The 72,089-nt window shown below is 36.2% G+C and overlaps 2 protein-coding genes and 2 pseudogenes across 2 annotated transcripts; 3 read left to right on the forward strand and 1 right to left on the reverse strand.

The window, feature by feature from the left end:
* The first annotated feature begins 31,358 nt into the window (after nt 1–31,358).
* Nucleotides 31,359–32,299, forward strand: LOC129405714 (olfactory receptor 8K3-like; annotated as a pseudogene).
* Nucleotides 32,300–41,045: 8,746 nt separating this feature from the next.
* LOC129406017 (olfactory receptor 5J2-like) lies at nt 41,046–41,701 on the reverse strand (annotated as a pseudogene).
* Nucleotides 41,702–55,609: 13,908 nt separating this feature from the next.
* On the forward strand, nt 55,610–56,557 carry LOC129405705 (olfactory receptor 8K3-like). The gene has a single exon (XM_055142808.1). The coding sequence runs from the start codon at nt 55,610–55,612 to the stop codon at nt 56,555–56,557; it is 948 nt and encodes a 315-aa protein (XP_054998783.1).
* An 8,737-nt stretch (nt 56,558–65,294) lies between these two features.
* Nucleotides 65,295–66,236, forward strand: LOC101547905 (olfactory receptor 8K3-like). Its single transcript, XM_004620379.2, has one exon. The coding sequence runs from the start codon at nt 65,295–65,297 to the stop codon at nt 66,234–66,236; it is 942 nt and encodes a 313-aa protein (XP_004620436.2).
* The last annotated feature ends 5,853 nt before the right edge of the window (nt 66,237–72,089 follow it).

Genomic DNA, 72,089 nt, shown 5'->3' on the forward strand with positions numbered 1-72,089 from the left:
CAATTCTAGTAATAGGTGGAAGCACAGATTTTGGAAATATTTAAATTTGATAAATTCATGTAGATTTGACATATATGCTTTATTGTATTATCCTGAATAAATACTTGTCACAATAAAAGGAAGTAAAGTTTATATATATAAGGAAAAGTGAATAAAAAACCCAAGTTCATGAATCCTAAAATAATCTGGGATAGCTGCCATTAACCTTGGTGCTGGAGCGATAGCACAGCAGGTAGGGTGTTTGCCCTGCACACACAGCCCGGTTTTGGTTCCTCCATCCCTCTCGGGGAGCCCGACAAGCTACCGAGAGTATCCTGCCCACAGCAGAGCCTGGCAAGCTCTCCATGACATATTTCATATGCCAAAAACAAAAGTAATAACAAGTCTCACAATGGAGACATAACTGGTGCCCACTCAAGCAAATGGAAGAACAAAGGGAGGACAGTGCTACAGTGCTACATCTGTTGGTGGTGCTCAGTTTGAGAGAGTAAGATGAAGTTTTCTTGGCAATTCCTTTTCCAATTCTGATTGGCAGGAAATAAATATTTCTAAAATATTTCTAAATATCCAGTCTTTAAATTGTAATTTGTGAATTCACTTTTGGATATCAATTGATTATAAATCATTAGTTTCCGAGAAATTGTCATTGTATTTTTGTTCATTTTTTTGTGTGTTCTCAGGCAGAGATTTTACATTAAAAAAGTAATGTACAGTGATTCTCTAATAAAAAAATTTTTTAAAAAAGTAATTTTCCTTAAGCACAGAGTAAACAACATTGAAATCAAGAGACCCAAACTTTAACAAGTGAAGATAGAAAGATGCCTGTTAAAACAGTGATGCAATACTGTATGTCTGAAATCCAACTAGGAATAACTATAATCACTGTGATTTAATTAAAAATATTAATTCTCCTTTCATCTTGTGTTTAAGACCTGAGAGCCTATAATCAGTGAGAATAGAGTCCCCTATTTCTGTCAGTAGATTCTACAAATTACCAAAGTTCACTTAAGAGACTAACCAATAACTGGGGCCATGGGTATAAAGTGATGCTGCTTCTCAAGGGAGTTGGTCTTAGTAAGAATGACCTTAAGGGGCCTTCATCTTCTCCAAATCCACCATCTGCCCCCACCTGCCTTTGACACAAAGGTTTAGACAAAAAGGGTATAAATAGAAATATATGGGAACATTCCAGGAAGCCTATGTAAAGGCAAGATATCACTTGCTGCCTCTCAGCCATCATTTCACAAATTAGAAAGAAAGTGATTCATATACAACACTACAAAACTACTTTATTAGAATTGGGTGTAAGTGGTTTCAGGGCTTAAAAATGTATGTTAATTAGAAAATGGACATTTTTCACTTAAATGACACAATAATACTAATGGATACACAATTTACTAGGCATCTTTGTATCCGATAGCAATAATTTTTCATACACCTTTGGTCTTATTTTTTTTTTAATCTTTGCTGGAAGAATGTGTCTTTGTTCTTTTGCCCATTTTTAATTCAGACATTGTTGTTGTCTGTATTGCGTTGTATGAGTTTTATATGTATATGCATTTGCATGTATATAGATATATATTCATATGAAGAATTCTGTAACCTGATTCTAATATATAAATGGAAAGAAAAAGTTATTGAAAATTGGACAAAGAATTAAAGAAATAAAAAGAAATTGGAAGGACTCAAGTTTATATTACAATATAGTTATCAATAGGAATAAATTATAACTAACAAATAGACAAAAATTAATTGAAGTAGAATGCCAGACTTTTATTTTTTTTTTTGCACTTTTTTTTATTAGTTTATTTTTAATTAGAGAGTCATCGTGAGGGTACAGTTACAGATCCATACATCTTTGTGCTCATGTTTCCCACATACAAAGTTCGATAACCCATCCCTTCACCAGTGCCCATTCTCCACCACCAGTAAACCCAACATCCCTCCCCCCCTCCCCAGCCCCGTCTCCCCCCACCCCACCCTGCCACTATGGCAGGGAATTCCCTTTTGTTCTCTCTCTCTGATTAGGTGTTGTGGTTTGCAATAAAGGTGTTGAGTGGCCATTGTGGTCAGTCTCTAGTCTGTATTCCACCCGCCTCACCCTTCCCCCACATGACCTCCAACCACATTTTATTTGGTGTTCCCTTCTCTGAGTTACCCAGAATGAGAGACCAGCCTCCAAGACATGGAAACAATCTCCTGGTACGTATTTCTACTATTCTTGGGCGTTAGTCTTATAGTCTATTATTCTATATTCCACAGATGAGTGCAATCTTTCTATGTCTGTCTCTCTCTTTCTGACTCATTTCACTTAGCATGATACTTTCCATGTTGATCCACTTATATGCAAACGTCATGACCTCATTTTTTCTAACAGCTGCATAGTATTCCATTGTATAGATGTACCAGAGTTTCTTCAACCAGTCATCTGTTCTAGGGCACTCGGGTTTTTTCCAGATTCTGGCTATTGTAAACAGTGCTGCGGTGAACATATAAGTGCATATGTCACTTCGACTATACTTTTTGGCTTTTCTGGGATATATTCCCAGCAGTGGTATTGCTGGGTCAAATGGGAGCTCAACCTCTAGTTTTTTGAGAATCGTCCATACTGTTTTCCAAAAGGGCTGAACTAGCCGGCATTCCCACCAGCAGTGTAGAAGGGTCCCTTTCTCCCCACATCCTCTCCAACAGCGGTTGCTTTTGTTCTTTTGGATGTGTGCTAGTCTCTGTGGTGTGAGGTGGTATCTCATGGTTGTTTTGATCTGCATCTCTCTGACGACTAGTGATGTAGAGCACTTTTTCATGTGCCTTTTGGCCATTCGTATCTCTTCCTTGGTAAAGTTTCTGTTCATTTCTTCGTCCCATTTTTTGATGGGCTTGGATGTTTCCTTCTTGTAGAGTTCAACCAGTGCTTTATATACCCTTGATATCAACCCCTTATCTGATGGGTATTGTGTAAATATCCTTTTCCATTCTGTAGATAGTCAGGGCTATATACCCCAAAAAGAAAGAATACACATTCTTTTCCAACGCACACGGAACATTTTCCAAAATAGACCATGTTCTGGGCCACAAGTTATACCTTCATAGAATTGGGAAGATAGAAATTGTATCAACTATCTTTTCAGACCATGATGCACTGAAGATGGAAGTTAATCATGCACAGACACGGAGGACCAAATCAAACACTTGGAAGTTAAACAACTCACTATTGAACAATGAGTGGGTCACGAAGGAAATCAAGAAAGAAATTAAGAGATACCTCGAAACAAATGAGAATGAAGACACAAGCTATCAGAACCTATGGGACGCGGCTAAAGCTGTGTTAAGGGGAAAATTTATAGCTCTGCAAGCCTTCCTCAGAAAGGAAGAAAGGGCCTATATAGATAGCTTGACTTCGCAGCTCAAGATCTTAGAAGAGGACCAGCAAAAGGAACCCAAACCAGAATGCCAGACTTTTAAATATATTGGGTAAATGGACATTTTATTACCCAAGAGTTTAATTCCATATGTAATATTTTATTTAACAGCTTGACTCTTGGGGGCTTCAGGGCATAACATTTCCTTTTCCTTTTGGGTTTTTTTTTTTGTTTGGGGATCACATCCAGCTGTGCTCACAACTTACTCTTGACTTCAGGGGTCACTGCTCCTTGTGACCCTGGGGACCACACTGGAAACTGAGGACCAAACCCATGTTGAGTGCATGCATGGGGAATGACTTACCCAATATCTTATCTTCTAGTCCCACAAATTTCATTTTTAACATCAAAATATGATGTATTTTTATCCATTGTTAATATTATCCACTATTCATTCCTTTATATATATATATTATTTATTTATATTTTCGACTGAATCAATTGTATATTATTTTCTCACCCCGTACAAGTAGTTATTGCCATATGGCATATGTCGCTTAACTTTACCCATATTCCTATCAATACTTTCCAAATTAATTTATGCAAGCAATAATTTTTATCATTGTGTTTATATAATAGGAATAAGTGAAATGATCATTCTGTTTCCATTTGCCAATTGTGGTTAGGAAGTTTCTACTTGTTAACCAGTTTAATACATTGCCAAGTAAGTCTACCAACTATAAAGTAGAAATAATCATTTCATTGAATAGTTTTCAAATGTTTCAGAAACTTTAAATAAAATTGATAAGAAACAATTCAAAAAATTTTAAGGACTGGAGTGATACTATAGTGGAAAGGGCGTTTGCTTTGCAAGCAGTCAACCCCAGCTGAATCCCTGCATCCCATCATGGTTCCCCAAACACCTCAGGAGTAAATCCTGAGTTCAAAGCAGAAATATCCCCCGAGCAAAAAAAAAAAAATTTTTACTTTCAAACAGGGAACACAGAGATTGTACATACAGTAAGGCATTTACTGTGCACAAAACAGTTCCAGATTAAAGCCCAGGCACCCCATTTGTTTCTCAAGCCCCACCAGGAGTCAGCACTGAGCACAAAGCCAGGAATAAATCCCGAGTATTTCTGGGTGTGTCCTCAAAAAAAGAGACAAAACATAAAATCTCAAATACACTTCATGTGAGTGCAAAGATCTCTCTTCATATATACATTTCTAAAAAAATGATAAATGTTGAGATTTAAGAATGACAGTAAATTACAGAATAGTGAAGACAATATTAAAAGAAATATATTAATACGTAGAGGCTAGTTTTTATAAGCTGATGCTCATTGAGTTCAGTAGAATTTAGTTAATACTTTTTCAGAATGTGAGCTTGATGATGTTTTTTCTTTTAAACCTTGAACCAAGACAAAGAATATACTTAAAAGGAAAGATGAAGTTCTTTTTTAATTTTAAGCATTCTGAATTTGCATTTTAAATATTATACTCATATGCCTAGAGTTTACTACTTAAAGTTACAATCATGTTGCTTCTATCAAAAGAAATCTGAAGGTCAGACACCCTCCTTTAGAGACTGGCGCCTAAAAGATATAGAATCATTGACCCTATAGTATGTTTTAGGAAAGTTGATTTGGAGTGTAGTGGTAGTTGTAAGAGGGTTTACCAAAAATGATTTCATAGCAGCTCTAAAATAGGTGTATGGGGTTTTCGATGCAATCAATATATCACTGACACCAGCTGAGTGTCTGGCAGTTAAATTCTGAAATTATTTACCTAGACATAGTATCAGATCCAACAAACACTGACATTCTCTCAGCTGCTTATTGCAAGACCCGGTTCTTGTTTATGCTTCTCATGATGCCTTCTTTGGATGCTTTTAAGTTGCTAGAGTGGCTCACAGGACTCTCCAGGACCAGCCTCCAAAGAGATACACAGAAACTCTGACCTCTCTGAGATCATGCATGGTAGCATATACCAGTATGAATCTGAGAGCTATCCTGACTTTTGGATATTTATGAGAGACCCCATTCCTTTTATAGCCATGATTGATACATATCTGGGTGTTTGTAATTCATTTGAATTCCAGCCATCCCACATACCTTCTCCTCCCCCTTCCAACCAGGGTTTAGGATGAAAATATTTTTTATGGGGAGGACCAAACTCAGTAGCCCTAGAGATTGAAGCAAAGGACTCCCCCAAAGCATGACGAACATCAATACTGTGATCAAACTCCTACCTTCAGGATGAAATATATATACAATTGATCTGGGGCATGCCATATCGTTGCCCAAGCACGCTAGGAGTGATCCTTGAGCACAAAAGCTGGAGTAAAACCTGAGAACTCTTTTTTTTTGTTTGTTTTTGGGTCACACCCGGCGATGCACAGGGGTTACTCCTGGCTCTTCACTCAGGAATTACCCCTGGCAGTGCTCAGGGGACCATATGGGATGCTGGGATTAGAACCCAGGTCGGCCGCATGCAAGGCAAACGCCCTACCCGCTGTGCTATTGCTCCAGCCCCAAACCTGAGAACTCTTCATATAACAAAGAAGATTATGATGCTTTAATTTTTTGTTTTGTTTTATGCCTCTTGTTTTGGTTTGGTTTTGGTTTTTGGGCCACCCCGGTGATACTCAGGGGTTACTCCTGGCTCTACACTAAGGAATTACTCCTGGAGGTGCTCAGGGGACCACATGCTATGCCTAGATCAAACCCAGATCAGTCATGCGCAAGGAAAGCACCTTATTCTCTGTATTATTAGTCCAGCCCCTGATGCTTTCATTTTGAATAAATGTATCTGAGGTCATATATGTAAAAAACATTTGTCTTTACCAGCTTCAGTCTGAATCTATGACTACTGCTGTCTACAACAATAGCAAGGTGAATTTAACATGAATAAATATTAATGGCAATAGAAATTTGTAAAATGTATATGTATATTATTGTAAAATTAGAGTGTTAATCAGTAAAATTGTCTTCTGCAAATTTTCTTTTACAGTGCAGTCATTGAATTAACAATTCTGTAAAATTGTATTAATTTTGAAGCTATGTATAACTTGTACTTCCTTGTAAGGAAGTATCCAAAAGTATATTTTTATAGAAATCAAAGTGGCCAGAGTTAGGATATATAATGAATGTTCAGGTACCTACAGTGACGGCAAATAAACACATCAAAGAGTCTAGCCTTTGTGACCATCAGCAGCTTTGACTACACCTAATACTAAAACCCAGAAGACAGATACCTGCCTCTGGCGCGACACTTATTTCATGTTGCCAGATTGTTGCTCCAAGGAAATGAGCCAATAACCCTCGGGAGCCGCCCTACAAGTCTTCCCTCTGATAATGAGAGCATAGACATTCCATATCTTTCCCATAGAAACACCAAATTGATAAAAATTTCTTTTATTGAGATGCTTAATAATTTTAGTACATTAAATGGAAAAACTAGACCAGGATACTCACCAAATACTTTGATACCTCACATTCTTCACCCTATAATAAATATTTTAAATGTATGAGGCTTTTTTATTTATTCAAAACCACAATAATGTATATTCAAATCTTCAAACTTTATAGGAGCTTGTTTTGTGTCTTCCCGAGTTGATTCTCATTTCAGAAGGAATGAAAAACACATAGTAATTATTCTTGCTTATTTATAGTGTATATCACTTATTTCAAGTAAAACTTTCACTTCCACAAAGATGAGAATATAGGAATATATTTATCCTTTGCTTTCATTTGTATAATTTAACAATTAATTTGTGAAATTCAGGTCACTTCTTATAAATAAACCTTCTTAAATATCACTGTCACTGTCATCCCATTGTTCAACAATTTGCTCAAGCGAGCACCAGTTATGTCTCCATTTTGAAACTTGTTACTGTTTTTGGCATATTGGATACACCACAGATAGCTTGCCAGACTCTGCCCTGCGGGTCAGATACTCATTTTTGTAATAATTCATATCGTGTTTAAAGATTACCACTGTTTAGAAATAGAGGAAAGACACTAAGAAAATAGCAAGTTTATTTCAAAACTACTTATTTATGCATCTATACTACAAATGCTGTTTTATGCAACTTTCAGAATAGTCACTGCAAATTTACAATTATAAAAAAAAACTTATGAATTGTTGAAATCCAAAATTTTTAATTAGCATGTTTAAAGATATTGAAAATTAAATTCATCCAAATAAAAAACTAAAACCTTTAGCAGCAAAATATAATGGTGCCATTGTTAATTGAATTATATTATACAAAACTACCAAATGAGATAATTTGTTTTATTTTTAATTTTTCTTATTATTTTTATTTTTTTATTTTTTATTAGAGAGTCATTCTGATGTACAATTACAAACTTATGAACTTTTGTGTTTACAAACTGAGCTCAATCCTCTCTAAAATTCAGAGAGGATTATGTCCTATTTCAAAATATTTATTAGCCCATAGAAAAAAGTTAAATATTAAATTTTTAATAAATGAGAAGAAATTAAGATAAACGAATTTAACTTACCACTTACCAAAAAATTTAGGTTATCAGTTTATTTGGAATGCTCATGTCTCTCTATACTTCTCTTAGGAATAAAACCAACTGAAATTTTTCAGAAACTCAAAATAATTGATACCAAAATGACAGATATTTTTAGATAATTTCAGATTTTTAAAATATCAAGTCACTAATAAAAAAACAAACTTGGAACAAAAAACTCTAGTTTTATATCTTTTGACTTCAAAGGGGGTAAAATTGAAAGCAATATATATGTAGATGTATATGTATGTGTGCATCCATTTTTATTTGTTGTTCTTACGAGCTCAAAATCCCTGTATTTCAGACTCTGATTATACTATTACAGAAAAACAACAGAATTACATTCTGAATCACATTCGGCTTCTCAAGGGACTTTCTCGACGGATCCCAATGGAACTGGTTTTCTCTAAGTGATATGATATGGAAAATGAATGTCACAACGAGGAGAAGAAGGCAGAGCCCAGTGGAAGAAAATAACAAGAAGACAGAGAGACAACTCTATGGATTACGTGTCAAGGGCCTGCTTTACTTCCACTGTACCACAGTCCTCCAAGTTCGACAAATCCAAAACAAATCAAGTATTTCGACATATCAAGTATTTCCTTGAGCATCACATGGTGTGATCAAAATAAAAGATATATTAATTGCAAATCCTATTTATATCAGATAAAATTTTGATCTTCCTGAGATTATTTTGCATCAAATAGTAAAACTCCTTCTGGACTCAAGTCACAATTTAAACTCATAATTTTTTTTCAAGTTTATTTATTTTTAATTAGTGAATCACCATGAGGGTACAGTTACAGATTTATACATTTTTGTGCTCATGTTTCCCCCATACAAAGTTTGAGAACCCATCCCTTCACCAGTGCCCATTCTCCACCACCGGTACACCCAACATCCCTCCTATCCTCCCCAATCCCATCTCCCCCCACCCCACCCTGCCACTGTGGCAGGGCATTTCCTTTTGTTCTCTCTCTCTCTCATTAGGTGTTGTGGTTCACAATAGAGGCGTTGAGTGGCCACTGTGTTCAGTCTCTAGACCATATTCAGCCCCCATCACCCTTCCCCTGCATGGCCTCCGACTGCATTATACTTGGTGATCCCTTCTCTGAGTTGCCCTCTCCCCAGAATGTGAGGCCAGCTTCCAAGCAATGGAGTCAACCTCCTGGTTCTTATTTCTACTATTCTTCTATTCTTGGGTGTTAGTCTCCTACTCTGTTATTCTATATTCCACAGATGTAAACTCATAATTCTTATTATGCGAGACAGTCTTAAAAAATCAATCATAATATTTGTATCATTGGAAAACAACATTCTTAAGACAAAGAATCAATTTATAATTCATGAATTAATTTTGTGAATGTAATATAAGTAAAAGAATGAAAATAATAAGTAGAAAAAACTGGAAAACCTGTGGATGTTCTATTTTTAACCATTTTATTTTTAAATTATTTTTTATTGAATCACCATGAGATACAGTCACAAACTTACAAACTTTAGTGATCATGTTTCAGTCATACAATGATCAAGTAACCATCCCTCCACCAGTGCCCATTCTCCATCACCAATGTTCCCAGGATCCCTCCCACTATCCCCACCTCTATGACAGGCACATTTCCTTTTACTCTCTCTCTCCTTTGGGATGTTATGGTTTGCAATACAGGTAGTAAGTAGCCATCATGTTTGGTGCATAGTCTACTTTCAGCATGAAGTAGACTATATCTCCCATGTGAAATTTGTGACCCAGATGAAATACCGAGGAGCCATGGAAGTATTTGGAAATTCTTCATCTGTAGAAGAAGTGAAAAGGAGTTCACAAAATTTAAGGAGTTTTTTTTTAGGCTGCCTTGAAATATAAGAACCATTCATGAGTAATATTTCTTCAGATCATGTAGAACTCAGTGAACTCAAAGAATTGGATCTAAATATATTCTTTGAAGTTTATATGAGAGAAAATCAAGCATGAGAAATTAGATTGCACGTTGTTATACATCACCTAATGATTTAATTTCTTGCATTAATATTATGAAATTATCAACTGGGTGACAAAGTTTATTCTGATAGGTGTCCAACCATGCAGACCTCCAGATTCCTCTCTTTTTTTCTTTAATTGGACTGACACTGGTAGGCAAAACCATGTAACATCCCTTTGAACACTGCAAGGAATGATCACTCAGCACAGAGCCAAAATATTCAGTCTTGAATACTAAGACTGGGTTCAACAGATCACTTAAAAAATTGTTCTGTAATACCAATATTGGACTGGAGCAATAGCACAGAAGGTAGGACGTTTGCCTTGCACTCGACCAACCCGGGTTTGATTTTCTACTCCCATCTCAGAGAGCCCAGGAAGCTACCAAGAGTATCCTGCCCTCAGAACCTGGCAAGCTTCAAGTAGTGCGTTCGATATAATCTTATACTATTTCAAGAACAGAAACAAGATGTCTCACAATGGAGACGTTACTGGGGCCTACTTGAGCAAATCCATAAACAATGGGACAACAGTGCTACAGTGCTACAGTGCTGGCACCAACATACTAACATTATTTTAGTAATGTTTTAGAGTCTCTAAGAAAAATAAGAGGTGGTTAAGATAGGATGTCAGACATATCAACAAAAAGAATAAAAACTGTATGATTGTATTGATTGATTCCAAAAGAGCTTTTATGAATTCAACCTCAACTTATGATAAAAGTGCTCATAAATGGTGGATAAATGGAATGTTCTTTAATATAAAACCAATTATTAAAAAATCCCCACAGCTGACATCATACTTATTAATGAAAAAGAGGAAGCCTTCTCCCTGAGATCAGATATAAGGCAAAGACGTCCTCTTTTACCACTACTCTTTAATGCAGTCTTGGAAACCTTCATCAATGAAATTAGACAAGAAAAAATCAACGGGATCCATATTGGAAAAGAAGAAGCCAAACACCATTATATGCAGATGACATGTTTATATGTATAGAAGACCCTACATAATTCACTAAAAAACTCTTTGAAACAATACACTATCAGAAAAAGTAGCAGACTATAAAATCAATACACAAAATATAAGTTACATTTCCATATGCAAACAATAAAACAGAACAGTGAGATATTGAAACCAACTCACTTAAAATAGTACCCTAAACAGCAAATATCTAGGAATCAACTGAACGAAGGATGTTAAAAATCTATACCTAGAGGCCGCCGTCGGATCCTGACCAATCTCCATCCTGCAGGTAAACAGGCAATCCCTTGGAGAGCCTACCTCAGCGCGGAGAAGCCCCCCTCCCCGCCCCCTGCCCGCCGCGGCTCTGGGCTTCTCCTGAAGCCCCTGCCTGGCACCTTTCCGCTGCCGCCGTCCGATCCTGACCAATCCCCACTCTGCTGCTTAGGGGCGTGTCCTCATCTCGGGGGGTGTGGCCTAAAAAGTGGGCATGGCCTCTTTCCGGAGCACAGGCCGCTAACACGGCCGCAGTTATTTTTTTTTTTTTTTTACCATTCCATGCCTTCTCCTTTGGCCACAATTGATAGAATTCATTCTATCTGTGTCTTAGTGGGCGTGGTCTAAAGTGGGCGTGGCCTCCTCTCAGAGCGGCCAACGCTAACGCGGCCGCAGTTATTCTTTGCTACCTCAGCTCAATCCGTACTGTGTATTCCTTTGAAAACTCACTTTTGCGAGCTCAAACATTTACGCAAAATAGCCATTAGCTTAGGCTGACAGTATAAAAGCTATCAGTGAATAAGGGAAGTTTAGCACAATCGGAGCCCCTTCTTCCCACAAAAAGGAAGAGGAATAAATAACTACAAGGTTCCAACTCTGCACTTCCGTGACAATATGAAGAAACAGCGAAAATCCCCTCCACCAAGAGAGGGAGAAGAAAAGATACTAGAAACCTCAAAAGAGTCTCCCAACATCTACGACCTCTCAGATAAACAATTCAGAGAGGAAATATGGAGGAGAGTCGACCTACTCCAAGCAACTATGGAACAGACATCCAATAAATTAAGGGAGGAGATGAATCAAGCGCTGGAACGGTCTACCAAGAAAATACAGGAAGAAATGAGAGCAGAAATGAGAGCAGAAATTTCAAACCTTCGAACCAAAGTCTCACAAATAAAGCAATCGGTAGATGAAATAAAAATCTCACTAGATGCCCTCAACAGCAGAATGACTACAGCCGAAGACAGAATCAGCGAGCTTGAGGATGAGCTGCAGAAAGCTTACAAACAGCAACAAATAATGGCCAAAGACCTCAAAATGGCTATAGAGCGAATCAGAGCCCTGGGGGATGACTTCAAGAGGAACAAAATAAGAATCATTGGAGTACCAGAACCACAGGGAAGTAACCCCAATGAAAAAAACATAGTCAAAGACATCATCGCTAAGAAATTCCCAGAGCTGGAGAAGGCAGGCATCCAGATACAAGAAGTCCGAAGAGTGCCAGCAAAAAGAGACCCAAATAAAAAGACTCCAAGGCATATCATAGTCAGAATGGCGGATGCTGTAGATAGAGACACAATTCTACAAGTAGCAAGGTCAAAGAGGGAAATCACATACAAAGGAGCACCCCTCAGATTTACGGCCGATCTGTCAGAAGAAACCCTCCGAGCCCGAAGACAATGGTGGGACATAGTGAAAAAACTCAACGAAATGAATGCCTCACCAAGAATACTTTATCCAGCTAAACTCTCACTCAAACTCGAAGGAACCATACACTATTTCTCGGATAAACAACAGCTCAGGAACTTCATAGACTCAAAACCAATCTTGAAAGAAGGTCTAAAGGGACTACTGTAAGACAAGGAGGAGCCCCATAAGAACAACAAATCCCACAAAAAGATGACACAAAACCACATCACAATAATCTCTCTCAATGTCAATGGCCTAAATGCACCTATCAAAAGACACAGAGTGGCTAAATGGATCCGGAAATTAAACCCAACATTCTGTTGCCTGCAAGAAACACACCTGAACAAACAGAGTAAACATAGACTCAAAGTCAAAGGATGGAAAACAATCCTCCAAGCAAACAACCCCCTTAAAAAAGCTGGAGTGGCCATCCTGGTATCCCACAACATAGATTTCAGGATGAAAAAGATCAAAAGGGACAGCGAAGGTCATTTTCTGTTTATCAAGGGATATGTACAACAGGAAGAAATCACACTCTTAAACGTATATGCTCCTAACAAACGACCGGCTAAATATTTAAAACGACTCCTAACAGACTTCAAAGAGGACATCACTAACAGCACAATTGTAGTCGGAGACTTCAATATGGCCTTATCACCTCTAGATAGATCCACAAGAACAAAACTCAACAAGGAAACACTGACTCTGAATGAAGAAATTGAAGAGAGAGGCCTAATAGACCTATACAGGGCCTTACACCCCCAAAAGAAAGAATACACATTCTTTTCCAGTGCACATGGAACATTTTCAAAAATAGACCATGTACTGGGCCCCAGAACATACCTCAATAGAATCGGAAAAATAGAAATTGTATCAACCATCTTTTCAGACCACGATGCGCTGAAGATAGAAGCTAACCACCCACAAATACGGAAAATCAAATCAAACACCTGGAAATTAAACAATTCCATGTTGAACAATGAGTGGGTCAAGAAGGAAATCAAGGAAGAAATCAAAAGATACTTAGAAACAAATGAGAATGAAGACACGAGCTACCAAAACCTATGGGACGCAGCTAAAGCCGTGTTAAGGGGAAAATTTATAGCTCTCCAAGCATTCCTCAGGAGGAAGAAAGGATCCACATAGATAGCTTGACTTCACGACTCAAGACCCTAGAAAAGGACCAGAGAAAGGACCCCAAACCAGACCGAAGGAAAGAAATAATAAAAATTAGAGCAGAAATTAATGACATCGAAACCAAAAAAACAATCCGAAAGATCAATGAAACAAAGAGTTGGTTCTTTGAGAAAATAAATAAGATTGATAAACCGCTAGCAAGTCTCACAAAGAAAGAAAGAGAGAAAACTCTAATAAATCGAATCAGAAATGAAAAGGGGGACATCATAACAGAAACCAGTGAGATTCAAAAGATCATTAGAGACTACTTTGAAAGTCTTTACGCCACAAAAATGGAGAACCTAAAAGAAATGGATGGATTCCTTGATTCCTATAATCTCCCAACACTGAAGAAAGAAGACCTGGAATACCTGAATAGACCCATCAATGTTAAGGAAATTGAAACGGTAATCAAAAACCTCCCCAAAAACAAAAGCCCAGGCCCAGATGGTTTCACTGGCGAATTCTTCCAAACATTTAAAGAAGACCTATTGCCTGTTTTCCTCAAACTTTTCCAGGAAATTGAAAAAACAGGAACTCTCCCAAACAGTTTCTATGAAGCACATATCTCCCTAATACCAAAAGCAAACAAAGACACCACTAAGAAAGAAAATTACAGACCAATTTCCCTGATGAACACCGATGCGAAGATCCTCAACAAAATACTAGCAAATAGGATCCAACAACTCATCAAAAAGATCATACATCACGACCAAGTGGGATTCATCCCAGGGATGCAAGGATGGTTTAACATTCGGAAATCAATCAACATAATCCAGCATATCAACAAAAGTAAAGATAAAAACCATATGATCATATCAATAGATGCAGAGAAAGCATTTGACAAGATCCAACATCCTTTCATGATGAAAACCCTCGCCAAAATGGGGTTTGGAGGAACTTTCCTCAAGATAGTCGAAGCCATCTATCACAAGCCTACGGCAAGCATTATCCTCAACGGGGAAAAACTAAGGGCCTTTCCTCTGAGATCAGGCACAAGACAAGGATGCCCACTCTCACCACTCCTCTTCAATATAGTACTGGAAGTACTTGCGATAGCTATTAGACAAGAAAAAGAGATTAAGGGCATCCAGATAGGAAGGGAAGAAATCAAACTCTCACTATTTGCAGACGACATGATACTATATCTAGAGAAGCCTAAAACCTCTACTAAGAAACTCTTAGAAACAATAGACTTATACAGTAAAGTTGCAGGCTACAAAATCAATACCCAAAAATCCATGGCCTTCATATATGCAAACAATGAGGCAGAGGAAAGGGACATGAAAAAAGCAATCCCATTCACAATCGTGCCCCAGAAAATCAGGTACCTCGGAATCAGCTTAACCAAGGAAGTAAAAGACCTTTACAAAGAAAACTACATAACGCTACTCCATGAAATCAAAGAGGACATGAGGAAATGGAAACATATACCCTGCTCGTGGATAGGGAGAATCAATGTTGTCAAAATGGCAATACTCCCTAAAGCATTATACAGATTCAATGCGATCCCTATAAGTATACCCATGACATTCTTCAAAGAAATGGATCAAGCAATCCTAAAATTCATATGGAATAACTAACGTCCAAGGATAGCTAAAACAATTCTTGGGAAAAAGATGATGGGAGGCATCACCATCCCCAACCTCAAACTTTACTACAAAGCAGTAACAATTAAAACAGCATGGTACTGGAATAAAGGCAGAGCCGTAGACCAATGGAACAGGGTGGAATATCCCTACACACAACCCCAAATGTATGACCATCTAATCTTTGATAAGGGAGCAAGAGATGTGAAGTGGAGCAAGGAAAGCCTCTTTAACAAATGGTGCTGGCACAACTGGACAACCACATGCAAAAAAATGGGTTTAGACCTTGACCTGACACCATGCACAAAAGTCAGATCAAAATGGATTAAAGACCTCAACATTAGACCACAAACCATAAGGTACATTGAAGACAAGGTCGGCGAAACCCTCCACGATATTGAAGATAAAGGTATCTTCAAAGGTGACACGGAACTAAGCAATCTAGTAAAAACAGAGATCAACAAATGGGACTACATTAAACTAAAAAGCTTCTGCACCGCAAGAGATACAGTGACCAGAATACAAAGACTATCCACAGAATGGGAAAGGATATTTACACAATACCCATCGGATAAGGGGTTGATATCAATGGTATATAAAGCACTGGTTGAACTCTACAAGAAGAAAACATCCAACCCCATCAAAAAATGGGGCGAAGAAATGAACAGAAACTTTACCAAGGAAGAAATACGAATGGCCAAAAGGCACATGAAAAAGTGGTCTGCATCACTAATCATCAGAGAGATGCAGATCAAAACAACCATGAGATACCACCTCACACCACAGAGACTAGCACACATCCAAAAGAACAAAAGCAACCGCTGTTGGAGAGGATGTGGGGAGAAAGGGACCCTTCTTCACTGCTGGTGGGAATGCCGACTGGTTCAGCCCTTCTGGAAAACAATTTGGACGACTCTCAAAAAATTAGATATTGAATTCCCATTTGACCCAGCAATACCACTGCTGGGAATATATCCCAGAGAGGCAAAAAAGTACAATCGAAACAACATCTGCACATGTATGTTCATCGCAGCACTGTTTACAATAGCCAGAATCTGGAAAAAACCAGAATGCCCCAGAACGGATGACTGGTTGAGGAAACTTTGGTACATCTATACAATGGAATACTATGCAGCTGTTAGAAAAAAGGAGGTCAAGAATTTTGTAGTCAAGTGGATGGGCATGAAAAGTTTCATGCTGAGTGAAATGAGTCAGAAAGAGAGAGACAGACATAGAAAGATTGCACTCATCTATGGTATATAGAATAACAGAGTGGGAGACTAACACTCAAGAACTGTAGAAATAAGTACCAGGAGGTTGACTCCATGGCTTCGAGGCTGGCCTCACGTTCCGGGGAAAGGTCAACTCAGAGAAGCGATCACCAACTACATTGTAGTCGAAGGCCATGTGGGGGAAGGGAGTTGCGGGCTGAATGAGGGCTAGAGACTGAGCACAGCGGCCACTCAACACCTTTATTGCAATCCACAACAGCTAATAAGAGAGAGAAAACAGAAGGGAATGCCTTGCCACAGTGGCAGGGTGGGGTGGGGGGGAGATGGGATTGGGGAGGGTGGGAGGGACACTGGGTTTACGGGTGGTGGAGAATGGGCACTGGTGAAGGGATGGGTTCCAAACTTTGTATGAGGGAAGTATAAGCACAAAAGTGTATAAATCTGTAACTGTACCCTCACGGTGATTCTCTAATTAAAAATAAATAAATTAAAAAAAAAATCTATACCTAGAAAGCTGTAAGTTACTGATGAAGTAAAAAGAGGAGAACAACAGCCAATGGAAGAATATTCCATGTTGATAGACTGGAGCACTGGAGCACTATACTCCTGTTGTTCATAGATTTGCTCTAGAGGGCACCAGTATTTTCTCCACTGTGAGACTTGTTGTTACTGTTTTGGCATATCAATTACACCACATGGAGCTTGCAAGGCTCTGCCATGCGGGCAGGATAGTCTCTGTAGTTTGCCGGGCTCTCTGAAAGGGATGGAGGAATCAAACCCAGTTGGCTGAGTGCAAGGTAAAGACCCTACTCTCTGTGCTATCACGTCAACCCATTTGTAGACTAGAGATATTAATATCAAAATGGGTACTCTAGCAAAATAGAGATTTATTGCAATTCCCATCGAAATCCCTATCATTCTTCAAGAACTTAGAATAAACACAAGTAAAATATTTATAGAAGCATAAAAACTAATGGATAGCTAATGTTATCATGGAGGGAAAACATTGAGAGTATTGCACTTTAAAGTATATACAGATACTTTATACTCATAATAATTTAAATAGCATGGAACTCTAATAGATAGGATGATAGATCAATAGATCAGAAATCAAGTCCTAGTGATAAATCTACTAGACGTATGGGCAGGTAATATACGAAAAAGGATTTTCATATATGGAGTGGAGTAAGGAAAGCTTCTTCAACAAATGGTGCCCAAAAAACTGGAAACCATTTGTAAAAAATTGAAACTGTAACAATATCTTATACCACACACACACACACACACACACACACATACACACACACACAAATTGAGAGAAAGTGTACAAAAGACCTGGAGATTAGACCATAAAATATGTTGAGTCTGAACACTCCAAGATCTGGACATCAAAAGGGCCTTCACTGACCTGATTCCATTGGAATAGATCATCATCATCATCATCATCATCCCGTTGATCATCGAATTTCTCGAGCGGTCTCAGTAACGCAGTAAAGTCTCCATTTGACCTAGCCCTGAGATTTTAGAACCTTCTCTTTTCTTGTCCTTCCCAATTATGCCGCATTGGAGTCTCTTTCAGGTCAGGGGAATGAGACCCAGCATTGTTACTGTTTTTTGGCATATGAATACACCAAGGGGAATTTGTGAGGCTCATCCATGTGGGCGGGAATCTCTCGGTAGCTTACCAGGTTCTCCCAGAGGGAGAAGTAGGCTATAAAATGCGGCCTTGAAATTCCATGAGCTTTGTTTTAAATCTATGGATGTTGGCCGTTGGTGGAATTACATGCACTGGTGGCAGTCCCTGGATGTTACCTCCTAGCTACAGGAAAATGGGAAATCTGGGCTATAGAAGCCCAATCCCAATCCGAGCAGGTTTGGAGGTCTCAGCCCTGGGTCCCACACACCTGGTTTCCTCTGACGGTTCCTTCATGTGTGGGGCTCGTCTGAACATGTGGAGAGTGGCCTTGAGCATGATTGTGGCTAGGCTCCAGGGGTCTTCAGCCATGGGAGCTCTGCTCGATGTGGGGAGGGAAGCTGTAGCCCACCCACTCCAAGGGGCCCCAGGGAAGATAGACAGGCACACAGGCAAGAGACCCTCTGGAATAGATACTAACAAAAATAGCCAGTGGCTCTATATGAAATTTCCCACATTTCTCGCTGGCAAAAGAAATTCAGCCTGAAATTAAAATATTGGGAAAAAATATTCACACATCATACAAAACTAAGATTCCAAAATCTATAGAGTATTCACAAAGCTCAGTAACAGCAACAACAACAAAAATAGCCACCTCAAAAAGTAGGATATTTCTGGGGAGAAGCAGTGTGGCGTCTGCCATATTATGAGGACTGTTAAGCAGCTACGAATTTGGTGGCGCAGGAAGGAGACAAAAAAAAATGTGTTAAGAACTTGAAACAGCTAGACGCTTGGGCAGTCTCGGGCAGGGGCCGATACTGGCTCTCGTGCCGCCTAGATTCGACCTAGGTGGCCGTGCTTTTGTGCAGCTGTGTTACTGCTGATCAACCAAGAACCGGAAGACAGCTAGACTACTTTTGGTCCCAGGAACTGCTTGCAGCCATGTCTCTAGACTGTGAACTAAGCCATTGCCCCATGCTGCCCCAGGAAGGGAAATGATGCAATTTCTAAAATAAACCCCCCTGGACTTAATTACTAAAATACTAAAATACAGAAATCCTAAACCGCGCGGCTGTGTCTTCATTCTCAGTAATGGAAAACTAATAATCAAATGCTTCCTTGTCGGTAGGGCTGTTTTTTTTTTTTTGGGGGGGGGAACTCCAACAACAATAGTGAGTTTTGTGTTGAAATGTGGAATGTAATCAAGGTAAAGAGAAAATGAAGTGAAATTTATCAGTTATGTGAGCGGGGCTGAGGGGTGGGAGGTGGGAAGTATACTGGGGTTTTTGGTGAAGGGACGGGTGTTTGAGCATTGTATAACTGAGACATAAGCCTGAGAACTTTGTAACTTTCCACATGGTGATTCAATTAAATAAATAAATAAATAAATAAATAAATAAATAAATAAATAAATAAAAAACAAAGAGCTAACACTTAGTTAAAGCCAAAATACAATGAATAAATAATAAATGTTAAATTAAAAAAATGGGAAAGAGGAGCCAGAGAGATAGTGAATTAATCTTGCACAAGGCCAATCTTGTGAACAAGACCAATCCCATATGCTCACAAAGAAGACATACAGATGGTCAATGAGCATATTACTGTGGTCATAACTTAGTACCAGGTAAAAATAAATCAAAATTATAATAAGGTATAAGCTCATACCCGTCACAGTTTTTTCAAATTTCACTGGAAAACCACTCCTGTTGAATTCTTCAATAGCCCACAGTAGCAATAAAGAATTTTTGAATGTAAATCAGTCTCTTTGATAGACAAACATAAATTACTGTGTCTCTTATCTGTCATTCATAAAAGTTCATTGATAAAAGCACCACCAGTCATAGAGAATACTCAAGAGGCTAGTTAAACTCCTAAATAGAAATCTTGTTAGAACCCCAGATGGCATCTTCCCTAAAATGTAGTGGGGGGGGGGATGAAATTATGTATCCTAGAAACACCTGTGTTTACAGACTTTTAAAAGCCCATCAAATCATATTGCCATCATCATAGAAACTCCACTGAGAACATGAGATTAGATTATCTCCTAAGGTAAGTAGAAAATTCATCTTATTTTTGTTTAGTAGTCTTAAAGTTCTGAAACTATCCCTAAAATGACCCATCTCACTTTATTTTGAAAGGCATTGAATATATATTACCAAGTAATTCAGTGACTTAACAAAGGTATCTTTCCAAGATGCAATCTTGGAAATAGATCATCATTTCCAAGTATAATTTTGGGGGAATACTTTTATATATGATTAGTTTTCATATTTCCAAACAAGAACTGAAGTCATTACGTCATATTTTTAAATTATTTTATAATCAAATGAAGTTTTATTTCTATAATATAATTTGAAAACATTAGTTTTCACAGGTTGACTTGTGTAACAAACCTATATATACAATGAACCAAAATGCAAATTATGCTCTTATTTGAAAACAAACCTTCTCAGGAAACGTATTCATCCAATTTGATAACACAAATGTCTACATAAAATTATGATATGCCATCAACACAATAATGAGACATGTTTAGATAAAATGTTTATATTGTAATAAAAGAACTTCTACAATATGTTAGTTGAAAAGATCTCAAGAAGAACTGCATATTAGACACTCTTCAAGGAGACATAAAAATTTAGAAAGTTCAAGACACTGGATTTCTGATATGATAGGGCAAAACTTTGTAACACATGGATAGAGGAAATAAAGTTCAAGGATCAAATGACATTTCCTAATTAACATAAAATGACCTGAGAAAGATAAGTTAAAAAGGAATTATTCTTTGCATTTTTGTCTTATAATTTTACAAGCAAAGAAAATTATAAGTACGTGGAAACCTTAAGTACATGGAATTCTTCAGTACATGGATTTAAATTACCTATAAAGTACTTATAAAGTACCTATTAAAGTAACTGTAACACACTTTTAAGACTATTAGTTATGAGACTGCAAAATGTGATGATAATTTAAAGTCAACTCACCTAAATTTTTACCTTTCCAGTTTTCACTAGCAATATTCCTGAGAAGATACTAAATATCTGGAGTTTAATCACAAAGATATTTGTAACTCCCAATTCAAATTTGTTAGCCTCCTTTCATACTACATTCTTTTTCAGTTTCTGATTCCATGAAGTCAAGGTTGCCTATGTAGAAATCTTTCAGATAGCAAACATCCCATGTCTCTCATCTACTCAATAAAATAATTTGAAAAACATCAATATAAATTAAAAACAGAGATATACAGTTCTGGTAGAAGAGTAAGACCAGAAGATTTATGGATGTATCTCTAGAATGACTTAAAAAATTAGGCTGAAATGCTTTTCAATTATTCTCAAAATAGCGTAGAAATCATGTATTCGCCTAAAAGCATTAATAACCTTCATTTTTCTACCATATAATGAGAGTACATGACATGAAGTTAAAAAGGATACAATACCCAATGACAATACTAATGAATCATTGAACTTTGGAAACCAAAGAAGGGAATTCTTAGAATAGAAATATATATTATATACATATTTATGAAAATATATATTTATGTATGCTTCGATATACTCAAAAATATGTAAATTGGAAAAACATATACTAAGAAGTTTTGCCAGCCACATTGATGGTTTGGACAAATATTCATTTATGCTATTCCTTAAAAATGTATTATTGCAGTTTCTAAGGAAGTCTGCAACTAGTATCACATTAGATTTCAGTAGCACTGTGGGGCGGTTGCTGGGAGAAGTGGATCTTGGGTCTCATCCAGTGTTGCTCAGGCTCGTTCCTGGGTCTGTGTCCAGATATGACCCCTGATCTGTTGTGGAAATCACATGTGTCAGAGATTAAAGAAGGTTGGAGACTATGCAAAGCAAATGTCTTGATCCCTATGAAATTTCTATGGTCCAAAAGGTGTGATCTTAACTATAAACTGTGTGAAATCATTTTACCAGGTTATCATTTTGCATTTTCAAGATAAATTTCCTCATTGCACATACTGAAAATCTCATTGATCTTAGTCATATATTTTATTTCCAGATTTTATTATTATTATTATTATTATTATTATTATTATTATTATATAGTAACAACAAGTCTCACAATGGAGTCGTCACTGGTCCCCACTTGAGCAAATCGATGAGCAATGGGATGACAGTGATACAGTGATGCAGTGATTATCATTTAAATTGATGTTCTTATAAGATAAGGAAGAAGTAATTTACTTGAAGCTAGAACCTTACTTTGGGGGGAAAAATATCAGCCAACAATCTCTTGGTACATAAATAACCATCATACAAAGAAACCAAGAAAAACAATGATGTTTGATGTCAGAAATGCTTAGCAAAGATAGGCATTTTTGTTTGCTGCTCCAATTTTTATTCTGTTCTTTATTCTGCCTCACTACAGGAAATTTTCTGTTTTTTTCCACTTTATTGTTTCTTATGGTATGACACAATAGAAAATCATGTCTTACAATCGTAATGATTGTCAGGGAGATAGATCAAAGGGATGGAGCACATGCTTTGAAGAAAACTTACAAAAGACTTTAAAGAAGATATATTAAATCCAGTACAGTGACACATTAAATCCAGTACATTAAATTTTACAGTGAATTAACAATTTTACTGAGCTATTGGAAATATATTAATCTAGGAACAAACCATAATTTATTTACTTTGCCAAGCATTCTTTGGGGGAGGGAAGGCTGGAGTGAGAGAACAACAAGTAAGGCGTTTGCCTTGCATGAGACTGACCTGGTGCATCTGTCCTATCAAAGAGCCTGGCAGGCAACCCACATGACAGATCCTGTCAAGTTACCCATGGCATATTCAACATGCCAAAATCAGTAACAAGTCTCACAATAGAGACGTTACTGATGCCCATGGTTAACAAATTGATGAAAAACGGTATAACAGTGCTATAGTGCTAAAATCTAACCAAGTAAAGATGTACTAGTATGTGTACGGTAATTAATGAGACCATTGGTTTTTAATTGTTATTTTTAATTTTTTTATTTTTAATTATTACGAGAAAATCGATGAACACCGGTTTGACAGTGCTACAGTGCTAAAATCTAACCAAGTAAAGATATTGTAGTATGTGTATGGTAATTAATGCAGCCATTGATTTTTAATTATTATTTCAATTGGTTTTTAAGTAAACATAGAAATCAAAACCTTGGTCCAGAGAAATAGTAGAGGAGTTAAGGTGCATGTCTTACAATTGGTTGATGTGGTTTGATCCCTTGCACCACAATTTTCCCCAGCATCTCTGAGCACTACCAGGAGTAATTCCTGAATGCCTGTGAAATTCTTAGCACCACAGAGTCTGTGATATACTGGGCCTTCACATTCAACTATTGCTCTGGGAACCCCTGAGTACCAATTGGGAAAGCCAAGAAACAAGGAAACAAACAGACAAAAACACCACAACTACTTAGCAGTGAATTGACTAATTTTATTCAGGCATGGCATACACACTATTAAAAGAGTGTATTGTGATTATGAGCTGTAGACATGCTCCAATCGTCTTCTATGAGGATCCTCCCGCTTCTGGGACACTGAAGATCACTGTAGTGACCTGCCGTTAGCAAGAACAAGCTACATGCATGCTATGCAGTGACCTGACCAGACAGTCGGGTTACATGGCTGGAACTGAAGGGCCTATTCAGCCAGTCCAATCACTTTTGTCTTCACAAATTATTGGAAGGAAAATTGAAGATGGTTTTTTGAATGCAAAACTTTGTCTTCTATCTTAGGTGGATTCTCTTTAGTATCACTGTATCACTGTCATCCCGTTGCTCATTGATTTGCTCGAGCAACACCAGTCTCCATTGTGAGACTTGTTACTATTTTTGGCATAACAGATACAGCATGGGTAGCTTGCCAGGATCTCCCATGCAGGCAAGATTCCACAGTAGCTTGCTTGGCTCTCGAAGAGGGGCGGAGGAATCGAACCAGGGTTGTCCACTTGCAAGGCATATGCCCTACCTCCTATAGTGTAATTCCAGCCCTACGATCTTTAGTATAAGAGATTTAATCAGTTACCTTATTTCCTCTTTCCCCACAAAACTAGCATTTGACCCCATTAATGTAGACTCAGGGGTCACTTAAAATGTATAAACAATGTTCTTCCTACAATACTAAGCATGATGATAGAAGCCAAAAGAATGGATCTCTAACATATTAGTAATTAACAAAATTCCACCTTAGTCTTTGTTGTATGCAAACTAAAACCAAATCTGCATAAAAATAGTTATACAATAAAGATCTGATGGTTTTCCTAAAAAGTTTTTTTCCCACTAAGTTTCTTTATTTTAATTAAATTTTAAAATGCTACCCGTTTTCGATTTCTTTGTCCCTCTCAGTGAGCCCAGGACGGAATTATTTCCTATCTAAATAATTCTTTGATAGGAAATAAAAACTGATATTCTCACTATCAATTTTACCCACAGAATCAACAACAAGCAAAAGGAGTAGGTATTATTAAAAATGACAAACCCTTAACCTTAGATAATAAAATAGAGATTTTCAATCCCAGGAGGTAAGAGAAGGGAAGGGAAAAAATAGCTGGGTTAGAAATAACAGAAGGGGGTTTGGAGAGATAGTTCAGTGGATAGGGTGGTTGTGCATACAGCTGACTGAGGTTCGATCCCCAAGACTCCACATGGAACCCTGAGTCTGCCAAGATTGACCTGGGAGTTGAGAACCAGGAGTAAGTCCTGAGTAGGAGAGGTTTGGACACTTCAGTGGTGGGAGGTTTAGTAAGTAATTAAAGATTAATACTATTATTAGGAACTTTATTGATAACATTGAAGTGTATTCAATAAACAATAAAATAGAATCTTAAAAATAAATAGAGTTCCTATACCACTCCTGGGAATATATCCCGGAGAGGCAAAAAGGTATAGTAGAGATGACATCTATATTTCTATGTTCATTGCTGCCCTGTTCACAATAGCCACAATATGGAAAAAAACAGAGTGCCCTAAAAAGGATGACTGGTTAAAAAAACTGGTTTATCTATACAATGGAATACTACGTAGCTGTCAGAAAACATGAGGTCATGAAATTCACATATAAGTGGATCAACATGGAAAGTATCATGCTGAGTGAAATGAGTCAGAAAGAAAGAGACAGACATAGAAATATTGCACTCATATGTGGAATATAAAGTAGCTGAGAGGTACAAGCTTACAATGATGCAATTTCTGGCAGATATTTCTCTGGACTTAGTTACTAAAATACTAAAATACAGAAATCCAAACCTGTGAGGCTGCTAGTGTGGCCTCTCGACCTCATATCTCTTCATTCTCAGCAATGGAAAACAAATTATCAAATGCTTTCTTTTCAGCAGGTCGACTTTAGGGGAGAGAAACTCCAAATCAATAATAGTGAGTTTTTTCTTGAAATATTGAATGTAATCAAAGTAAAGTGAAAGTAAAGTAAAATTTACCAGTTACACATGTGGGCTGGAGGGCTGGGGAGGTGGAGGGGAGAGGGGAGGTATACTGTGATTCTTGGTGGTGGAATATGTGCACTGGTGAAGGGATGGGTGTTCGAGCATTGTTTAACTGGGACTTAAACCTGAAAGCTTTATAACTTTCCACATGGTGATTCAATAAAAGAATAAATTAAATGAATGAATGAATAAATAAATAAATAAATAGAGTTCCTAGAAAATATGAAGTGAAAAGATAATAGTGGAGCTACACAAATACCTAAGATGAAGAGCTGCTCAGAATACTGAACTTTTCATTATCTGTTTTGATCTATCTCTGTATCACTGTCATCCCATTGTTCTTTGATTTATATTTGATACACATGCATGATTTATATTTTTAATACTATTCTTTTTACTGATTCCTAATAAATGTTTTAGGGACATTGCCCAGCTGTCCTCCAAAGATTTTTTTCTGGTCTGCACTAAGATATCACTCTGGTGGTGTTCAGGGACTGTATTCTGCATTAGGGATCAAACCCTGATCAGTTGTGTGCCAGGCAAGCACCCTATTGCCCTATTCTTTCTGAGCTATTTAGAAAACATTTAACTGTAAAATATTATGTAACACAGCAGAATTCCTAAAAGAGAGTGCAAAAATTTGGATGGGAATTTAACAATATGAAAAAATGAGAAATATTAAAATAGAACAGAGAAAGGTATTAAAAAGCAAATATAAGACGTAATAATAGGATGAAATAGAGAATGAGAAAAATTGGAATCTCTTTGCATAAGATTCTTTTCCTCCTGACAAAACACACAATGTTTTATAAAAATACCATTATATAAATTATCATTAAATATCATTTATATGCAATGTTATTTTTATATGTACATTTCAAACTAATGTTACTTTTAGCCCATTAACTATTTAAAAGTAACATAATAAAAATGGTTTGAGCCAATACATTTGAGGAATTCAGTGAAGACCTGAGAAATGCTGGGAGCCAGCTGTTCAGATAAAAAAAAATTAATCCAGATCCCAAAATGGCTACATCATTCAGAGACTCCAGAGACACAGAACTCTTTGGGGACAGGTTGGTGCTGCCACGGTTGAGGCATTGTGGAGTATAGAGGAGAAAACTTGATTAAGGTTAAGTTAATCAAGAGGAAAAAAATATGAACCTAATGCAAATGCAAGCAACTCGAGTCAGTTGCTGGAACATAAAATGTGTTCTCAAAATAATTACAAACAGTGCGTCTGCCTACCTGCACCCGCTAGGCTCTCATATCCTCTAAGGAAAATTAAGAAATTGCTTTAGATCTCCTCAGAGGGAGTCTCAAAGGGTGAACAGAATCCATAAATTGCTCCTGCTGAGCTGAGGTCTGAAGTACATGGGGGAACCAAGACAGAAATTTCAATTCGGTAAACGGAATCTCTAAGCGGTGCTATGTTACCAACATGCCCGAATAGCTTGGGTGACATTTGCAAAGTAACTCTTTTAGTCTATGGCAAATCTTGGTATCACTCTAGGATTTCTGTCTCACTTTTGTGTGCATTCTGCTAATGAGCAGAACAGAACTTACTTCAGGTTTATTTTTCAAATGTTTTCTTAAAAGAAAAAAATCTTTGAAGTGCCTCGACCTTTTACTTTTATACTTTTACTTGCTTAACATATATGTAAATGCATATGTGTGTATATATATATATGTGATGTGCCATAATATTTGTATCATGCATGCATAGATATTTAATGAGAAATAGAACTCAGGGGACCCACAGAGAGAAAAGAAGGTGAGATGCTTGCCTTGCAGGTGACCTAGCTGAGTTAGATTCCCAGCTTTGCATGTGATCCCCTGAGCACTAGGAGGAGTGACCCAAACATAGAGGCATTAAAACCCTCAAGCACAGCTAGGTCTGGCCCAAATAAAATAGGGGTCAAAACTGAAATTTGCTTTCAGTTTTGAAAGAAACTGAAAAAAAAAAGTTTAAAAAAGTTTTTTGTAAAGAAACCAGGACTGAAAAGGTGAAGTTATTCTTTTTTCCTGATAATGATAATCACCTTTAGAGTCCAGTTAATACACTATGTATTTACACTAGGTATTTACTATTGCCTTTCAAAGTTTGCACATAATAAATATTTGATTCCAATTATAATTTTTTGATATCTTGATTTTTACAAAGGTAGTTTTTTTTTATATTCTGAGATGGGAAAAGCAAATTTGGAGTCTGGGAGATTTTAAAGACCCAGACTTGTGAAAGAATAACTCTATAGAATGTTTTAGTTTTAGTGGAATTTATCACAAACACACATAACTTCCTAGCACAAAATTTGCCCACTTCCATTCCACTTTTTGTTTTTGGGCTTTTTTTTGTCACACCCGGTGATGCTCTGGGGTTACTCCTGGTTCTGCACTAAGGAATGACCCTGGTGATACTCAGGGGACGATATAAGATGCCAGAGATCAAACCCTAGTTGGCTGTGTGCAAGGCAAATGCCTTCTCCACTGTACCATCACTCTGGCCCCAACTTCCCCCTTCTCAAAAAGAAAAATTGCTCATCAGCTCACCTGGGAATCTATTTTCTTCTAGTTAATAAAAAATAGAGCCAGATAAATCCGGAGCCGCTGAGCGCGAATCGGACCCTCTGCGCCTAAAGACTTTGATTCCAAAGATGTAACACATTCGGGCATCCAGCGCAGCATCTGATAGCGATACACTGGGACACGAACTGGGCTACAACTCTGTGCTGCCGGGGGCGGATTTTTTTCCTCCCCACCCTGTCTTCCTGCACGGAAAGCAGCGGGCTGGCGGCACCCACGTGGCAGGTGACATCTTCTGTGACTCCAAACCCACAGGTATTCGGTTTTTACTTTTGGGGCTCCCAGGAACTCATGGGAAGGGGGCGTAACCGGCACGCCCTCGGCCCAGATAAATCCGGAGCCCCTGAGCACGAATCGGACACTCTGCACCTAAAGACTTTGAATTCAGAGACTTCTTACAGCAATGCACTGGGACTGTGAGCTGGGCTATGTAATTTCTGGCAGAATTTTCCCTGGACTTTATACAGAAATCCAAAACCGCGCAGATGCAGCAGCGTCCGCGCGACTTAACATTTATAATTGTCAGTAATGTGAAATGGTTCCATTTGAACAGGTCTGACTTGGGGGGGAAACTCCAAATAATAACAGTAAGTTTTTGTTGAAATGTTGAAGGTTTTTAATGTAGCAGCCACCTCTCTGGACTGTGAACTAAGCAAAAGCCCCACGCTGGCCGACGCGGCGTGGCGTACACCATACTATGAGGCGCAGGAAGGGGGATGAGGGGGAAAAAAGAAATAAAAAAGGGAAAAGGAAAAAGGAAAAAAAGAGAGAGAGAGAGAGTTATGTACTTGTAGCAGTGGGGCTACATATCTCTCCATTCCAGCAATGAAAAACTAATTATCAAATGTAGTAGGTTTGTCTCTCTTGGTTGGAAACTCCAACAACTATAGTGAGTTTTGTGTTGAATTATGGAATGTAATCAAGGTAAAGAAAAAATGAAGTGAAATTCATTAGTTATACAGTAGGGGGTAGGGGGTGGGGGCGGGGGGTATACTGGGGTTTCTGGTGGTGGAATATGGGCACTGGTGAAGGGATGGGTGTTTGAATATTGTATAACTGACATATAAACCTGAGAACTATGTAACTTTCCACATGGTGATTTAATAAAAAGTTTTTAAAAAATAGAGCTCCTTCATCCCCTCTTAAAAGCAGTTTGATGTGTTTTTTTTCCTTATTTATTTTTTATTGAATCACCATGTGGAAAGTTAAGTCTTAAGTCTCAGTTACACAATGCTGGAACACCCATCCCTTCACCAGTGCACATATTCCACCACCAAGAACCATGGTGAACCTTCCCCCCACCCCGCCCCCCCAGGCCCCCACCCCACCTGTGTTTGATGTTTTTTATAGTCAAAATATGTTGATATAAACTTCTCTACCTTCTTAAATTCTATGAACTCAGTACTTAACGTTATTTTTTTAATCTTTGATTGCTATCACAGCAGCTAAAGATCTATCTTTCTACTTACTCCAGTGATGTGATTTAAAATAACTTTGATAACAATAGCTTAATATTTCTAATATGAGGGGCAGAATATTTTCTTAATCTCACTTCATATAAACTATGTTTTTCTTAAAGAATGCATTTCATCAGAATATATTTATGCTTTAATTTTTTCCATTTCTACCACACTGAATATGTAGAACTATATAACAGAAAGAAAATATGTTGCTCTTCATGAGTTTTCAGTTGGTCTCGAATCTTCTCCAACATAGAACAAGCTGTCTTATTTGTCCCTTTCTGGATATTTCTCAAAAGGTCTATTGTCCCTTGTCTAGACCTTTGATTTTCAATTATTGGCCTTCTGATCTTTTTTCCTCTTATTTTCTTAGCTTCTGGTTCTGGTAGTAGTCCTTAATTCAAAGTTGTGTAATTATAAATAAGATGACATCTTAGAATAGTATAACAAGGACTTGCAAGAATCAAAAGTGGGCAAAGTTTTGGCCTAGATAATAAAAATGAAGAGTCTTGGGATGGATAGAAATGGAGGGGGGGATAAAAAGAGGTGGATGGCAAGTAACAGGGTCAAGGTTATGGACACATTGCTGGTAGAGAGGTTATATAGAGATGTTTAGGTAGATATTTATGCACATGTATACAAGGTTATGAATAATGAAGTATAACACCTAAACAACAACAAGCAATATCAAAATATGGCTGTTAAGGAGGCGGGTTTGGGGCTGGGAGAGAACCTGGGAACATTTGTGGAGGGACATTCACACTGGTGATGAAATTGGTGTTGAAATATTGTATGTGTAAAACTCCATTATAGACACATTGCTAATCATGGTGCCTAAAAATGTTATTTGGGGGAAATTTTCTTTTTGTTCCTTAAAAAAGTAAATAAATAAATGTGAAAAGACAAAAAAACAGAATATATTTATGCTTTAATTTAGTAACAAGTACATTTTACTACCTTATTTCCTAGAGCACACATTCACAGGAAACACCTCCATTTTCTGTGTACTCAAATTTAGTCTATTTTTTTAATTTTATATACATGTATGTACATATATATTTTAAATTATACAATATCCATGTTGAAAACCTTCACCAAATTTTAAAGTACTAATCTTAGCAGATCTCTTCTAACTCAATCTATTCTGTGTTGTTTTGAATTGTTTTCTATGGACTATACATATAAATTTCTATCACATTTGTAAATACCCACTTAAAATGCAATATTATATTGTGTACATGTATATATTTTAACATGTTAAAATTTCTTGGTACATATCATATATAGTAAAAATTAACCCAGGAAGAAAATATACTTTAGTTATCCTACACTGAAAGACATAAAAAGTATTTTAAGAGAAATGTGAGTAAAACAATCTCAAAGGAGAATACACTGTCATTCCAGTTTCAGTCTTAAGAATCAGATCAATGACCAAATAATCATTTAATCCATTCAAAATAAAAGTGTAGACTTCTTTTTTTTGTTTCCAACTTGCCTGTCTCTGAGGAAATATGCATGTTAATATGCATATATTATGCAGATAAATTCTGCATGCTCTATTTACAGAAGGTGCATGTGTTAGAGAGATGGAATTACAAATTGTTAAATTTAAACTTGTTTTAAAATCTTGTATATGTAAATATACTTTTATAGAGAAAATTTCTTAATTATTGCTGGTGGTTTCTGTCTTCAGAATATGTGTATTTATGACCTCAATGGACAAACACAATCTCACAGAGCTGAAGGAATTCATCCTCCTTGGAATCACAGATCGCCCGGAGCTGCAGGCTCCCCTATTTGTGCTCTTCCTCGTCATCTACATGATCTCACTGGTGGGCAACCTGGGCATGGTCATCCTCACCAAGGTGGACCCCAGGCTGCAGACACCCATGTACTTCTTTCTCAGACACCTGGCGCTCACGGATCTCGGCTACTCCACCGCGGTGGGACCCAAAATGTTGGAAAATTTCCTAGTGGAACAAAATACAATCCCCTTTTACTCTGTGCCACACAGCTGGCTTTTTTTATCATGTTCATGTGTAATGAAGTTTTCATTCTAGCAACCATGTCCTATGACCGCTACGTGGCCGTCTGCAACCCTCTGCTCTACACAGTCATCATGTCCCAAAGGCTGTGCCTGGTGCTGGTGGTAATCCCCTATCTCTACAGCACAGGTGTTTCTCTTCTGCTCACTATAAAACTTTTTAATCTACCCTTCTGTGGCTATAATGTCATTAATCATTTCTACTGTGAAAATTTACCCTTGTTAACTTTGGTCTGCTCAAACACTCACGAAGTCGAAATCTTGATAACAATTTTCTCAGCTTCTAGTTTGATCTTCACCCTTCTGATAGTCCTAGTGTCTTACCTGCTCATCCTCATTGCCGTTCTCAGGATGAAGTCAGCTGAGGGCAGACGCAAAGCTTTTTCCACCTGTGGATCGCACCTGACAGTGGTCGTATTGCTCTATGGGACTCTGTTATTTATGTATATGAAACCCAAGTCCAGTCACTTTTTTGACACTGATAAAATATCATCTGTATTTTATACCCTGATTATCCCCATGTTGAATCCCTTGATCTACAGCTTGAGGAACAAGGATGTAAAATCTGCACTGTCGAGAATTTTGGAAAGAGTTCGCAATATATTTTCTTAACATATATTTTAACTTTGATTGTTTCAGCTAATTCATGGACCTCAATCTCTGTGTGTCCTTTTACAAGCAAATAGAAACATGTGATGAAGCATGCTTTAGAGTAGATCTTCTTTTAAACACTATAGCCTACAGGAACTAGAAGACTCGGTGAGGTTTTTCATGTTGGAAAGACAAAGAAAATTGAAAGTAAGCATGGGGAATTAAAATGACTTGGATATTCTTAAATTTTATAATTGAATTTTCATTTTGCTGGTGTCAGTGTTTGTGTGTGTGTGTGTGTGTGTTTGTGTGTTGGTAACCATATTTCCATTTCCCCTGTAGGAGTCGTTAATATGTGTTAAAATCAAATTGCCTGTACCATCAAAAAGACTCATTATATTGTAATGAGTGTAAGTCACATTTTATTTTTATTTTTTTTATTTTTTATTTTTAAATTTTTTATTGAGTCACCATGTGGAAAGTTACAAAGTTTTCAGGTTTAAATCTCAGTTATACAATGCTCGAATACCCATCTCTTCACCAGTACTCATATTCCACCACCAAGAATCCCAGTGTAGCTGCACCACGCCCCCCCAGACCCCTAACTCCCCACGCCCCTAGCCCCCCCACCCTTAGCCCCCCCGCCTGTGTAACTAACAAATTTCACTTTACTTTCACTTTGATTGCATACAATATTTCAACAAAACTCACTATTATTGTTTGGAGAGTCTCTCCCCTAAAGTCAGACCTGCTGAAAAGGAAGCATTAGATAATTTGTTTTCCATTGCTGAGTATGAAGAGGTATGAGGTCGAGTGACCACACTTAGCGGCCTCTCAGTTTTGGGTTTCTGTAATTTAGTATTTTAGTAACTAAGTCCAGAGAGATATCTGCCAGAAGTTGCATCGTTGCCAACTTGTACTTCTCAGTTACATTATATTCCACATATGAGTGCAATCTTTCTATGTCTGTCTCTTTCTTTCTGACTCATTTCACTCAACATGATACTTTCCATGTTGATCCATTTATATGCAAATTTCATGACCTCCTTTTTTCTAACAGCTGCATAGTATTCCATTGTGTAGATGTACCAGTGTTTCTTTAACCAGTCATCTGTTTTGGGGCACTCTGGTTTTTTCCAGATCTGGCTATTGTAAACAGTGCTGCAATGAATATAGAAATACATATGCCATCTCTACTATACCGTTTTGCCTCTCCGGGATATATTCCCAGGAGTGATATTACTGGGTCAAATGGAAGCTCAATTTCTAATTTTTTGAGAATCGTCCATATTGTTTTCCAAAAGGGCTGAACCAGTCGGCATTCCCACTGTAAATCACATTTCATATAGGTTTTCTTCACATATCCATTCTTTGTTGGAACATGATTGATTGTTTTTTCTTATCAGTGTCCTTGCTTTCAAACGTGATCCACTTTGGATCTGATTAATTCATCATAATCTGTATTTCAACAACTGAGAACATTCTCCCAACTGTATTTCATTCTAAGTCAATCATTGTCTGCTAATAGATGTATAAATTGAGATAAATTTCTTGTTTTCACATGGAAGCATTCAAATTTTCTTCTTTCTTATAAGTTTGAACTTAATCTCATGTTGCTTATTTTTCTGTAATGAACTCCTACTTTTTATTGCTTTTAGAGAAAAAATAATAATGCTTTTAATTGTATGTGATTATGCTTAGATCTATTTAATACTATTAATCTATCATGAATTCATTTTTTTGCATTTCTTTTGTATTATTGGATTTATTCATAGCTGGGTCACACGAGTGTATTTTATATTATAATTAAGATTTGTTCTTTGTTGTATCAATTCTATAATCCCTCCTTAGGAAATTAAGAAAAATTCCATTGTTTACTCTATGCATTTTTTCTAGTGAAGGTAACGTCTGATGTGTAAAAATGTATACACTTGTAATACCATAAAAATTTTATTCAAAATACTCTTAGACTGCTACATATACTTTAATCATACTAAATGTATGGATTTATATATACATTTCAATTTCATTAGAGATTCAATGAACTTTATCTGATAGACAGGTTGGACTCTTCTCACTGTGAAGGAAACACTTTTCTATGTATTCACACAAATTTTAATTGAAAATTACATGTATATCATTATCTGACTAAAATGCTACTGAAATGTTTACAGTTGTTTTAATTATTAACAAAAATATGAACTTAAATTTAAGCTGTACTTATATGAATACAAAAAGTACATTTGTTTCCTGGAAAATGAAATATGGACCGAGATTCAGAAAAATGTCACTATTAGTTCTTGGTGACTGTTCTGATTATTGTTTTTATTGTTTGTCTTAAAAAATAAGTTTTCTTACTTTTCCTTAAAATATCCTCAATAAATAATTTTTACTTTTAAAATATAATTTTTACTTTAATTTTTACCTTTACTACAGAACAAGGAAAATCTTTAATGTCTGCAATAAAAAGATGTACCTGCAACAATCCCACCAGCAGACAGTGAGAATTCCTTTCCCACCATTTTCTATTTTTGAGTTTCTTTTCTCACTAGCACTTACTGTTTTCTTTCTTTTCCATATGGACCTTGTTACTTATGTGAGTTGATATCTAAAATAATTTGCACTGAATTAGGACTGGATGTCATTGCATTACATTGACTTGAAGATAATACAAGATGGAAGGAAAAGATCAATCCAATATTTGAATTATGCACTACTTTTATTTAAAATATTGTATAATGTGCTAAACTGCATTCTTGTGCCTTTTGTTCATATTTTCTATAAAAGTCCCTAATTTTTTATTCTCTCCGTTTTTTTTAAACATTCGATAGATTTTTTTTCATTTTAGCTTTGTTGTCACGCTTATATACACTCAGTGGTTACTCTGTCTATGGAAACAGGAATCATTCCTGGTGGTGCTCTGGGGAACTTCATGATACCAGGACTGATCCTGAATTGCTAACAAGCAAGGCAATTGCTTTACCCACTCTATTATCTCTATTGCCTATAGACTTGTTTATGCAATAGACTACGTTAATTCTGAAATAAAAATCACGATCACGTTCAGGATCATGAAATCCCGTTAAACATAGATTTCTCAGGTGGGCTCAGTAACCTCTCCATTCGTCCTTTCCCTGAGATCTTAGAAGTCTCTCTCCACTTGGCCCACCCAATGATGTCGCACTGGGGGCACATTCAAGGTCAGGGGAATGGGATCCAGCTTGTTACTGGCTTCAGCACATGAATACACCATGGGAAGCTTGCAAGGCTGTCCCATGTGGGCAGGAAACTCTCAGAAGCTTTCCCTCCCAGAGTGAAAAGTAGGCTACGAGATATCGCTTCTGAGAGCTTGCTTTTAAGTGTCTGGAATGTTGGCCATTGATGGGACTACACACACCTGGGTTCCTATGCCGGTACCTTGATGCCTGAGGCCTGTCTGAATGTGTGGAGAGGGGCCTCTAGAATGGCTGTAGCTAGGTTCTGGTGGTCTTCGGCCACCAGGAGCTCTGCTCAGGGTGGGGAGGGAAGCTGGAGCCCATCCCCTCTGAGGGACCCCAGGGAAGACAGCCAGGCATGCGGGCAAGAGACTCTCTGCTTCTTCTTCTCCTTCTCTCAGAAATAAAAATGTCTATAAAAATTTGAATCCGTTTGCCATGTGAGAATACTCATGTGTTTAAATATGTAATTACTAATAAAAATCTTATAAGTATAGTCAGTGTGCATACAATCAGAAAAAGGATTTTAACATTATGTATATTGCAGCACTGTATCACTGTCATCCCATTGTTCATAGATTTGCTCAAGTGGGCACCAGTAACGTCTCCACTGGAAAACTTGTTACTGTTTTTGGCATATCGAATACGCCACAGGTAGCTTGCCAGGTTTAGCCGTGAGGGTGAGATACTCTCAGTAGCCTGCCAGCCCTCCAAGAGAAATGGAGGAATGGAACCCGGGCCAGCCTCATGCAAGGCAAATGCCCTACCCGCTGTGCAATCGCTCCAGTCCATTATGTTCACTATGTATATTAATGTGATACATTGAAATACCAATTCCAGTAATAGGTGGAAGCCAAGATTTTGGAAATATTTAAATTTGAAAAATTCGTGTAGATTTGACATATATGCTTTATTGTGTTTTCCTGAATAAATACTTGTTACAATAAAAGGAGGTAAAGTTTATATATATATAAGGAAAAGTGAATAAAAAACCCAATTTCATAATCCTAAAATAATGTGGGATAGTTGTCATTACCCTTAACGTGAAAAACCAAGATATAAATATACATATACTGAGTTACTTAAATCTTCATAATTTTTTTCAGTTGAAAATCAGATCTTCAGTAAGTCAATATATAATTCATATGAAAGTTGTTTTATTATTCACTTGAGATATAAAATAAAAATAGGAAATTATTACATAAAGATTTGCTCAGTATCACTATTACTTATAAATCAGTTTAAACAATGAAGTAACACTACTAGAATTTCTAGTTGGTATTTGTTGACACTACAGCTTTCATATATTGTTCACAGCATTTCTTTTTTTTTTATTAGTTTATTTTTAATTAGAGAGTCATCGTGAGGGTACAGTTACAGATCCATACATCTTTGTGCTCATGTTTCCCCCATACAAAGTTCGATAACCCATCCCTTCACCAGTGCCCATTCTCCACCACCAGTAAACCCAACATCCCTCCTCCCCTCCCCAGTCCCGTCTCCCCCCACCCCACCCTGCCACTATGGCAGGGAATTCCCTTTTGTTCTCTCTCTCTGATTAGGTGTTGTGGTTTGCAATAAAGGTGTTGAGTGGCCATTGTGTTCAGTCTCTAGTCTGTATTAGGCCCGCATCACCCTTCCCCCACATGACCTCCAACCACATTTTACTTGGTGGTCCCTTCCCTGAGTTACCCAGAATGAGAGACCAGCCTCCAAGCCATGGAAACAATCTCCTGGTACTTATTTCTACTATTCTTGGGCGTTAGTCTTATAGTTGTTCACAGTATTTCTAAGACAGTCTAACCACTCCGGTTGGTGCAGCTGAGAGTTTCTAAAGCTGAAACAGCTGGGGAAAGACTTTTCACCATTTACATCTTGTACATCTGTTGGTACTGGAGCAATAGCACAGCAGGTAGGGCATTTGCCTTGCACACGGCCAATCCGGGTTTGATTCCTCCATCCCTTTGGAGAGCCCAGCAAGCAGCCTAGAGTATTCTGCATGCAGCAGAGACTGGCAAGCTCCCCATGGCATATTCCATATGCCAAAAACAGTAACAAAAAGTCTCACAATGGAGACATTACTGGTGCCAACTTGAGCAAATGGAAGAACAAAGGGAGGACAGTGCTACAGTGCTACATCTGTTGGTAATGCTCAGTTTGAGAGAGTAAGATGAAGTTTTCTTGGCAATTCCTTTTCCAATTCTGGTTGGCAGGTAAAGAATATTTCTAAAACATTTCTAAACATCCATTAATTATATTGCAGTTTGTGAATTCATTCTCCTTTCATCTCGTGTTTAAGACCAGAGAGCCTATAATCAGTGGGAATAGACTCCCCTATTTCTGTCAGTAGAGTCTACAAATTACCAAGGTTCACTTAGGAGACTAGCCAATGACTAGGACCATGGGTATAAAGTGATGCTGCTTCTCAAGGGAGTTGGTCTTAGTAAGAATGACCTTAAGGGGCCTTCATATTCTCCAAATCCACCGTCTGTCCCTACCTTCCTTTGATGCAAAGATTTAGACAAAAAGGGTATAAATAGAAATATATGGGAACATTCCAGAAAGCCTATGTAAAGGCAAGACATCACTTGTTGCCTCTCAGCCATCATTTCACATACAAAACTTACTTTATTAGGAGTAGGTTTAAGTGGTTTCAGGGCATGAAAATGTATGTTAATAAGAAAATGGACATTTTTCATTTAAAAAACTTAAATGACATAATAATACTAATGGATACAGAATTTACTAATTATCTGTGTATCTGTTAGCATAAACTTTTTGTGCACCTTTGGTTTTACTATTTTTTTAATTTTGCTGAAAAATATCTCTTTGTCCTTCTGCCCATTTTTAAATCAGACATTGTTGTTGTTTGTATTGAGTTGTAGGAGCTATATATATATGTATATATATATATATGCATTTGCATGTATATAGATATATATTCATATGAAGAATTCTGTAACCTGATCCTAATATATAAATGGAAAGACAAAGTTATTGAAAATTGGACAAAGAAATATAGAAATAAAAAGACAATTGTAGGACTCAAATTCATATCAAAATATAGATATTTATCAATAGAAATGAAATATTTATACCTAACAAATAGACATAAAATATTAATTGAAGTAGAATGCCAGATGTCTAAAGATACTGTGTAAATGTAAATGGATATTTTGTTACCCAAGAGTTTTATTCCATATGTAATTTTTTATTTAGCAGCTTGACTCTTGGGGGCTATCAGAGCATAACATTTTCTTTTCCTTTTGGGTTTTGTTTTTGTTTAGGGATCACATCCAGCTGTGCTCACAACTTACTTTTGACTTCAGGGGTCACTACTCTTTGTGACTCTGGGGACTGCAATGGAAACTGAGGACCAAACCCATGTTGATGACATGCACGGGGAATGACTTACTCCATGTATTGTCTTCTAGCCCCACAAATTTCATTTTTCAACATCAAAATATGATGCATTTTTATCCATTATTAATATTATCCACTATGAATTCTTGAATATATATTTATATTATTTACTTATATTTTTTACTGAATCAAATGTATATTATTTTCTCACCCCCTACAAGTAGTTATTGCCATCTGGCATATGTATCTTAACTTTACTGATATTCCTATCAATACTTTCCAAATTAATTTATGCAAACTTAATTTTAAAATTGTGTTTTTATAATAGCAATAAATGAAATGAATCTTCTGTTTCTATCTGGCAATTTTGGTTAGGAAGTTTCATTTTGTTAACCAGTTTAATACTTTACCAAGTTAATCTAGCTGTAAAGTAGAAATAATCATTTCATTGAATAGTTTTCAAATGTTTCAGAAAATTTAAATAAAATTGATAATAAACAATTCAAAAAACTTCAAGGACAGGAGTGTAGTATAGTGGACTGGAGCATAGCAGGTAGGGTCTTTGCTCTGCAAGCAGTCAACCCTGGTTCAATCCCTGCATCCCATCATGGTTCCCCAAACACCTCCAGGAGGAAATCATGAGTTCAAAGCAGAAATTTCCCCTGAGCAAAAAAAAAAATTTTAATTTCAAACAGGAAACACAGAGATAGTACAAACAGTAAGGCACTTGCCATGCACACAACAGTTCCAAGTTCAAGACCAGGCACCCCATTTGTTTCTCAAGCCCTACCAGGAGTCAGCTCTGAGCATAAAGCCAGGAATAAACCCTGAGTATTGCTGGGTGTGTCCCAAATTAAAAAGAAGCAAAACATAAAATCTCAAATATACTTAATGTGTGTGCAAACATATCTCTTCATATTTACATTTCTAAAAATAATGATAAATGTTGAGATTTTAGCATGACAGTAAATTACAGAATAGTGAAGTCAACATTAAAAGAAATATTTTACTAAGTAGAGGCTAGTTTTTATAACTGGATGCTTATTGGGTTCAGTAGAATTTAGTAAATATTTTTTTAGAATGTGAGCTTGATGATGTATTTTCTTTTAAACCTTGAACCAAAACAAAGAAGATGCTTAAAAGGAAAGAAGGAGTTAGTTCTTTTTTAATTTTAAGCATTCTGAATTTACATTTTAAATATTATACTCATATGCCTATAGTCTACTACTTAAAGTCACAATCTTGTTGCTTCTTTCAAAAGAAATCTGAAGGTCAGACACTCTCCTTTAGAGACTGGAGCATAAAAGATATAGAATCATTGACCCTATAGTATGTTTTAGGAAAGTTGATTTGGAGTGTAGTTGTAGTTGTAAGAGGGTCTAACACTAATGATTCCATAGCAGCTCTAACATGTGTGTATGGGGTGTTCCATGCAATCAATATATCACTGACACCAGCTGAGTGTCTGGCAGTTAAATTCTGAAATTATTTACCTAGACATAGTATCAGATCCAACAAACACTGACATGCTCTCTAGCTGCTTATTGCAAGACCCGGTTCTTGTTTATGCTTCTCATGATGCCTTCTTTGGATTCTTTTAAGTTGCTAGAGTGGCTCACAGGACTCTCCAGGACCAGACGCCAAAGAGATACACAGAAACTCTAACCTCTCTGAGATCCTGCATGGTAGCATATACCAGTATGAATCTGAGAGCTATCCTGACTTTTGGATATTTATGAGAGATCCCATTCCTTTTATAGCCATGATTGATACATATTTGGGTGTTGGTAATTCATTTGAACTCCAATCATCCCACATAGCTTCTCCTCCCCCTGCCAACCAGGGTTTAGGATGAAAGTATTATTTGTGGGGAGGACCAATCTCATTAGCCCTAGATATTGAACCAAAGGACTCCCCTGAAGCATGACGAACATGAATAGGGTGATCTAACTCCTATCCTCATGATAAAATATATATACAATTGATCTGGGGTGTGCCATATCGTTGCCCAAGCACCCTAGGAGTGAACCTTGAGCACAAAAGTTGGAGTAAAACCTGAGAACTCTTCATATGATGAAGAAGAATACTAGAATGAAAAAAAGATTTATATGATCCTGAGAAGTGCCAACTTTCATGGAATTTTTGAAAGAGAGAACCAAGCGTGGAATGTTTTAAGATTTGAAAGGGACTTAAAATTTACAAGGGAAATGTCTCATTTTTATAGCCCCTTTCACAGAATCTTTTACCTCTTTGTTTCTCAGACTGTAAATCAATGGATTTAGCATGGGAATCACGTGTATAGAACACAACAACCACCTTCTCCTGTTCTACTGAATACTGCGAGGTTGATTGAATTTAACTGAAGCTTAGGGTGCCGTAAAATAAGAACACTACAGTCAGGTGAGAGGCGCAGGTGAAGAAGGCTTCCTTCCTGCCTGATGCCTATCGATCCTCAGGATAGCAAAAACAATAAACACGTAAGAAATGATCACAACCAAGAAGGTAGCCATGGCAATAACTCCGGAGAATGTTAAGAGTAACAGCTCATTCATGGAAGTATCTGAACATGACAGTTATGACAAAAAAAGTGACTGACAACATTCAGCCTACAGAAGGACAAGCAACTGAAGCTTATTGTGTGAACTAATGAATTCATTGTCCCACCTACCCATTATCCAATCATCAGTCCTACACAGGTCTTCTTAGACATGGCTTCGGTATAAAGCAAAGGATTCGCAATAGCCATATAAGGGTCATAGGCCATCACCGACAGCAGGAAGCCTTCTGTTGTAACAAACATTCCAAAAGACAAATGCTGCATGATACAAGAAGTGAAAGGAATCATTTGTATAATTTAACAATTAATTTGTGAAATTTGTGTCATTGCTTATAAACAAACCTTCTTAAATATCACTGTCACTGTCATCCCATTGTTCATCAATATGCTCAAGCGAGCAGCAGTAATGTCTCCATTTTGAGACTTGTTACTGTTTTTGGCATATTGGGTACACCACCGATAGCTTGCCAGGCTCTGCTGTGCGGGTGAGATACTGATTTTTGTAATAATTCATATCGTGTTTAAAGATTACCACTGTTTAGAAATAGAGGAAAGACACACAGAAATTGTAAGTTTATTTCAAAACAACTTATTTATGTATCTATACTACACATGCTGTTTTCTGCAACTTTCAGAATATTCACCACAAATTTACGATTATAAAGAAAATAACTTATGAACTGTTGAAATCCAAAATTTTTACACTTGATCTTAGCCAAAATGCTGAGAAGTGATTGAAATCCAAAATTTTTAATTAGCATGTTTAGAGAAATTGAAAATTAAAATCATCCACATATTAAACTAAAAACTTTAGCAGCAAAATATAATGGTTCCATTGTTAATTGAATTATATTATATGAAACTAACAACTGAGCTCATTTGTTTTTTCTTTAATTATTTAGTTTATTATTTTTATTTTTTTATTTTTTATTAGAGAATCACTGTGATGTACAGTTACAAATTTATGAAATTTTGTGTTTACCAGCTGAGCTCATTTGATGTCTAAAATTCAGAGAGGATTATGTCCTATTTCAAAACATTCAATAACCCATAGAAAAAAGGTTAAATATTAAAATTTTAATCAATGAGAAGAAATTAAGATAAACGAATTTAACTTACCACTTACCAAAAAATTTAGGTTATCAGTTTATTTAGAATGCTCATGTCTCTCTATACTTCTCTTAGGAATGAAACCAACTGAAATTTTTCAGAAACTCAAAATAATTGACACCAAAATGACCGATAGTTTTAGATAATTACAGATTTTTAAAATATCAAGTAATTAATAAAAAACAAACTTGGAACAAAAACCTCTAGTTTTACATCTTTTAACTTCAAATGGGTAAAATTGAAAGCAATACATATGTAGATGTGTGTTTGTGTGTGTGCATCCATGCTTTTTTTTGTTGTTCTAATGATCTCGAAATCCCTGTAGTTCAGACACTGATTATACGAATACAAATAAACAACCGAATTACATTCCGAATCACATTCAGTTTCTCAAGGGACTTTCTCAGGGGATCCCAGTGCAAATGGATTTCTCTAAGTGATATGATATGGAAAATGAAGGTCACAAGGAGAAGAAAACAGAACCCAGTGGAAGAAAAGAACAAGACAGAGAGAAAACTCTATGTATTACATGTCAAGGGCCTGGTTTACTTCCACTCTACCACAGTCCTCCAAGCTCAAAAAATCCAGAACCGGAAGTATTTCCTTGAGCATCCCATGGTGTGATCAAAACAAAAGATATATTAATTGCAAATCCTATTTACATCAGATAAAATTTTGCTCTTCCTGAGATTATTTTGCATCAAATAGTAAAACTGCTTCTGGACTCAAGTAACAATTTAAAGTCATAATTCTTATTATGCAAGACAGTCTTAAAAAATCAATAATAAAAAATATTTGTAACATTGAAAAACAACATTTTTTTTTAGTTTAGCCAGAGCACAGGAAATTTATTGCAAGTGAGTCTGTTGTTCAGAAGACACAGTGGAGGCATACAGTGAGAGACGCATCTTAGCACTCTGAGGCGACACTTTTTATTTATTCATTTATTTATTTATTTATTTTTGAAATAAGGTCACTCATTTATTTTAGAGCACTTTATGTTTAAAAAATTAGAAAAAAAAAAGCTTGCAAATGTCAATGTCTCTAGAAAGTTTTCTAAGTTGTAAAGTCAAAGTTATATCCACCTATGAAAACAGAACTCAAATGCAAAGACTTTGAGTCTGAGGAGATAAGAGATTTTGCTCTTGTGCATTTCCAAACCTTTTTTTTTGGTGATTATTTCTTTTCTTTTATTTTTTGTTTATTTATTTATTTATTGAATCACCTTGTTGAAAGTTACAAGGCTTTCAGGCTTAAGTCTCAGATACACAATGCTCGAACATCCATCCCTTCACCAGTGCACATATTCCACCCCAAGAACCACAGTAAACCTCCTCCCCACCCTCCACCCACCCAAGCCCCCCAACCCACCTGTGTAGCTGATAAATTTCACTTTACTTTCTCTTTACTTTGATTAAATTCAATATTAAAAAAAACTACTGTTATTGTTTGGAATTTCCCCCTCCGAAAGTCAGACCTGCTGGAAAGGAAGCATTTGATAATTTGTTTTCTATTGCTGAGAAAGAAGAGATATGAGGTCCTGTGGCCAGAATAGCAACTGCAAGGTTTTGCACTTCTGTATTTTAGTATTTTAGTAATTAAGTCCAGAGAAATTTCTGCCAGAATTTCATCATTGCTAGCTCCTACCTCCTTTCTCATTCTGTAGGCTGTCTTTGTACTTTGGTCACTGTATCTTTTGAGGTGCAGAAGCTTCTTAGTTTAAGGTAGTCCCCATTTATTTATCTCTGGTAAAACAACATTTTTAAGACAAAGAATCCATTTCAAATTCATGAATAAATTTTGTGCAAGTAATATAAGTAAAAATATGAAAACGATAAGTAGAAGAAAACTGTAAAACCTGTGGATGTTCTATTTTTTAACCATTTTATTTTTTAGGTTTTTTTTTATTGAATCACCATGAGATACATTTACAAACTTACAAACTTTAGTGATTACATTTCAGTCATCATTGTATAATGATCAAGTACCCATACCTCCACCAGTGCCTATTCTCCATCACCAATGTTCCCAGGATCCTTCCCACCATCCCCACCTCTATAGCAGGCACAGGCCCTTTTACTCTTTCTCTCCTTTTGGATGCTTTGGTTTGCAATACAGGTAGTAAGTGGCCATCTTATTTGGTCCATAGTCTATTTCAGCACAAAGTAGAATATATTTCCCATGTAAAATCTGTGCCCCAGGTGAAATACCCAGGAGCCATGGAAGCCCTTGGAAATTCTTCATCTGTAGAAGAAATGAAAAGAAGTTCACAAACTTTAAGGAAGTTTTTTCTAGGCTGCCTTGAATTATTAGAACCATTCATGAGTAATATTCCTTGAGAACATGTAGAACTCATTGAACTCGAAGTATTGGATCTAACATATATTCTTTGAAGTCTTAGATCTAACTCATATCCTTTGAAGAGAGGAAATCAAGCATGAGAAATTAGATTGTACATTATTGTCCATCATCTAATAATTTAATTTCTTCATTAATATTATGAAATTTTCATCTGGGTGACAGAGTTTATTCTCACAGGTATCCAAATATGCAGACCTCCAGATTCCTCTCTTTTTTGTTTAATTGGACTGACACTGGTAGGCAAAACCATGTATCATCTCTTTGAACACTGCTAGGAATGATCACTTAGTACAGAGCCAAAATATGCAGTCTTTAATATGAAGACTGGGTTCAACAGATTACTTAAAAATTTGTTCTGTAATACCAGCATTGGACTGGAGTGATAACACAGAAGGTAGGATGTTTACCTTGCACTTGACCTACCCTGGTTTGATTACTCCGCCTCCTCTCAGAGAGCCCAGGAAGCTACCAAGAGTATCCCGCCCTCACAGCAGAACTGGGGAAGCTACTCGTGGCGTATTTGATATATTCTTATACTGTTACAAAAACAGTAACAACACATCTTACAATGGAGACGTTACTGGTGCCCACTTGAGCAAATCCATGAACAATGGGACAGCAGTGCTACAGTGCTACAGTGCTGGCACCAACATACCAACTTTATTTTAGAGTCTGTAAGTAAATGAAGAGGTGGTTAAGATAGGATGTCAGACATATCAAAAAAAGAATAAAAACTGTATGATTGTATTGATTCCAAAAAAGGCTTTTTATGAATTCAACATCAACTTATGATAAAAGTGCTCAGTAAATGGTGGATAAATGGAATGTTCCTTAATATAAAACCAATTATAAAAAATCCCCACAGCTGACATCATACTTATTAATGAAAAAGAGGAAGCCTTCTCCCTGAGATCAGATATAAGGCAAAGACGTCCTCTTTTACCACTACTATTTAATGCAGTCTTGGAAACCTTCATCAATGAAATTAGACAAGAAAAAATCAACGGAATCCATATTGGAAAAGAAGAAGCCAAACACCATTATATGCAGATGACATGTTTATATGTATAGAAGACCCTACATAATTCACTAAAAATCTCTTTGAAACAATAAACTATCAGAGAAAGTAGCAAGCTATAAAATCAATACACAAAATATAAGTTACATTTCCATATGCAAACAATAAAACAGAATAGTGAGAGATCAAAATAAACTCCACTTAAAATAGTACCCTAAACAGCAAATATCTAGGAATCAACTGAACAAAGGATGTTAAAAATCTATACCTAGAAAGCTATAAGTTACTGATGAACTAAAAAAGAGGAGAACAACAGCCAATGGAAGAATATTCCATGTTGATAGAATGGAGCACTGGAGCACCATACTCCTGTTGTTCATAGATTTGCTCGAGAGGGCACAAGTAATTTCTCCACTGTGAGACTTGTTACTGTTTTTGGCATATCGGTTACGGCACGGGGAGCTTGCAAGGCTCTGCCGTGCGGGCAGGATAGTCTGTGTAGTTTGCTGGGCTCTTTGTGAAGGATGGAGGAATCAAACCCAGGTAGGCTTTCTGTAAAGAAAACGCCACAGTCACTGTCTATCACTTCAACCCATTTGATAGGCTAGAGATATTAATATAAAAATGGGTACTCTAGCACAATACGGATTTATTGCAGTTCCCATCAATATCCCTATTATATTCTTCAAGAACTTAGAATAAACACAGTAAAATATTTATAGAAGCAAAAAATGTCATGAATAGTTAATGTTATCATGGAGGGAAAAATTGAGACTATTACAACTCATACAAGACTAAGATTCCAAAAATCTATAGAGTACTCACAAAGCTCAGTAACAGCAACAACAACAAACACAGCCACCTCTAAAAGTAGGGTAAAGAGGAGCCAGAGACACAGTGCATTAACCTTGCACAAGGCCAATCGTGTGAACAGGGCCTATCCATTATGCTCACATATGTATGGTCAATGAGTATATTAATATTAATGTGCTCATAACTTAGTACCAGGTAAAAATAAATCAAAATGATTATAAGGTATCAACTCATACCCGTGATAATTTTTTTTCAAATTTCACTGCTAAACGACTCCTGTTGAGTTCTTCAACAGTCCACAGTTGCTATAAAGAATTTTTGAATGTAAATCAGTCACTTTAATAGACAAACATAAATTACTGTGTCTCTTGTCTGTCATTCATAAAAGTTCCCTGATAAAAGCACCACCAGTCATAGAGAATACTCAAGAGGATAGTTAACCTCCTAAACAGAAATCTTGTTGAGAAACCAGCCCCAGATGGCATCTTCCCTAAAGATGTAGTGGGGAGGGGGGAATTATGCATCCTAGAATCACCTGTGTTTACAGACTTATAAAAGCCCATCAAATCATATTCCCATAGTCATAGAAACTCCACTGAGAACATGAGATTAGATTCTCTGCTAAGGTGAGTAGAAAATACATCTTATTTTTGTTTAATAGTTTTAAAGTTCTGAAGCTATCCCTAAAATGACCCATCTCACTTTCATTTTGAAAGGCATTGAATATATATATTACCAACTAATTCAGTGATTTAACAAAGGTTTCTTTCCAAGATGCAATCTTGGAAATAGATAATCATTTCCAAGTATCATTTTGAAGGAATACTTTTATATATGATTAGTTTTCATATTTCCAAACAAGAACTGAAGTCATTATGTCATATTCTTAAATTATTTTATAATCAAATGAAGTTTTATTTCTATAATATAATTTGAAAACATTATTTTTCACAGGTTGACTTGTGTAAGAACACTATATATACAATGACCCAAATACAAATTATGTTCTTCTTTGAAAACAGAACTTCTCGGGAAATTTATTCATCCAATTTGATAACACAAATGTCTACATAAAATTATGATATGCCATCAACACAATAATGAGACATGTTTAGATAAAATGTTTATATTGTAGTAAAAGAACGTCTACATTATGTTAGTTGAAAAGATCTCAAGACGAACTGCAATTTAAACACTCTTCAAGGAGTTGTAAAAATTTAGAAAGTTCAAGACACTGGATTTCTGATATGATAGGGCAAAACTTTATAACACATGGATAGAGGAAATAAAGTTCAAGGATCAAATGACATTTCCTAATTAACATGAAATGACCTGAAAAAGATAAGTTAAAAAGGAATTATTCTTTGCATTTTTGTCTTATAATTTTACAACAAAATAAAATTATAAGTACATGGAAACTGTAAGTAATTGGAATTCTCAGTACATGAATTTAAATTACCTATTAAATACCTATATAGTACCTATTAAAGTACCTGTAACACACTTTTAAGGCTATTAGTTATTAGACTTCAAAATGTGATGATAATTTAAAGACAACTCACCTAAATTTTTACCTTTCCAGTTTTCACTAGCAATATTCCCGAGAAGATACTAAATATCTGGAGTTTAATCACAAAGATATTTATAACTCCCAATTCAAGTTTGTTAACCTCTTTTCATACTACATTCTTTTTCAGTTTCTGATTCCATAGAGTCCAGGTTGCCTATGTAGAAATCTTTCAGATAGCAAACCTCCCATGTCTCTCATCTACTCAATAAAATAATTTAAAAAACGTCAATACAAATTAAAAATGGAGATATACAGGCCTGCTAGAAGCTTATGACAAGAAGATTTATGGATGTGTCCCTAGAATGTATTGATAAATAAGGCTGAAACGCTTTTCAACTATTCTCAAAATAGTGTAGAAATCATGTATTCATCAAAAAACATTAATAACTTTCATTTTTCTACCAGATAATGAGAGTATATCACATGAAGATAAAAAGGATACAATACCCAATGACTATACTAATGAATCATTGAACTTTGGAAACCAAAGAAGAGAATTATTAGAATAGAAATATATATTATATAATTATTCATGAAAATATATATTTATGTATGCTTAGATATGCTTGAAAATATGTAAATTGGAAAAACATATACTAAGAAGTTTTGCCTGCAACATTTAGAATTTGGACAAATATTTATGCTATTCCTTCAAAATTTATTATTGCAATTTCTAAGGAAGTCTACAACTAAGTAGCACACTAGATTTCAGTACCACTGTGGGGTAGTTGCTGAGAGAAGTGGATCTTGGGTCTCATCCAGTGTTGCTCAGGCTCATTCCTGGGTCTGTGTCCAGAAATGACCCCTGCTGTGCTTAGGAAACCACACAGATCAGAGTTTAAAGAAGGTTGGAGACTATATGCAAAGCAAATGTCTTGATCCCTATGTAATTTCTATGGCCCAAAAATGTGTGACCTTAACGAATAACTTGTGTGAAATCATTTTACCAGGTTATCATTTTGCATGCTCTGGGTAATTCCTCATTGAAAAACTGCAAGTCTCATTAATCTTACTCACAAATTATATTTCCAGATTTTATCATTATTATTGTTAATATTATATGAGTAACAACAAGTCTCACAATGGAGATGTCAGTGGTGCCCGCTCGAGCAAATCGATGAGCAAAGGGATGATAGTGATATAGTGATGCAGTGATTATCATTTAAACTGATGTTCTTATAAGATAAGGAAGAAGTAATTTACTTGAAGCTAGAATCTTACTTGGGGGGAAAAATCAGCCAACAATCTCTTGGTAAATAAAGAACCATTATACAAAGAAGTCAAGAAAAAGAATGATGTTTGATGTCAGAAATACTTAGCAAAGATAGGCATTTTTGTTTGCTGCTTCAATTTTTATTCTGTCCTTTATTCTGCCTCACTACAGAAAATTTTCTGGTTTTTTCTACTTTACTGTTTCTTATGGTATGGCAAAATAGGAAATCATGTCTTTTCTTAAAATGGTAATTATTGTGTCAGGGAAATAGATCAAAGGGATGGACTACATGCTTTGAAGAAAACTTACAAAAGACTTTAAAGAAGATATATTAAATCCACTACAGTGATATATTAAATCCAGTACACCAAATTCTACAGTGAATCAACAATTTTACTGAGCTATTGGAAATATATTAATCTAGGAACAAGACTTAATTTATTTACTTTCCAAGCACTCTTAGGGTGAGGAAAGGCTGGAGTGATAGCAAAACAAGTAACGCGTTTGCCTTGCATGCGGTTGACATGGTGCACCCGTCCTATCAAAGAGCCTGGCAGACTACCCACAAGGCAGACACTGTCAAGCTACCCATGGCATATTCAGCATGCCAAAATCAGTAACAAGTCTCACAATGGAGACTCTACTGGTGTCCACAATTAACAAATCAATGAAAAATGATGTGACAGTGCTACGGTGCTAAAATCTAAGCAAAAAAAAAGATATTCTAGTATGTGTATGATAATTAATGAGACCATTGATTTTTAATTGTTATTTTTAACAATTAAAATTGTATTTTATTTTTAATTATTTTGAGCAAATCGATGAACACCGGTTTGACAGTGCTACAGTGCTAAAATCTAACCAAGTAAAAATATTCTAGTATGTGTATGGTAATTAATGCAGCCATTGATTTTTAATTGTTATTTCAATTAAGTAAACATAGAAATCAAAACCTTGGTACAGAGAGATAGTACAAGAGTTAAGGTGCATGTATTGCAATTGGTTGATAAGGTTTGATCCCTTGCACCACAATTTTCCCCAGCATCTCTGAGCACTACCAGGAGTAATTCCTGAATACCTGTGAAATTCTTAGCACCACAGAGTCTGTGATATACTGGGCCTTCACATTGAACTATTGCTCTGGGAACCCCTGACAACCAGTTGGGAAAGCCAAGAAACAAGCAAACAAACAGACAAAAAACACCACAACTACTTAGCAGTGAATTGACTAATTTTATTCAGGCATAGCATACACACTATTAAACGAGTGCATTGTGATTATGAGCTGTAGACATGCTCCAATCGTCTTCTATGAGGATCCTCCCGCTTTTGGGACACTGAAGATCACTGTAGGGACCTGCCGTTAGCAAGAACAAGCTACGTGCATGCTATGCAGTGACCTGACCAGACAGTCGGCTTACAAGGCTGGAACTGAAGGGCCTATTCAGACAGTCCAATCACTTTTGTCTTCACAAATTATTGGAAGGAAAATTGAAGATGGTTTTTAGAATGCAAAACTTTATCTTCTATCTTAGGTGGATTCTCTTTAGTATCACTGTATCACTGTCATCCCGTTGCTCATCAATTTGCTCGAGCAACACCAGTCTCCATTGTGAGACTTGTTACTGTTTTTGGCATAGCGAATAAGGCAGGGGTAGCTTGCCAGGATCTCCCATGCGGGCGAGATTCTCTCAGTAGCTTGCTTGGCTCTCGAAGAGGGGTGGAAGAATTGAACCAGGGTCATCCACATGCAAGGCATATGCCCTACCTCCTGTAGTATCATTCCAGCCCTACTCCCTTTAGTATAAAAGATTTAATCAGTTATCTTGGTCTTTCCTCTTTCCCCACAAAACTAGCATTTAACCCCTTTAATGTAAACTCAGGGATCATTTAAAATGTATAAACAATGTTCTTCCTACAATACTAAGCAATGATGATAGAAGCCAAAATAATGGATCTCTAACATATTAGTAATTAACCAAATTTCACCTTAGTCTTTGTTGCATGCAAACTGAAACCAAATCTGCATAGAAATAGTTATGCAGTAAAGATCTGATGGTTTTCCTGAAAATTTCTTTTCCACTAAGTTTCTTTATTTTAATTAAATTTTAAAATGCTACCCATTTTCTATTTCTCCGTCCCTCTCAGATACCCCAGGATGGAATTATTTCCTATCTAAATAATTCTTTGATAGAAAATAAAACTGGATATTCTGAATATCAATTTTACCCAGAGAAACAACAACAAACAAATGGAGTAGATATAAATGACAAACCCTTGACCTTAGATGATAAAATAGAGATTTTCAAGCCCAGCGGGTAAGAGAAGAAGGTAAGGGAAAAAATAGCTGGGTTAGAAATAACAGAAGAGGGTTTATAGAGATAGTTCAATGGATAAGGTGGTTGCCATGCATACAGCTGACTGAGTTTCGATCCCCAAGACTCCACATGGTACCCTGAGTCCACCAAGATATACCTGGGAGTAGAGAACCAGGAGTAAGTGCTGAGTAGGAGATGTTTGGACATTTCAGTGGGAGCAGATATACTAAGTAATTAAAGATTAAAACTATTATTAGCAACTTTATTAGTAACATTGAAGTGTATTAACTAAACTACAAAATGGGATCTTAAAAATTAATAGAGTTCCTAGAAAATATGGAGTGAAAAAATAATAGCGGAGCTACACAAATACCTAAGATGAAGAGCTGCTCAGAATACTGAAGCTTTTCATTATCTGTTTTGATCTATCTCTGTATCACTGTCATCCCATTGTTCATCGATTTATATTTGATACACATGCATGATTTTTACTTTTATGACTTTTATTTTTAATGATTCCTAATAAATGTTTTAGGGGCCTCTCCCAGCTGTGCTCAAGGGTTTTTTTCTGGTCTGCACTGAGGGATCACTGCTGCTGGTGTTCAGGGGACTGTATTCTGCATTGGGATCAAACCCTGGTCAGTAGTGTACCAGGCAAGCACCCTACCGCCCTATTTTTCCTGAGCTATGCAGAAAATATTTAACTGTAAAATATTATGTAACACAGAATTTCCTATAAGAGAGTACAAAAATTTGGATGGGAAGTGAACAATATGAAAAAATGAGAAATATTAAAATATAACGAGAAATGTATTAAAAAGCGAATATAAGGGGTAATAATAGGATGAAATAGAGAATGAGAAAAATTGAATTCTCTTTGCATGAGATTCTTTTTCTCCTGACAAAACACACAATGTTTTATAAAAATACCATTATATAAAAATCCCATGAAATGTCATTTATATCCAATGTTTTTATATCAAATTTTATATCTAATGTTACTTTTAGCCCATTAATTATTTTAAAGTAACATGATAAAAATGGTTTGAGCCAATACATCTGAGGAATTAAGTGAAGACCTGAGAAATGCTGGAAGCCTGCTGTGTAGATAAAATACATTAATCCAGATCCCAAAATGGCTACATCATTCAGAGACCCCAGAGACACAGAACTCTTTGGGGACAGGTTGGTGCTGCCAGGGTTGAGGCATTGTGGAGTATAGAGGAGAAAACTTTATTAAGGTTAAGTTAATCAAGAGGAAAAAGTTATGAACCTAACGCAAATGCAAGCAACTCGAGTCACTTTTGGAACAAAAAATGTGTTCTCAAAATAATTACAAACAGTACGTCTGCCTGCCTGCACCTGCTAGGCTTTCATATCCTCTAAGGAAAATTAAGAAATTGCTTTAGATCTCCACAGAGGGAGTCTCAAGGGCTGAAAAGAATCCATAAATTGCTCCTGCTGAGCTGAGGTCTGAAGTACATGGGGGAACCAAGACAGAAATTTCAATTCAGGTAAACAGATTCTCTCTGCGGTGCTATGTTACCAACCTGCCCGAATAGCTTGGGTGACATTTGCAAAGTAACTCTTTTATTCTATGGCAAATCTTGGTATCACTCTAGGATTTCTGTCTCACTTTTGTGTGCATTCTGCTAATGAGCAGAATAGAACTTCTATCTTACTTCAGGTTTAGTTTTCAAATGTTTTCTTAAATGAAAAAAATTTTTTTTGAAATGCCCTTAATCTTTTACTTTTATATTTTACTTGCTTAACATATATGTAAATACATGTTGTGTGTATATATATATATATATATGATGTCTCATAGTATTTGTATCATGGATACTTAGATATTTAATCAGAGTTAGAGGTCAGGGGACAAACAGAGAGAAAAGAAGGTGAGATGCTTGCCTTGCAGGTGACCTAGCTGAGTTAGATTCCCAGCTTTGCATGTGATCCCCTGAGCACTAGGAGGAGTGACCCAAACATAGAGGCATTAAAACCCTCAAGCACAGCCAGGTGTGACCCAAATGAAATTGGGGTCAAAACTGAAAGCAAAATGTAAAGGAACCAGGACTGAAAAAATATGTATGATAATTACTAAGGTGAAGTCATTCTTTTTTCCTGATAATGATAATCACCTGAACCTTTAGAGTCCAGCTAATACACTAGGTATTTACACTAGGGATTTACTATTGCCTTCTAAAATTTGCACATAATAAATATTTGATTCCATTAATTACTTTTTTTTCGATATCTTGATTTTTACAAAGGTTGTTTATGTTCTGAGATGGGAAAAGCAAATTTTGAGTCTTGGAGATATTAAAGACCCAGGTTTGTGAAAGAATAAACTCTATAGCATGTTAAAGATTTAGTGGAATTTATCACAAAGCACACATAGCTTCCTAGGGTAGAGGTTTTCAAACTAATTTGCCAATTTCCACCCCACTTTTTTTTTTGGCGTTTTGTGTCACACCCGGTGATGGTGATGCGCAGGGGTTACTCCTGGTTCTGCAGTAAGGAATGACCCCTGGCGAAACTTAGGGGACCATATGAGATGCCAGAGATCAAACCCTAGTTGGCTGTGTGCAAGGCAAATGCCTTTTCACTGTGCTATCACTCTGGCTCCAGCTTCCCCCTTTTCAAAAAGAAAAATTGCTCAGCAGTTCACCTGGGAATCTATGTTCCTTTACTGAAAAAAAAAATAGAGCTTCTTCATCCCCACTTAAAAGCAGTTTGTTGTTTTTTATAGTCTAAAGATGTTGATATAAACTTCTCTACCTTCTTAAATTCTATGAACTCAACACTTAATGTTCTTTTTTTCAATCTTTGATTGCTTATCACAACAGCTAAAGATCTATCTTTCTACTTACTCCAATGATGTGATTTAAAATAACTTTGATAACAATAGCTTAATATTTCTAGGATAAGAGACAGGATATTTTCTTAGAATCTTGCATCATATAAACTGTTTTTTTAAAGAATGAATTTCATCTGAATATATTTATACTTTAATTTGGTAATGGTTACATTTTACTACCTTATTTCCTAGCCTACACATTCACAGGAAACACCTGCCATTTTCCGTGTACTCAAACTTAGCCGTTTTTTTATTTTATATACATGTATGTATATATATTTTTTAAACTATACAATACCCATATTGAAAACCCTCACCAAATTTTAAACCATTAATCTTAGTAGTTCTTTTCTAACTCAATCTATTCTGTATTGTTTTGAATTGTTGTCTTCTATGGATTATTCATATAAATTCCTATTATATTTGTGAATACCCACATTAAATGCAATATTATAATGTATATATGTATATATTTTAACATGCTAAAAATTTCTTGGTACATATCAGTTATACTAAAAATAAACCCAGGAAGAATATATACTTTAGTTATCCTACACTGAAAGACATGAAATGTATTTTAAGAGAAATGTGAGTAAAACAATCTCAAAGGAGAATACACTGTCGTTCCAGTTTCAGTCTTAAGAATCAGATCAATGACCAAATAATCATTGAATCCATTGAAAAAGAAAGTGTAGACTTCTTTTGTTTGTTTAAACTTGCCTATGTCTCTGAGGAAATATGCATGTTAATATGCATATATTATGCAGATAAATTCTGCATGCTCTATTTACAGAAGGTTCATGTGTTAGAGAGATGGAATTACAAATTGTTAAATTTAAATTTGTTTTAAAATCTTGTATATGTAAATATACTTTTATAGAGAAAATTTCTTAATTATTGCTGGTGGTTTCTCTCTTCAGAATATGTGTATTTATGACCTCAATGGACAAACACAATCTCACAGAGCTGAAGGAATTCATCCTCCTTGGAATCACAGACCGCCCGGAGCTGCAGGCTCCCCTATTTGTGCTCTTCCTCGTCATCTACATGATCTCACTGGTGGGCAACCTGGGCATGGTCATCCTCACCAAGGTGGACCCCAGGCTGCAGACACCCATGTACTTCTTTCTCAGACACCTGGCACTCACGGATCTCGGCTACTCCACCGCGGTGGGACCCAAAATGTTGGAAAATTTCCTAGTGGAACAAAATACAATCCCCTTTTATTTCTGTGCCACACAGATGGCTTTCTTCATCATGTTTATTATTAATGAACTTTTCGTTCTGGCAACCATGTCTTATGACCGCTATGTGGCCATCTGCAACCCTCTGCTCTACACAGTCATCATGTCCCAAAGGCTGTGTCTGGTGCTGGTGGCAATCCCCTATGTCTACAGCACCTGCATTTCGCTTCTAATCACGGTAAAGCTTTTTAATTTATCCTTTTGCAATTATGTTGTCAATCATTTCTACTGTGACAATCTGCCTGTGTTAACATTGGTCTGCTCAAATACACAAGAAGTTGAGTTCCTGATACTGATTTTCTCTGCTTTTAATTTGGTTTTCACTCTTCTAGTAGTCGTTGTGTCATACCTGCTCATCCTCATTGCCATCCTCAGGATGAAGTCAGCTGAGGGGAGACGCAAAGCTTTTTCCACCTGTGGATCCCACCTGACAGTGGTCACTGTATTCTATGGGACTTTGACATTTATGTATGTGAATCCGAAGTCCAGCCACTCCTTTGACACTGATAAAATGGCCTCTATATTTTACACCCTCATTATCCCCATGCTGAATCCCTTGATCTATAGCTTAAGGAACAAGGATGTAAAATGTGCACTGCAAAAGATGTGGACAAAAGTATGCAATATCTTTTCTTGAAGATCACTGTTCTATTTTATTTGTGTAAATTGTATATAATCTTCAAACCATGATGCATGTAACTTCATAAATAACATTACAGACATATAATTTCAACATATGTTTAGAAAATACCTTGTATATACCCTTAGTTTTTCAAAGTCCTATAGATACATAACTGAAAAACCAGAAAAATCTGCTGTTTTGAGACACAAAATTATATATAAAAATGATTATAAAATTAGTGCTATTAGTGAATGCCTTAGGACACTGGATATAGTCCATCAAAGCCACAGTAGATCGGGTCTTTTATGTCAAGTGGGAAATAATATTAGGCATAGTGGGAGTATAAAATTATTCATTATTCTAAAATTTTTTAAGAAATATTTGCATTGAGACTCAAGAGACATAGTTCATGGGTTAAGGTGCTTGCATTGCACACGACCAATACTTTTTGGATTCCTGGCACCATGTATGGTCGTCCAAGCACACATCAAGGAGTAAGAACTGAGTACTGCTGGGTAGACTTTCAAAACAAAAAAGGAACAAAATAGTATTGATATGAGTTCAGTACTATGTGTGTATAACTTGCGTATGTATGTTGGCTCTATCTTATTTGCTTAAAGATCAAACATGTTTGTGCTTTAGGAAACTCATTACTGTGACCATGAATTCAAGACTACCATCAGAATTTGTTCAAATATTTCTGTTCTCTACAGAGATTTTAGAGTTCTTTCTAAATTATATCACTGTTTAACAGATGAAGCCGAGAGAATATGAATTCAACAATCTTCATCTTTCAGAAACCTGTATCAGTAGAGCATCCAATTTTGTCTAAATCATGTTCCTGTCTATTTTAGTGGATAAATTAATTGCATATTATTCTTGAGATTTTCCATGGAAGATTATAGTATTTTCCCTTTTAATCAAAGTGATCTTTATGTAATACTAATGAAAAATTACAAAATTTCAAATATTGAAATCAATTGTTACTTTTCTGTATCTTTTGAAAAGTGAAATAATTCTAATTAAAAACCAGGTTGACAGGATGGAACTCATGTTTTCAATTTTGTTAACTCCACAGTTTGGATATATAGCTGTACCACTCCTCTATGTTCCTCTCCAAACTACAACAACAAACTAAAAAAAGTACCCGTCAAGGATGCAGGCTGGGGTGGTAAGATGGAAAGGACCTGGGGACACTGGTAAAGGAAGTTGACACTGGTGGTAGAATAGGTGCTGGAACATGATATGTCTAAAACTCAACTAAAAATAACTTTATAAATCACATTTCCTTGCTAAAACTCAATGTGATTAAACTAAAATAACTATAAAAATTAAAATGTTAATAAAGTGTCATAACTTTGTGTACACAGCCTGTTCAACAATGCATTAGGTTTGCTCTTTTTCATGAAGTTAACTCACCTCAAATTTGGCTCATGATTGTCTGATATGAAAGTACATATCTGTGACTTTCTGAAAATTTGATTTCTTTATCACAGACATGTGTTGGATAACATAGGGTTGTCCTTGCCCCCCACCCATTTCAGGGAGCTTAAGGTTTATTGAGCCACTCCCACAACAGTGCCCCTGAGACACACCCAAATCTATCAAGCACTAATAATCCTATATTGCCTTTCTCCTTCTTTTATATCATTTGTATGATTGATTTAGCAATGTCTTTTTGTATAGACACAGAAGACACTTCATGCTTTGTACACTTCATGTGAAAAACTAAAGCACACTCTGAAGGGCATGTGCACTCTCCGGCTCTCCTGCTGGCTCTGTCTCAATGTCCGTGTTCAGTGAATATGGGCTGGATCAGGACGGCCGTTGGCCAAGGACAGGCGAAGGCAGAATGAGGACCAGGCAGGTTGCTGATTAGTTACCATTTATTCAATCTTCCATCTTTCTCATCTCCTGCACACCTAGCTCTGTCCTCTCTATGGATCTACCACAGCTCAGGATTCTCTCTCTCTCCCTCTCTCCTCCCTTGCTCTCTTTTGTCCTTGCCCCTAGGCTACACACAGCCAGGTAGCAAAATCAACATAAGAAAGCCCTTTCTGAGGGCCTTCAGGTTCAAAAGCAATACTACCTAAGGGCATTCCAAAGCCCTTCCTGACTCTCAAGGTGTTTTTCTCCTTTTCTTAGTCCAAACACTCATTAACACTAGTTAATGAGTTATTTTTATTAACTAGTTATTAAAACAGTTAATAAAACTATTTACTAGTTGTTTTTGTATGGACATAGCAAGAGATTCATTGAGGCTTGCAAGGCAGCTCTCCTGGCAACATGTTACCACAGATCAGACTACAGCACTCAGGCCAGATGAATCATTCCTAACCCTAGCAGGGTCCGAATCTAGTTATTACTGTTTGGATCATGACAGCATTTGTCCATGACCAAGCTCTTAACTTATAGTTAAGCGTTAGGCACTTTGGCCAGGCCCATCTCGATGCCAGGGTAGCACACAACTCACCACTTGGCCTGGTTCCATCCCATCCCTCATTGACACCCTGCTTTTGGGGTTGCTAGGAAGTAACAGCAGCTAAGGCTTAAGTCAAGGGAATAGATGCCCAGGAGGAAAATATCCTGTAGAGTCAAATGATTCCCAGGTTACAAAAGCATAGCATTTGTTAAATCTTCCTGTGTCCATAAAAAAGGGCATTGCTCTGAATAAACTATGAAGAACTCAAGGAGAAGAGAAAAATAATACTTACAAGTCAACAGAACACTAAGAAAGAAGCTACAAATAAACACAGAGGAATGGGAGCACTGTGACAGGAGTTACCCCAAACACCTAAACTATCAGAGGCTATGTTATCCTACAGTAACATGATTTTTGACTCCAAAATATTATGTACTCCTGGTCATCTAAATTTCACGAATCACGAAATCCCATTAATCATCGATTTCTCCAGCAGGCTCAGTAACCTCTCATTTCTCCTTTCCCTGAGATCTTAGAAGTCTCTCTCTCCTCAGCTCTCCCAAGGATGTCACACTGGGGGCTCTTTCAGGGTCTGGGGAATGAGATCCAGCTTATTACTGAATACACCATGGGAAGCTTGCAAGGCTGTCCCATGTGGGCAGGAAATTCTCAGAAGATTGCCAGTTTCTCCCACAGGGAGAAGTAGGCTACAAAATCGGCTATGCACTTCTGAGAGCTTGTTTTTAAGTCTTTCTCTGGATGTTGGCTGTTGATGGGATTACACACACCTGGGTTCCTCTGCCGGTACCTTCATGCATGAGACCTGTCTGAAATTTTACTTGATGTAAATCTCAGTTGCCCTTAGTTCGTAGCACTTTAAAAGCATGGTCTTAATGAAAGGATTGGATGGACTCAGGGCAAGCTGTGAGGTACCCTGGCATCAAAAGGAGGCAAGCTAAGCAGCATAAATAAAATAAGTTAAGAGCACAATCATGGAACAAACTCTGTCATGACCCACAAGAAATAACTGAACAACTGAATAAGGACTCTGCTGGGGTTGGGGAATACTAACCTGGCCTAAGGACTGTGGTCTGGACTATATAGCAAGATGTCCCCAGAAGAGTCACACTTTAAGCTTAACATATCTTAAATAATATTTTGTCCTTGAGTTAATGTCCTGAGGGAGTGATTATACATTGGCTGTTGTTATGGTAATGTTTAACCTCACCTTGGTGTATCCCCACCTTTCCTGATTTCTATATAACTCTGCTGTAAGGGGAAAGAGGAGAGGATCAGAACTGAGACTTTGGGACTTTGGAATTTGGGGACTTTGAGGACTTTTGGACTTTGAGTTTTTTGAGGACTAGAAGGAAGACTTGATAACAATGATGACTGAAGTAGAGGACTATGAGACTAAGATGAGATGAGGAAGAAAATGTAATGAGGTAGAGGACTTTGAGGTCTACAAGGAGACTAGGATAATGGAACTCTGATGACTGGGACTATAAACAAAACTACAACTATGATTGTACCCTAGGGGGAAAGATTAGACTATACTAGGGAGAGAAAGAAATAAACTGACTATAGACCAGCCTGGGGCCCAGTTCTCCAGTTTCTCTGTCCCCCTGGTCCTTCGACCATCCATTTCCATGGGCCTATCAGGGGAACATCTCTCAGTCACCAAACATGCCTATGTGCCCAGGCACTGAAGCCCCTTTGCACTGAAACTCACATGTATTCAAAAATCCTAACGAAAATATTAGAAAGTGTAATTTAGTAATGTTTTGAACTGGTAATGCACAATGATTGGATTGATGTACCAAAGGCAAGTACAGTTGTTTTAGCAGTCATAAAAAATATAGAAAATAATGTATCTCAATTGTCTATAGCAAAGCATTTTTAAAATTTCAATATATAGAACCTGGTGAAATGAGTCACGGTAAAGGGTCTTGGTTGAGTGTGTGAGGATGAAACCCACAACATCAAATGTGATTGATCCCCAGAAATGTAAGCAACAGTTGCAATAACTATGAGAGAGTAAGAAATATGAGATTGTGACCCCTAGATATTGCAACACTACAATTGAAAAGGTCCATAATGGGACAGAGGGGCGGATTTCAGGAGCTTAACATTTCAGTTTTTGAAAGATCTAATTCATACAAAACAGCCAAAGATTAATGAAGAGTCCATGAAGATCATGTAAAGACAAAGAATGGTCACTCCTACATTTTTCAACCATACATTCAATATTATCTCCACAGTCTTAGGACAAATATAGAAATAAGTCATCAAAAAGCCACTGAAATACTCCAGTCCATATTTTATTCACTATACACAATAGTAATAAAGGCTGTGATTTGTTGTTTGGGTGAGAAAAATTAGAAAATTTTATTTCTAAAATAGAAATTTTTTTAATTTTTTATTTCTATTTATTGGTATAAGAAAATAAAAATAAATTGTTATAAGGAAATAGAAATAACTTTGCCACACTCCGATCAAATCCATTGAAAGAGTCTTTCAAAAATTCTATATCCAGGATTTCTGACTAGTGAAAAATTCATAAACATACAACAAAATAATGAACTGCTCAGCACAGTGGGTAGGGCTTTTGCCTTGCCTGTGGCCCACCCGGATTGTATTCCTCCACCCCTATCAGAGAGCCTGGCAAGCTAAGGAGAGTATCTCACCCCCGCAGTAGAGTCTGGCAAGTGACCCGTGGTATATTCGATATGCCAAAAATAATAACAACAATCTCACAATGGAGATGTTAGTGATGCCTGCTCGAGAAAATCGATGAGCAATGGGATGACAGTGACAGTGACAGTGACAATTAAACAATGATAAGTTGGATCATTGAAGCACTAAAACAACTAAAAAAATCACATTCTTAGAACTCACACTTGGGACTTAATATTTTAAATTCAACCACCCTTGTGGACATAAATTCATAAGGATGGTTCATTATGAAATGAAAATTAAAACCGGGTATCACTAATTCAGGTTACTTATATGACTAAAATAAATAATGATCAAAAGTGAGATGTTAGCAGCATCTTGAATACCAGCACCACAATTTTGGCTCATTAAAGTGCCTCTAAATTATTAATAAGGTCAACATCGGTTTATCTGATTGCATATGTTTTAGAGATATAATTTCACACTTCAAAATACATGTTACTAAATCACACCCACTTCTAAATATCAACAATCATCCACCACGATCTCTGAATTTTCTTTGCCTCCTGAAAACCTCTGTTCCAGTGAACCCAGAAATGTGTTCAAGATAATAAGGCAGTGTTTATACATATGCACTGTGTCATCCATTTGATGTCGCCTTTGTAGAACGGAAGAGTGTTGATAAGCTTGTGACAAACACAATATGATATAATCCGAATCCCTACTGAGAATATTCTTCTGTTAAGGTGCTATGAAGAAATAAAATATTCTACTGGACTGGCTGGCACTATAAGAGTTGATGCAGGTCTGAGTAGAGAAAAGAGAGAGAAAGTCTAACTGGAAAGATAAGATTCAAACTCTGTTTTAACTCTGGAGGCCTCAATCTTTGCTCATTAGGTTCAAAATTATTGGATGGCCTTTGGACACATTCAGGAAGGGACTCAGCTATACTCAAATTTTCTGATTGAAATGTGATTTATAGCAAAACCCCATCTCCAAGCAACATATAGATATTTGACCTTGGGCACTTTAACCTAGACAAAGAAGCACACATGATTAAACATCAAATCAATACCTTCATTAGGTTACTTAAGAGTGCAGAATAAAGACATAACTTAAAAGCAAACAAATATATCTAACTCAGTTTCTGGTGAAAAATAAGTATAGAAAAATAAGAAAAATAAAAAAAATTCCACTCCTATCTTCTTCCTTACTCTTGTATTCTTTTAAGATGCTGGTCCTTCAGGGAGAATCAAGAAATTGCTCATCATCTCCTCAGGGAGAGTCACAAAGACTACAAAGAAAGTATAAATCGCCCTCACTGTACTACTTCATGAAGCATGCAGGGGAGGTAAGACAAAGGACTCATCCAGGTAAATTAGAACATTTATATGGTGTTATGTGTTCCCAATATTTGAAGAATTTGGGTGTTCTATAGCAGAGCATATCAAAATATTAGGTTTTCCTGATTTACTTCTATGTGTTTGGTGCAAGTGTTAATATATGAACAGAATAGAGCAGCTTCCTTTTATGTCAGATTACTTATTCAAGTATTTTCAGAAACACTCTAGAAACTATTTGAAATAGGGCCTTTTGAGAAAGCACAGGGGTTAGGAAGGCATGCTATGTCTCTGCTGACCTCATTCAATCTCCAGCAATCACAGACCACTGAGCTTTTCTGGAGCTAGCCATGAAGGTCCCTGAACACCATGAGGTTGATCCTTATGGTCACCAACATCACAGGACCCAGAATCTTGCATTAAACCCCAGCCCATGTTGGTCAAGACCACAGGGATAGGTCCAGAGATGCCCTGAGCACCACTTGATAGCGACCCATATCACTTGACAAGTAAAGAAGCTTTGGCTTGCTTATGTATGCTTGTCTTGATGTGCATATTTAGTAATGTGATTAAAAGAGACCAAAATGAGTAAACAAAACCTAAAGCTAGAGCCAGGAATAGAAACATACATGGCTGATTCAACCAGATGTAGATATTTCACTGAATAAAAGCGATTTCTTTTGGCTCTCTTAATAAGAGAAAAAATGATTTTCATTCTACAGTGAACAGAAAACAGAAATTTTTGGCGACCATATTTTAAGTACTGTTTTTCGGTGATGCTGTATCTTTCGCTTCTGATGGATCAGACAAAAAGCATATAAAATGTTCTCAGTAGGTGATAGTATTATCAACAGAATGATATTACAGCAAGTAAGGCATTAGCCTTAAGATGCACCACCTGAGTTTGATCTCTGGCGCCATCAAATAATTCCCTAAGAACTATTAGGAGTGATTCTTAAGTGCATAGTCAGAACTAAGCCCTGAGCATAGTCCAATGTGACCCCAAACAACAACCTTTACCAAAAATAATAATCTGATAAGTATCTAGGATATATTTATCAACATACATGGAAGAAGAAGTGAAATCACAAAAAAAACAAAAATTATAGAATGACAAGTGCTACTACATAGTAGGTTTGTAGAAAAGTAGATTCTTCTTTCTGCACTGATGTTTTTTGAAAGTTGTATTCAAAACTCAGATGCTTGAGGTTAAAGTTTTATGGTAAAATTGAATAAATAATTCATCCAAAGTCATTTATATAAAGACAAACTGTGTATTCATTAGAATTTCTTTATACATCTTTTCATTATTGACAAACTGTTCATTGTATACCAAGAGTATGCACAGAAATTTATTGTAAATATATTATAAAACATAAGCTTCTAAATGGTTTCTTGGGAATTTGGAATTTGAATTAATAGGTATATAATAAAATTAGAATGTAATAAAATCTGTAAGGAAATTTATAAAGTATTCAACTTGTTATCTAAAACGGACAAATACATATTTAAAATCATCTATAAACCTAACCTAAAACATTTTCTTTATGAATTTTTAAAATGTCACCATGAGGTACAGAGTTACAAAGGTTTTCATCATTGGATTTCTGTTATACAATGCACAAACACCTGCCCCTTCACCAGTGTACATTTCCCACCACCAATGTCCACAGTTTTCCTTCTATCACCACCACCACCTAACTCAGCTTGCCTCTCTCTGTCTTTCTCCTTGTCTATGTCTGTGTGTGTGTCTATGTCGCTGTCATCTATCTGTGTATCTGTCTGTCTGTCATTCTCTTTCTCTCATTCCTTTTGGGCCTATGGTTTGTAATACAGGTACTGAGAGCTTATTATGTATATCACTTTACCTACTGTCAGCACTCAGTTCTTGCCCAGGGTGATGATTTCTAATTATCATTGTCATAGTGGTCCCTTCTCTATTCTAATTGACCCTCCCAAAACAGAGTTATGGCAAAGCTTATTCTCTTAAAAGCCATGCTCACTAATTCTATTTACTGCCAGAAGCAACTGTTTTTCTATTGTGATAAAAATTATTCTCATAACAATACCAAATATTTTGGGGGAATTCTTTGGAGAGATGAAAATTAAAACATATTATTTTTTTCTCCAAACTACATCTAAACTTCTTTTCATAAACACATATGTTTTATTTTCAAGACTGGAATGTTCAAACAGAAAAAAAATTGAAAAACTGTTACTTGTGTTCTGTATTTGAGTACTAAACCTATTTTATTTCATGACACCTGTTCTTTCTGTTGCTAACTCTACACAGATTATATTTTAGTAAACCTAGATGGACAAACACAACCTCACAGGGCTGAAGGAATTCATCCTCCTGGGAATCACAGACCGCCCAGAGCTGCAGGCTCCCCTATTTGTGCTCTTCCTCGTCATCTACATGATCTCACTAGTGGGCAACCTGGGCATGGTCATCCTCACCAAGGTGGACCCCAGGCTGCAGACACCCATGTACTTCTTTCTCAGACACCTGGCGCTCACGGATCTCGGCTACTCCACTGCGGTGGGACCCAAAATGTTGGTAAATTTCCTAGTGGAACAAAATACAATCTCCATTTATTTCTGTGCCACACAGCTGTTTTTATTTATCATGTTCATGTGTAATGAACTTTTCATCCTAGCCACCATGTCCTATGACCGCTATGTGGCCATCTGCAACCCTCTGCTCTACACAGTCATCATGTCCCAAAGGCTGTGTCTGGTGCTGGTGGTAATCCCCTATCTCTACAGCACCTGCGTTTCTCTTCTGATCACCATAAAACTTTTTAATCTACCCTTCTGTGGCTATAATGTCATTAATCATTTCTACTGTGACAATTTCCCCTTGTTAACTTTGGTCTGCTCAAACACTCACGAAGTCGAATTCTTGATAATAATTTTCTCAGCTGTTAATTTGCTCTTCACCCTTCTCATAGTCCTAGTGTCTTACCTGCTCATCGTCATTGCAGTTCTCAGGATGAAGTCTGCTGAGGGGAGACGCAAAGCTTTTTCCACCTGTGGATCCCACCTGACAGTGGTCGTATTGCTCTATGGGACTCTAATATTTATGTATGTGAAACCCAAGTCCAGTCATTCTTTTGACACTGATAAAATGTCATCTATATTTTATACCCTGATCATCCCCATGTTGAATCCCTTGATCTACAGCTTGAGGAACAAGGATGTAAAATCTGCATTGCAGAGAATTTCAGAAAGAGTTCGCAATATATTTTCTTAACATGCATTTTAACTTTGATTGTTTCAGCTTATTCAGGGACCTCAATGTCTGTGTGTGCTTTTATAGAAGCAAGTAATGAAGCATGTTTTATATTAGATCTTCCTTTAAACACTATAGTCTACAAGAACTAGAAGACTGAGTGAGGTTTTTTATGTTGGAAAGACAAAGAAAATTGAAAGTAAGCATGGGGAATTAAAATGACTTGGATGTTCTTAAATTTTATGATTGAATTTGCATTTTGCTGGTGTCAGTGTTTGTGTGTGTGTGTGTGAGAGAGAGAGAGAGAGTTTGTGTTTGGTAACCATACTTCTATTTCCTCTGTAGGATTTTTTGATATGTGTTAAAATCAAATTGACTACTATCAAAAAGACTTATTATGTTGTAATGAGTGGAAGTCATGTTTCATGTAGGTTTTCTTCACATATCCATTCTTTGTTGGAATATGACTGCTTGTTCTTTATTATCAGTGTCCTTGCTTTCACATGTGATCCAATATGGATCTGATCAATTCAACATAATCTGCATTTTAACAACTGAGAACATTCTCCCAACTGTATTTCATTCTAAGTCAGTCATTGTCTGCTAACAGATATATAAATGTAGATAAATTTCTTGTTTTCACATGGAAGCTATCAAATTTTCTTCCTTTTTATAAGTTTGAACTTAATCTCATGTTGCTTATTTTTCTGTAATGAACTCCGACTTTTTATTTTTTTAGAGAAAAAATAATAATGCTTTTAATTGTATGTGATTGTGCTTAGATCTATTTATTACTATTAATCTATCATGAATTCATTTTTTTGCATTTCTTTTATATTAGTGGATTTATTGATAGCTGGGTCAAATGAGTGTATTTTATATAATAATTAAGATTTGTTCTTTGTTGTATCAATTCTATGATCCCTCTTTAGAAAATTGAGAATAATTCCATTGTTTACTTTATGCTCTTTTTCTAGTGAAGGTAATGTCTGATATGTAGAAATGTATATACTTGTAATATCATAAAAACTTTTTTTCAAAATACTCTTAGACTGCTACATATACTACAATCATACTAAATATATGGATTTACATATATTTTCAACTTTATTAGAGATTCAGTGAACTTTATCTGATAGACAGGTTGGACTCTTCCCACTGTGAAGGAAACACTTTTCTATGTATTCACACAAATTTTAATTGAAAATTACATGTATATCATCATGTGACTAAGATGCTACTGAAATGTTTACAGTTGTTTTAATTATTAAGGAAAATATAAACTTAAATTTTAGCCATACAGATATGAATACAAAAAGTACATTTGTTTCCCAGAAAATGGAATATGGATCGAGTTTCAGAAAAATGTCTCTATTAGTTCTTGGTGACTGTTCTGATTATTGTTACTATTGTTTGTCTTAAAAAATAAGTTTTCTTACATTTCTTTAAAATATCCTCAATAAATAATTTTTACTTTTAAAACATAATTTTTCCCTTTATTTTTACTTTTTACTTTTACTACAGAACAAGGAAAATCTTTAATGTCTGCACTAAAAAAATAATGTACCTGCAACAGTCCCACCAGCAGACAGTGAGAATTCCTTTCCCACCATTTTTTACTAGCATTTACTGTTTTCTTTCTTTTTCATGTGGACCTTGTTACTTATGTGAGTTAATATCTCAAAATAATTTGCATCGCATTATGACTGGATGTCATTGTATTACATTGGCTTGACAATAATACATGGTGGAAGGAAAAGATCAATCCAATATTTGAATTATTCACACTTTTATTTAAAATATTGTATAATGTGGTAAACCTCCATGTTTGTGCCTTTTGTTCATATTTTCTATAAAATTCCCTAATTTTTTTATTTTCTCCATTTTTTTAAACTTTCAATAGATTTTTTCATTTTAGCTTCTGGGTCATGCTGGATACACTCAGTGGTTACTCTGTCTTTGGAATCAGGAATCACGGCTGGTGGTGCTCTGGGAACTTTATGATGCCAGGTTTTATCCTGAGTTGCTTACATGCAAGGCAATTGCTTTACCCAGTCTATTATCTCTATTGCCTTTAGTCTTGTTTATGCAATAGACTACATTAATTCTGAAATAAAAATGTCTATAAAAAATTTAAATTACAATACTTTTTTTGCCATGTGAGAATACTCATGTGTTTAAATGTTTAATCACTAATAAAAATCTTTTAAGTATAGGCAGTGTACATACAATCAGAGAAAGGGTTTCAACATTATGTATATTGTAGCACTATAGCACTGTCATTCCACTGTTCATGGATTTGCTCGAGCGGGCACCAGTAACGTCTCTATTGTGAAACTTGTTACTGTTTTTGGCATATCGAATACGCCACAGGTAGCTTGCCAGGTTCTGCCGTGAGGGTTAGATACTCTCCGTAGCTTCTGGCTCTCCAAGAGAAATGGAGGAATGGAACCCAGGTCGGCCCCATGCAAGGCAAATGCCCCACCTGTTGTGCAATCACTCTATTCCATTATCTTCATTATGTATATTAATCAGATACATTGAAATAGCAATTCTAGTAACAGGTGGAAGCCCAGATATTGTAAATATTTAAATTTGATAAATTCATGCAGATTTGACATATATGCTTCATTGTATTATCCTGAATAACTACTTGTTACAATAAAAGGAGGTAAAGTTTATATATATATATATGTAAGGAAAAGTGAATAAAAACTCAATTTCATAATTCTAAAATAATGTGGGTTAGCTGTCATTATGCTTAATGTGAAAAACCAAGAATAAATATACATCTACTGAGTTTCATAAGTCTTCATAATTTTTTTCATTTAAAAATCAGATCTTCACTAAGTCAATACATAATTCATATGATAGTTATTTTATTATTCACTTGAGATATAAAAATAGGGAATTATTACATAAAGATTTGCTCAGTATCACTATTACTTATAAATAAATTTAAACAATGAAGTAACACTACTAGAACTTCTAGTTGGTATGTGTTGACACTAAAACTTTCATATATTATTCACAGCATTTCTTAAGACAGTCTAACCACCACCGGTGCTGAAGCTGAGAGTTTCTAAAGCTGAAACAGCTGGGGAAAGACTTTTCACCATTTACGTCTTATACATCTGTTGGTGCTGAAGCAATAGCACAGCAGGTAGGGCATTTGCCTTGCACACGGCCAACCTGGGTTTGACTCCTCCATCCCTTTGGAGAGCCCGACAAGCTACCAAGAGTATTGTGCCCACAGCAGAACCTGGCAAGCTCCCCATGGCATATTCAATATGCCAAAAACAGTAACAACAAGTCTTACAATGGAGACATTACTGGTGCCCATTCAAGCAAATGGAAGAACAAAGAAAGGACAGTGCTACAGTGCTATATCTGTTGGTGGTGCTCAGTTTGAGAGAGTAAGATGAATTTTTCATGGCAATTCCTTTTCTAATTCTGATTGGCAGGTGAAGAATATTTCTAAAACATTTCTAAAGATCCATTCTTTAAATTGCAATTTGTGAATTTGCTTTTGGATATAAATTGGTTATAAATCATTAGTTTCCTAGAAATTGTCATTGTATTTTTGTTTGTTTTTTTTCTGTTCTCAGGTCTTACATTAAAAATTAATGTACAGTTATTCTCAAATAAAAAATTTTAAAAATAATGTTCCTTAAGCACAGAGTCAACAACACTGAAATCAAGAGACCCAAACTTTAACAAGTGAACTTAGAAAGATGCCTGTTAAAACAGTGATGCAATACTGTGTGTCTGAAATCCAACTAGGAATAACTATAATCACTGTGATTTAATTATAAAAAATAATTCTCCTTTCATCTTGTGTTTAGACCTGAGAGCCTATAATCAGTGAGAATAGACTCCCCTATTTCTGTCAATAGAGTCTACAAATTACCAAGGTCCATTTAGGAGACTAGCCAATGACTGGGACCACGGGTATAAAGTGATGCTGCTTCTCAAGGGCGTTAGTCTTAGTAAGAATGACCTTCAGGGGCCTTCATATTCTCCAAGTACACCATCTGCCCCCACCTGCCTTTGATGCAAAGGTTTAGACAAAAAGGATATAAATTGAAATGTATGGGAACATTCCAGAAAGCCTATGTAAAGGCGAAACATCACTTGCTACCCCTCAGCTGTCATTTCACAAATTAGAAAGAAAGTGATTCATATACAACAATACAAAACTTACTTTATTAGGAATGGGTGTAAGTGGTTCTCAGGACATGGAAATGAATGGTAATAAGAAAATGGACATTTTTCACTTAAAAAACTTAAATGACACAATAATACTAATGGACACACAATTTACTAAGCATCTGTGTATCTGTTAGCATTAATTTTTTGTGCACCTTTGGTTTTATTGGTTTTTTTAATCTTGCTGGAAAAATGTCTCTCTGTCCTTCTGCCCATTTTTAAATCAGACATTGTTCTTGTTTGTATTGAGTTGTATGAGTTATATGTATATATATGCATTTGCATGTATATAGATATATTCATATAAAGAATTCTGTAGCCTGATTCTAATATATAAATGGAAAGACAAAGTTATCAAAAATTGGACAAAGAATTAAGGAAATAAAAAGAAATTTGAAGCACTTCAATTTATATTGAAATATAGATATTTATCAATAGCAATGAATTATTTATAACTAACAAATCGACATAAAATAGTAATTGAAGTAAAATGCCAGACTTCTAAAGATATTGGGTAAATGGACATTTTGTTACACAAGAGTATAATTCCATTATGTAATTTTTTATTTAACAGCTTGACTCTTGGGGGCTATCAGGGCATAACATTTTCTTTTCCTTTTGGGTTTTGTTTTTGTTTGGGGATCACATCCAGCTGTGCTCACAACTTACTCTTGACTTCAGGGGCCACTGCTCCTTGTGAGCCTGGGAACCACACTGGAAACTGAGGACCAAACCCATGTTGAGTACATGCATGGGGAATGACTTACCCTATATATTGTCTTCTAGCCCCACAATTTTATTTTTCAACATAAAAATATGATGTATTTTTATCCATTGTTAATATTATCCACTATTAATTCCTTTATATATATTTACATTATTTATTTATATTTTTGACTAAATCAATTGTATATTATTTTCTCACCCCCTACAAGTAGTTATTGCCATATGTCATATGTCTCTTAACTTTACCCATATTCCTATCAATACTTTCCAAATTAATTTATGCAAACAATAATTTTATCATTGTGTTTATATAATAGGGATAAGTGAAATGATCCTTCTGTTTCCATCTGGCAATTGTGGTTAGAAAGTTTCTATTTGTTAACCAGTTTAATACTTTACCAAGTAAATCTATCAACTATAAAGTAGAAATAATCATTTCATTGAATAGTTTTCAAATGTCTCAGAAACTTTAAATAAAATTGATAATAAACAATTCAAAAAATTTCAAGGACTGGAGTGATAGTATAGCAGTAGGGCCTTTGCTCTGCAAGTGGTCCACCCTGGCTCAATCCCTGCATCCAATCATGGTTCCCCAAACACCTCCAGGAGTAAATCCTGAGTTCAAAGCAAAAATATCTCCTGAGTAAAAAAAAGATTTTTTAATTTCAAACAGGGAACACAGAGATAGTACAAACAGTAAGGCACTTGCCGTGCACACAGCAGTCCCAGGTCAAGCCCAGACATCCCATTTATTTCTCAAGCCCCACCAGGAGTCAGCTCTGAGCACAAAGCCAGGAATAAACTATGAGTATTTCTGAGTGTGTCTCCAAAAAGAGAAGCAAAACATAAAATCTCAAATATACTAAATGTGAGTGCAAACATCTCTCTTTATATTTACTTTTCTAAAATAATGATAAATGTAGAGATTTTAGCATGACA

The sequence above is a fragment of the Sorex araneus genome, chromosome 6 (assembly GCF_027595985.1).
Source record: "Sorex araneus isolate mSorAra2 chromosome 6, mSorAra2.pri, whole genome shotgun sequence".
NCBI classification, from domain to species: domain Eukaryota; kingdom Metazoa; phylum Chordata; class Mammalia; order Eulipotyphla; family Soricidae; genus Sorex; species Sorex araneus.

Excerpts from the sequence above, each read along its gene's own strand:
- LOC129405705 (XM_055142808.1), top strand. The coding sequence starts at position 55,610 with ATGACCTCAATGGACAAACACAATCTCACAGAGCTGAAGGAATTCATC.
- LOC101547905 (XM_004620379.2), top strand. The coding sequence starts at position 65,295 with ATGGACAAACACAACCTCACAGGGCTGAAGGAATTCATCCTCCTGGGA.